The sequence below is a fragment of the Hyperoodon ampullatus genome (genome assembly GCF_949752795.1).
Source record: "Hyperoodon ampullatus genome assembly, chromosome: 3".
In the NCBI taxonomy this organism is placed as follows: Eukaryota; Metazoa; Chordata; class Mammalia; order Artiodactyla; family Ziphiidae; genus Hyperoodon; species Hyperoodon ampullatus.
In genome coordinates this window covers 37,977,994-38,050,082 of record NC_136916.1, presented here as the reverse complement: position 1 = coordinate 38,050,082, position 72,089 = coordinate 37,977,994, and the positions used below count along the sequence as shown (strand labels likewise).

The 72,089-nt window shown below is 41.8% G+C and overlaps 2 protein-coding genes across 2 annotated transcripts; one reads left to right on the top strand and one right to left on the bottom strand.

Annotated features, from left to right (window-relative positions):
• Nucleotides 1-16,973: 16,973 nt before the first annotated feature.
• TICRR (TOPBP1 interacting checkpoint and replication regulator) lies at nt 16,974-63,781 on the top strand (the record flags this gene model as incomplete). Its single annotated transcript, XM_079701241.1, has 22 exons — nt 16,974-17,636; nt 25,290-25,569; nt 26,611-26,849; nt 28,164-28,398; nt 29,354-29,483; nt 33,342-33,481; nt 34,291-34,509; nt 37,222-37,373; nt 38,196-38,293; nt 39,341-39,434; nt 39,525-39,604; nt 39,774-40,010; nt 40,530-40,623; nt 42,487-42,544; nt 45,633-45,779; nt 54,863-54,953; nt 55,974-56,035; nt 57,692-57,826; nt 58,441-58,598; nt 60,368-62,537; nt 62,659-62,784; nt 63,669-63,781. 22 exons carry the CDS (start codon nt 16,974-16,976, stop codon nt 63,779-63,781), a joined length of 5,721 nt encoding a protein of 1,906 aa, XP_079557367.1.
• LOC307050955 (acyl-protein thioesterase 1-like) lies at nt 23,025-23,800 on the bottom strand (the record flags this gene model as incomplete). The annotated part of the gene is given in 2 exon segments (XM_079701242.1): nt 23,025-23,293; nt 23,297-23,800. Coding segments are annotated over 2 exon segments (690 nt in total). The 3' UTR covers nt 23,025-23,107.
• Nucleotides 63,782-72,089: the final 8,308 nt, after the last annotated feature.

The window sequence follows — 72,089 nt, the reverse complement described above, 5'->3', positions numbered from 1 at the left end:
GTGCCACATGCTTTATATTTACTCTGCGCTAAGTGCTTTCTATGGACTGGCTTGAGTCCTTAGAACAACCCTCACTTTAAGAATGAAGAAACTGAGGGTCAGAGAGGTCAAGTGAATTTATCATAGCAACACAGCTGTTGTGGGGTGGAGGCTGGACTGACTCTTGAACTCTCCCTTAACCACGACCACTATCCTACATACTCAAGTGTGCAAATCTCTGACGTTCAGGGTGGGACTCAAGATCTAGGGCCCTTCTCCCATCTCCATACATCATGAAAGTTTTCATGTGTGAACAGAGAAAGAGAGAGAGGAGGAAAGCCCCAGTAAGAACTGAAATTGAATTCCCCTCCAGCCTATTGGAGTCAGACTTAAGCTGATTTAAAGAAAATAAGGAAGTGTGGTGTTTCTTGCACACCTGTGTTGTAGCTCAAAGTCTCGCACGCCATTCACCTCTTACCTTATTTAATTCTCAAAAGATCTGTGCCTCCCTTTTACCAATGAGGAAAGTGAAGCTCCTAGAAATTCAGAGACTTGTTCAAATTCACAGAGCTTGGAAGTGGCACAGCCAGCATTCAATCCTGAGCATGCCCTCCTAACCTCACAACTCTCTAGACTTTTACAAGGAACTAAAGGGAAAGGCAGGCAGGTGCACAGCATCCCTAAAGCATGTGATACATGAGTGTGGTGAAGACAGGCTGGGAAGGGAGCAGTTAGTTAAAGAGGGGCAGAGACAGCTTCCTGGAAAATGTGGCCTTCAAGCTGAGTTTTCAGGAAGGAGCAGGAATGAGTCAGGGAAAAAGGATGGGGAAGAAAGGTACAAAGTCCCAGAGATGAGAGTAAAATGGCAGATTCTGTCAACAACTAAGAGTTCAGACAAGAGAAGAACTGACTGAGGATGAGCCTTTTTTTTTTTTTTTTGCGGTACGCGGGCCTCTCTCACTGCTGTGGCCTCTCCCTCACTGCTGTTGCGGAGCACAGGCTCCGGACACACAGGCTCAGCGGCCACGGCTCATGGGCCCAGCCGCTCCGCGGCATGTGGGATCTTCCCGGACCGGGGCACGAACCCGTGTCCCCTGCATCGGCAGGCGGACTCTCAACCACTGCGCCACCAGGGAAGCCCAGGATGAGCCTTTTATAGTCACCAGTAACCACTGACACAACCAACCAGTAAGACCCCTTGGTGGGACTTCCCTGGTGGTCTAGTGGTTAAGACTCCATGCTCCTAATGCTGGGGGCATGGGTTCAATCCCTGGGCAGCAAGATCCTGCATGCTGCATGGCGAGGCCAAAAAAAAAGACCCCACTGGAGAGCAGCACAGTGGGGACCTTGCCCGGCGTTGCCCCTCTAGGCAGTGCAAGTGGATGGCGGGAGCTTGGCCTGGTGTCAGCTCTCAGCAGTCCCAATTCTTCAGGTTCCCCTCCCTTCCCTTCAATTCTCAGGGCTGCCTGGCCCTGGCTCTCTCCCCTGCTGAATTATGACACTGCATTCCCAATATGCCTCATGGCCAAGCTGGGCCAAGTCATACCATTTACTTCAGTACTTCTCAAACTTCAGTGTGCATTCAACTCACTGGAGATGGTGTTAAGGTGTAGACCCTGATCTGGCAGGTCTGGGATGGGACCTGACTTTCTGCATGTCTGTCATGATCTCAGGTGCTGCTGGTCCAAGGATGACACTTTGAGTGGCATCATCTAGGAAACTTCACATTGAGCCCCATGTCAGGCACCACTGTGCTAGCTACTTTCTATACATTTTCTAATGTAATAATTACAACATTGGAATTGAAACTTACTCCTCTGAAATGGAACTTACTGTTTTTACTTTCCAGAATAGCGAACTGAGGGTCAGAAAGATGATTTTTTTTTTCCCCACCACCTTGCTTGCAGGATCTTTAATTCCCCAACCAGGGACTGAACCCAGGCCACAGCAGTGAGAGTGCCGAGTCCTAACCACTGGACCGCCAGGGAATTCCCAGAAAGATGAAATATTTTACAAAGTTAGTAAGGAGCAGAACTGGGCTTTGAACTTGAGTCTGTCTGACTTTATAGCTCATACTGAGCCTCCTGGTCAGCAAGACTGCTATGGACTGAACTGTGTACCCCCTCCAAATTCATATGTTGAAGCCCTAACTCCCAGGTGGCTATATTTAGAGTAAGGAAGTAATTAAGGTTAAATGAGGTCATAAGGGTGGCACCCTGATCCAATAGGATTAGTGTCCTCATAAGAGGAAACATCAGAGAGCTTGTTCTCTTTCTCTGCCATGTGAGGGCACAGTGAGAAGGTAGCCATCTGCAAATCAGGAAGAGAGCCTGCACCAGGAACTGAATTGGCTGGCACCTTGATCTTTGTCTTCCCAGGCTCCAGAACTGTGAGAAATAAATTTCTGTTGTTTAAGCCACCCAGTCTGTGGTATTTTGTTATGGCCCAAGCAGACTAAGACAGGGGCCCAGCTGCTGCAGATCAGCCAAGGATGCCAATTAAAATGAACAGCTCCCCTTCTATGGAATGTTGCTCTGCCCAAAAAGAGCAGGACTGGGGCAGAACGAAAATGATGATGATAATGATGATGATGATGATGATGACGATGATGATAATTCACACCCAAGCCAAAGCCACCTGTAACATTCACAAATGAAAACACATAAAAACAAGCCAGAACAATAGAACCACCCCAAACATCACAACCTAAATCCAAACATTTTCCTTGAGAAGACAGGAAATGGCACAGCATTCAGGTATTACCCACTAATTTGCTGCACATACTGAAATGGCTGAGTCTGCAGCCTTGTAGAGTGGACAGGTGAAATGAATAAACAAAGCCCTGGCTCTTACAGTTTAGCCAAGCCCCCTGTGCCTGCAAGTCATTGGAAACCATGAGTGTGGTAGGTTAGATACCTGAATGATTCTCCCAATGAGAAAATGAAAAAACTGAATACTGAATAAAATATTAAACAAAATATCTTTTATTTATTATTTTTTAATTTTTTGGCTGTGCCATGCAGCATGCAGGATCTTAGTTCCCCAGCCAGGGATCAAACCCACGCCCCCTGCAGTGGAAGTGTGGAATCTTAACCACTGGACCACCAGGGAAGTCCCCAAAATATCTTTTAAGATGTATCACTGAACTGATACAAAAATGAGTAATGCACAGATCTCAAAACTGGGGGTAAAGGAGCCCCAAGGCCAGCTGGTACTCTGAGACTTTCTGCTGGGCACTGGAAACTGTGAGCTTGTACTTTGATGGCTGCCCCAGGTGAGAGATCAAAGACAAATCTCAGGTTCCACCCAGTGATATGGGAAAAATGCATGCAGATATATGTACATAAATTTTACTGACATAAAGGATGTATGGCACCAATTTACAAATAATAATAAAATATACAATACTCCTTATTGTAAGTTCTATATAGAAAACTGATTCACACAGAACACTTGATGATTTTTGCCAAACTCTTGTATCCATGGCCAAACTATGGTTGCAATTCACTTCAGTTCTAATGTGAATGTTGGCTAACACTTTTATTTATGTTAAGGAGGAAGATAAAATGAAACAACAAAGACATACATTGGCACGTCCTTCGTTAGTCAGTAATGTAAGCTACTTCTTTGCTAAATCAGATAATAATTTTGAATAGTGGAAGAATATTTCCTTAGTTTTTCTGTGCTATTCTCAATGTAATGGCTACAGACACAACACACTTTTAAGTTTAAATTATTAACATTTTCCATCAGTTTCTTAAGGCTAGACAATAAAACATTAAACCAAGCCTCCATTTGTAGCATTTGCTTATTTTCAGGTGTAAATACTCCCACCATGGCTGATTTCAAGCTACCAGTGTGACATCACTGAACATCACAATACTATTATATAGGATTTCCACCACGGTAGAGACCACTATAAAGACTGATGAAGCAGATTTGAAAAAGAACCAAATCAATTTATAATAATTGAAATAAAATATTCAATGGATGACCATGAAGAAATAGACAAATCCAGAATGTGGAACATACTACAAGATCATTCCTTGGTTTCATCAAAAATCAATGTAAAGGGGCCTCCCTGGTGGCGCAGTGGTTGAGAGTCCGCCTGCCGATGCAGGGGATACGGGTTCGTGCCCCGGTCTGGGAGGATCCCATATGCCGCGGAGCGGCTGGGCCCGTGAGCCATGGCTGCTGAGCCTGCGCATCCGGAGCCTGTGCTCCGCAACGGGAGAGGCCACAACAGTGAGAGGCCCGCATACCACAAAAAAAAAAAAAAAAAAAAAAAAAAAAAAAAAAAAATCAATGTAAAAAAAAAAAAAGTGAGGTGAGGGAGGGGAGGAACAATCCTAGATTAAAGATAAGAGATAAAATAACCAAATGCATTGTGTGTTCCTTGACTGGATCCTGGTTTGAAAATGTAGCTATAAAAAGTATTTTAAAGTCAGTTGGAGACATTTTAATGCACTGGGTATTAGCCAGGATTAAGGGATTATTGTTATTTTTCGTGAGTGTGATAACGATATTGAGTTATTTAGGAGAATGTTTTTTTTATTTTAGATATAATAGCGTTTATTTTTATTTTTACTTGTTGACAGTTTGCTTTATTTATTTATTTATTTATTTATGGCTGTGTTGGGTCTTCGTTTCTGTGCGAGGGCTTCCTCTAGTTGTGGCAAGCGGGGGCCACTCTTCATCGTGGTGCACGGGCCTCTCACTATCGCAGCCTCTCTTGCTGTGGAGCACAGGCTCCAGACGCGCAGGCTCAGTAATTGTGGCTCACGGGCCCAGTTGCTCCGCGGCATGTGGGATCTTCCCAGACCAGGGCTCGAACCCGTGTCCCCTTCATTGGCAGGCAGATTCTCAACCACTGCGCCACCACGGAAGCCCCGGAGTATCACTTTTTAATAAGAAATAATATTTAAGAAATGAAATCAGGATAAACGCACAAGGATACTCAAAGAGTAGTCATACTAGGTAAGCAAACAAGAACTGGGCTGACCCAGGACCATGCCTTTAAGGTCAGAGATGCTTAGACAAGAGAACACCAGACTTGTAGGTACCTGCAGGGATGTTACACATCTTCTCATCAACTCTGACTCTCACAGTATTCACTGTCATCCTCACCACTCACAGTTACCACACTAATCACAGGGTGGGGAGGGGCAGGATGGATTGACCAGGGCAGGATGCCACAGGCCCTTAGTTGAAAGAGTCAAGTCATCTTTGTCTTTGTCTTTGAGAGCTTTTTGATTATCTGGCCCTTCCCAGCCAGCCATATCCCACTCCACCCCTGCCAGTTCTGGCAAAAACAACACAGGCTAGTGCCCTTGCTGTCAGGTCAACTGAGCAGTCACCCAACCTGGTAGTCAAAGCCATCAGGCCAGGGGGCAGGATGGTGCCCCAGTGACCTGTGGTTTTCAGCATGTAAGTCTTGCACATCTTTTGTTAAATTTATCCTTAAGTACTTTCTGTTTTTGTTGTTGTTTTGCTGTAAATTGGCTTGCTTTTCCAATTTCATTTTTCAATTATCGACTGCTAAAAAAATATGAAATGCTTCACAAATTTGCATGTCATCCTTGTACAAGGACCAGGTTAATCTTTTGTGTCATTCCAGTTTTATTATATGGGCTGCCAAAGTGATGTTATATGTGTTTTAAGTAAAAACATAATAAGATCCACTCTCGTGAATTTTTAAGTAAAAATACACACCAGGCAGGTAAGTCCCTTCTCTCCCGAGGCCTCCTGTGCTCCTAGACACTGCCACAGACCCCTACCAGGGGCGTATGGGACCTCTGCCCAGAGAGTACACCTTCTGCTGCATTGTTAGCTGGCTCTTTCAGCCTGGATGCAGTCTGCGTTCTCCACTGCAAACTTCACACACTCACAGCAGCTAAGATTCTGTAAAATGGTTCAGCAGTCCTAAAGCAGAGTGCAAAAATGCCAGGGGCAGACTTACTGGCTCGGTCCTCACATGCACCCCCAAATTTTACTGGAGAGGAGAGAGACAATCCCATCTCATGGACCTAAGGACAGCCAGAAAGGGTGAGAAGGGAGGCACATCTGACAGGCTTTTAAGAATTCATTTCTAACGCCCTCGGCGGATCATTTTGAGTCTTAAGGGGAAGATGATGCCTTCCCCAGAAGCCTGCAGGTGCTTCTGGAAACCTCTTTTCAGCCTCAGATGAGACTGTCTGATGCTGTGCTTTCTGGTCTGGTGTGCTTTCTAAGCTAACCACCGTTAAATATTCTTTTCCTTTTTTTAAACTGTAGTAAAATACACATAACATAAAATTTACCATTTTAGGACTTCCCTGGTGGTCCAGTGGTTAAGAATCTGCCTGCCAACGCAGGGGACACAGGTTCAATCCCTGGTCTGGGAAGATCCCACATGCCGCGAAGCAACTAAGCCCGTGCACCACAACTAATGAGGCTGCACTCTAGAGCACTCGTGCCACAACTACTGAAGCCTGCGTGCCTAGAGCCCGTGCTCTGCAACAAGAGAAGCCACCACAATGAGAAACCTGTGCACTGCAATGAAGAGTAGCCCCCGCTCACTGCAACTAGAGAAAGCCCGCGAGCAGCAACGAAGACCCAAAGCAGCCAAAAACAAATAAGTAAATAAATAAATTTGTTTAAAAAAAAAATGAATGAATTAGGGAATTCCCTGGTGGTCCAGTGGTTAAGACTTCGTGCTTCCAATGCAGGGGGCATGGGTTCCTTCCCTGGTCGGGGAAATAAGATCCCACATGCCATGTGGGCAAAAAAAAAAAAAAAGAAAAAATGAATTAAAAGCAGGTTCCCCAGCCCTCCACACCCAGTCCACTTGGCAGCCCCAAGATGAATGGTGTGATAGAAATCTTTCTTTCCTTGTGGCTTCTATTAGCTGGTCCAGGCCTCGCTGGCTTAGCCCAGCTTGGGGCTGTGAAACTGCAGGTCTACTCGCCTAAGTGGAAGGGTGGGTAGATTCCTATGGGGAGGGGCCCTCCAAATCAGCTCCAGCCCTCCCCTCTGCTCTGGCCATGGCTCCATTAGAGAGGCTGCAGTCCTGCCCACCCCCTAAATTGTCTGGGGTCTGCATTACTTCCCAACATTCCACCCCAGACCCCATGGTTTCCCTCAGCCAGGGAAGGATGGGCAGGATGCCATCCAAGGCCCTCCAAGAGTAGGGAGGGGAATTTGAGCTCCTTCCTCAAAAGTGAAACTATCCCTCCTTGGGCAGAGCCTGAGGCTGACGGTCGGTCATCAGGGTGAGAATTGCCCCAGTCCGTGTGCAGACTCGGGATCTTTGCACGTAACTAGCTTCAAAGGAGGAGTTTAGTCTTAGAAGGAGTTTCAGCCTTGCTCAGCAGCTCCAGAGCCCCCCATCTGCTTTAGTCCCATCTCTTGACAGGCTTCCATGAGGAGCCTGGGCTGCCTCCCCAGGGGACCTTCCTTTTGTCCTTGGGTTCTCACAAAAGTGAATGGACCCAGTGTTCCAGACCATTTGCATAGGACCCAAGGTGAGCTGTTCTGGGCTCTGTGCGGTCCTGATAAGGCAGGCCTGGGACATGCCTCACTGGCTTCATCCACGGCTTGGCTCTCTTTGCCAGAAAAGGGAGGGTCAGTCCCACAGGGCTCTGAGATTGTACTGGCCCTCAGACATGGTTTGTCCAGGGACTACTGCTGGGTGGGAGTGGAGGTGGGGTTGGAGCAAGACGGTTAGGGGTCCCAGGCCTCAGGCTAGCAGGGGTCGAGAGAGATGATGGGGCAGAGGTGAAGCAAGCACCACCCAGCCTTATACCTACACTTCTGCACCCCACTCCACCCTCCACCATGCTGAACCGCAGCACTGCCCCTCCAGTAAGTACAGGGACCACTCAATCAGCTGTGTGATGTCCAGCAACATCCTTAAGCTTTCTGAGCTGTAAAAATGGGGATTCTAGAAAATACCCAGAAGAGTTTTTGGAAGGTTAAATATGAATGTTCCTTGTGTAATGCCAGACACTCAGAAAGTCTGCAATACACATCATTTTCCTCTCTGCTTTCTTCTCTATAACAGTTTTATGCACATTGCTTTGGTTCTATCGGGGAAGCTAGGCAAGCTGGCAGTTCCCAGAAGAGGTGGGGAAGCCACCGTCTTCTCTTTGTGCCCAGAAATACTGCCACCAATGGATGGCTTCCTCCAGAGGCCACCAGCTAACACTGGCGTACTGACACCCTGGGCGGAACCGTCGGCTGGGTAAATGGCTGCTGTGGAGGAGAAACAATGTCCCTGAAGACCCACCCTTTACCCAGACCCACCAAGGACACCTATTCTTCATGTCACTGCCAGTAAAAATTCCCATCTTGAGACTCAATCCAGTTCAGTTAGAATCTGTGGAGGTGGGACCAGCTTTGGGTATTGTTTAAAAGTCCCCAGGTGCTTCTAATGTGTAACCAGGGTTAAGAACTACTGGTCTAGTCCAACCTCCCCATTGTAGAGGTAAAAACACACAGGGGGAAATAAAACAACCTCAGAAAGGTTAAAAGAAATAAAATATTTAAAGTATACAGGGAGAATTTAGTGCAAAGTAGGTGCCCCAAAGAGGGAAGCTATTATTATTTCATTATTTCTATTATTGCTCTAGACAGGGTTGGCTTCAGGGACAGGCGACTTGCACAGTCACACAGGCCCTCATGCTTAGAAGGGCCCTATGCTTGGTTTAATGGTCTGCTGTTGCTGTTTTGAAATTTTTAATTTTTTTTAACAAGGGGGTTCCACATTTTTCACTTTGCACTGGCCCTGGCCCAAGATCATATAGCTCTTGAAAGCAGAATGGATTATCACCCCTCTAAAGAAAGATGAGGAACACACTCAGCGCTCAGAGGCTTGCTGGGTGTGGAGCTGACCTGGGTTCATTGCCCAAGGAGGTTCCTTCTCCTGTTCATTCCGTCACAGGGAGAAGGCTGCCCTTGCATCTCTTGGAGGAAGCAGTGTAAGAGCTTCAGAGCTCCTTCTTATTATCCGTGAGAGGCCCTCTGAGCCTCAGTTTCTTAATCTGTAAAATGGAGGAAATAATGCCTGTGAATTTTTGTGAGGAGTGCCCAGAAGCATGACTGTCCCTCTAGATGCTGGAAGTATGTGACTTCCCATCGCTTTATTGGGAAGAGGGGGACCCATGTGCTCCCAGTACAGCCTTGTCAAGTCCTTTTTTTCCCCCCTGGGAGGCCCATCATTAAGTTCCCAGACTTCAGCTTTTCTCACAAGGGGAAGTAGTTCTGGGGAAAGGTTTCATTCTGGAGCAGGGTGTGTATGCTTCAGAGCCCTTAGTGAACTGTTGCTGCTACTGCCCTCTGGTGGAAATATATCTGTATCTGCCCAAATTCCTAACATCCTTCCGGGAAATACAAAAATGCTTGATAACACACTACAATTCAATTTAAAAAATAATTTATTGCTACTCTGCTAGACACTAGGGATGCAAAGATGAATAAAACACAGTTCTTGCCCTCATAGTTTAGAATGTGAAACAAACTCCTAAAGAGATAGCTTGAATTATAGTGCAGTGTGATATTTTAATAAAAACAATGACTCCCGACTTCTGGTTCCAGACAAAATGGAGTAGACATATTTATTCCTAGTCTTCCCACTAGTAAAAGCTAAATATCCCCTGGACATTCCACATAAACAAACATAAGAAGACTCTGAGAGGTTGAGAGAAGAGGCAGACTGGCTAGGGCTCTCTTGAGACCCAAGAAATGATATGGCAGTGAGTACCCTGGGTTTCCTTTTTGCCTTTTATATCTAACTGGATACTGGAGAAGCTGGCAACATAATACGTCGATGGAGGCAGGCAAAAACCAACAACAAAGCCTGCTCTCTATAGTCAAAAGACGAGGAAAGAGGACTTCCCTGGTGGCACAGTGGTTAAGAATCCGCCTGCTGATGCAGGGGATACGGGTTCAAGCCCTGGTCTGGGAAGATCCCATGTGCCGTGGAGCAGCTAAGCACCACAACTACTGAGCCTGCGCTCTAGAGCCCTTGAGCCACAACTACTGAGCCCTTGAGCCACAACTACTGAAGCCCGCGTGACTAGACCCCGTGCTCCGCAACAAGAGAAGCCACCGCAATGAGAAGCCCGTGCACCCCAACGAAGAGTAGCCCCCACTCGCCGCCACTAGAGAAAGCCTGCGTGCAGCAATGAAGACCCGATGCAGCCAAAAATAAATAAATAAATAAATACATTAAAAAATAATAATAAAAAATAAAATGAACTGCTTAAAAAAGAAAGAATGAAACAGAGGCTATCACTACAAACACTGCAGACATCAAAAAGATAATAAGAGAATACTGCAAGCAACTCTACCCACATAAATTTGATCAGTTAGACAAAATGGACCAATTTTTTGGAAAACACAAACTACTATAACTCACCCAACATAAAATATATCATTTGAATAGCCCAATAACTAATAAAGAAGTAGAATTTGTAATTAATAAACTTCCCAAACTCATTTTGTAATATTTAGTTGTGATAAAAATACATAATATAAAATTTATTCTCCTAATCCTTTTTAAATGTACAGTTCAGTAGTGTTAACTGTATTCACATTGTTGTATAACAACTGCCCAACTCATTTTATGAGGCCAGTGTTCCATGATACCAAAACCAGACAAAGATAATGTAAGAAAATAAAGCTATAGCCCAGGATTCTTTGTGAATATAGATGCAAAAACCTTCACAAAATATTAACAAGGAGAATTCATCCATACATAAAGATAATTATATACTATGACCAAGTGGGATTTATTCCTGATACCCAAGGCTGGTTCGATATTAAAAAATCAGTCAAGGGACTTCCCTGGTGATCCAGTGGTTAAGGCTCTGTGCTCCCAACGCAGGGGACAGGGATTTGATCCCTGGTCAGGGAACTAGGATCCTGCATGCCACATGGCATGGCCAAATAAAATTTAAAAAAAGAAAAATCATTCAATGTAATCTACCATGTATACATACAAAAGTCTTATGATCATACCAATAGAAGCAGAAGAAGAATTTGACAAAATTTAACACCCACTTCTGATAAAAACTCCCATAAAACTAAAAATAAAGGGGAAATTTCTCAACTTGGCAGAGAACATCTACAAAACAGCTAACAACATACTTAATGGTAAAAGGTTGAATGTTTTCCTCCTAAGATCAAAAACAAAGCCAGTATGTCTGCTTTCATCACTTTTACTAAGCCAGCTCAATTAGGCTAGAAAAGGAAATAAAAGGCATATAGCTTGGAAAGGAAGTTGTAAAACTGCCCCTATTTGCAGATGGCTTTATGGGTTACCTAGAAAATCCCAAGGAATCTACAACAAAAACAAAAAACCCCCAAAACTCTCACAGAACTAACATATGAATTTAGTGAGGTTGCAGGATACAAGATCAACATGAAAACATGGATTGTTTTTCTATATGCTAGCAATGAATACTTGGAAACTGAAGTTAAAAATACAATACCATGTGCAATTGCTCAAAAAAAAAAAAAGGACTTTAGGTATAAACCTAGCAAAACACGTATAGGACTTGTATGTTGAAAACTACAAAACAAGTTTTCTTTTTAACCAAAAAAATCAAAGATCTAAATAAATGAAGAGACATTACCATGTTCACATATGTATTGGAAGACTCATAGTAAAGATGTCAATTTTCCCCAAATTGATCTATAAGTTTAAAGCAATTCCAGCAAGATTATTTCTAGATATAGGTAGGCTTTTTCTAAAATTTATGTGGAAAGGCAAAAGGAACTAGGAGAACTAAAACACTAGGAGAGCTGCCACATTATCTTACTATAGACAGAGGTTGTCTCCTCCCACTTTAGGCCGATACTCAATGCCTGCATTAAATTCTTCATGCTTTAGGGACTTCCCTGGTGGCCCAGTGGTTAAGAATCCACCTTCCAATGTAGGGGACGCGGTTTGATCCCTGGTCGGGGAACTAAGATCCCCCATGCCGAGAGGCAACTATGCCTGTGTGCTGCAACTACTGAGCCCACACACTCTAGAGCCTGTGAGCCACAGCTAGAGAGAAGCCCGAGCACTGCAATGGAAGATTCCCACGTGACACAACTGAGACCTGACGCAGCCAAAAATAAATAAATAAATGTTTAAAAAATAAAATAAATTCTTCCTGCTTTAAATACCTACAATGGTTTCTGAGTCCTGCACTGAAACCTCAGCCCTTTTTTTCCAGGCAATCCTCATCATCTTGATTTTAACCACTTACAGCTCTGTATATGCCCTAAGCTGACCCCATCTTCCACCCTTCCTTGACCTCCCTACAGTGTCTTCTGGAATGGTAGTGTACCAGGAACAAACTCCCCTATGTCTTCAGCCCTTCACCTTCCTGCTCCAATGGAAACCTGGCAAATGCCTGCGGATATTACTTCCAGTGTAGTTTCCCCAAGTAAGGGCTGTTTTCCCTTTCACACCCCTTATTCCACCTGGCCTGCAGGTGGGAGTAGCTGTCCTCCTTTCCCCTTCTCCATAAAACCCCAGCCTCTTTGACATTAGACTATACCCTGCCTCCTTGTCACAGTCATCTGTAGATCTCTTCCTCTTCACTGAACATTTTGGCCACTGGCTCACTGTCTCTCTCCACCACTGCTCCTGTCATCATTCTTGGTAATGGGTCACATCTGCGAAAATGATCCATCCAACACTAGACCTCTCAGTCAATCATAACAATCTCCCGGAATTCCCCAGCCTCCCTTGCAGCTAGAGGTAGTGCTATGTGACCCATTGAGACTTAAGTCAAAATCTGACGGTGGGGTGGTTTCTGTGAAAGCTTTGCTTCCCTGCTGTGGGATCTGCTCTTTTCTTCCTAACTTGAATATGAATGGGGTGTATGCAGCCTTCTTGTGACTATGAGTGTGTGGAAAAAGCAGGAGGATGGCACACTTGTTGGTCCTGACATCATTCAACCAAGGAGCTCACACCAGAAGCCACTTAACTCCAATCTTCTTGTTATGTAAAGAGAAAAAAAGCTGTTTTTTAAGCCACTGTGGTCAAACTTTCTGCCCTTGCAGTTGAAATAATTTCTAATCAGTAAACCTCTCCCTGGCGCACAGCCTCAAATCCCTCACCTTCCTCTTTCACCTATTGTTCTTGTCCAGCATCACCAAATCCTGGGGTGTCTAAGGCTGCAAGTCATTCCCCAATATCCATTCTCCCCTTTTCCCTTTAGTAATAGAACTGCAAAGCTGTCACAGAGCCCACGGTCACCCAGAAAAAGGGAGGAGCCCATCTTTCTCACCCACCCAGACATCAAGCTACTGCACTACTGCAATCCTCTCCCTCCCCAACCCTTTTCTGTATCGTCAGATTTTCAGTCCTTTTTTTGTGGTCATGCTGCGCTGCTTGCAGAATGTTCCCTGACCAGGGATTGAACCCACGCCCTCAGCAGTGAAAGCACCAAGTCCTAGCCACTGGACCGCCAGGGAATTCCCCTTCACTCACTTCTTGATCATTCCCAACCACATACATTGTAATGTCTCCTACCTTAAAAATACACACACACACACACACACACACACACACACACACACACACACACACACACACACACACACAACCTTTCCCTGGCTACCATCTCATTTCTCTGCTCTCCTTTATGAAAAATCTGTTGGCCGGTGAGAGCAGTGAGGTAGGTGTCGTGGTCAGTGGGTGTGTGACAGGACTTGCAGAATGGGAGAGAATGGTTTGAAAGTAACTACCAGAGGCAGTAGTGGAGCATTCTTTTGAGAAATACTGCATTGCCAACACTCCTGATGGCAGACAGGATGGATGATAGTTTATGAAAACAGATGGACCCTGGAGAATGAATTGAAAAGTGATTGACTGGGATTCTGAAGAAGTTTTAGGAATACTTTAACCAATTAATTTTGCTTATATTCTTGTTTTCTTTCTTTCATATGTACAAGAGTGATAAATTTTAAAAAAATTATGTCTACATAAATCTAAAGTTCTTTCATATATAAACCCCCCAAGTTTGAAGTGATTAGAAAACATTGGGTTATTATAATTGGATGAATTTTTCTTTTAGTGTGACATAAAATAATAAAGTCTCACTACCTATATTATCCTACAGTTGATAAACGATAAAAACTCAGATAAATGTTTACCTGCTCTATGAAACCTCTGCAAAATACTGTCTAGTACACAGTGAACACTCAATAAACTAGCTCTCACTATGACGATATCTTCCAGTGGGGGTGGGAGCACAGTTTTCTAGTATCTAACTGGACAGACCAGTGCCTTAACCTTTTCTCTGGTAAGATTTTTAAAAAATTCAGGACATGTATATCTCTATTTTTCATCATGATTTTGCATTTGGCTCCAATTTTGGAGCACTTTAGTCCAAATATTCCACCACTGTCCACAGTGATGTGGAACATTTCCTCTGCTGTTTATTTCACAGTATAGAAATAAGCATTTAGCAAGTTGCTGTTTTGATTGATATGTGACCTCTTTAAAATAGGAATCATTTTACTTTTGTCACTACAAGAAAGGTGCTCAGCTGCTGAGTTTTCACGTAAATTAGTTAAGCAGTATGGCAAGGAGGTTTTTTACTTTTATTTTAAATAAAATGTCTTTTATTTTAAATAAAGAGACTTTGAATGTGTTTGGGCCACAAGCTCACCCCCCTCTATTTCCCATTTATCACTAATGCCCACCATGTCTCATTTCCTTTACCTGTCTGGTGCCTAAAGGCATCCAAATTTTCCAGCAATGATAAAATGCTTCTCTCACACTCTCACTCTTGCCAGACTGGTGTGAGGGTGGCATATCTGGAAACCCCAGCTCACTGTGATGGTTTCTTTTTGGATGGTTTCTTCTTTTGGAAATACTAAACATTCAGTTTAGCGTTGAACTCTCCTTAAGCATTCTGTGTATTTTTGTTTTTAATTCCCCCTAGGGAAAAATATTAAACTTATTCTACCTTTACATCCATCCCTCACTTCCACTAACAGTAGGCAGATAGGCAATAACTTTTTGTTAACTAAATAAAAGGGTAGAAGACAGGGAGATAAAGAAAAACAAATATTAAATAAACAAACAATCTTTAAGGGAGATTGTTGAATGGAGAGGGGAGAAGAAATGCGGATTAAATAGCCAGATCCTGTCACTGTTTTCAGTGAAGACCTAACCAATCAACTTTACTCTTAAAAGTATACTAAGTCCCTCCTTATGAAGCTGGTTTTTCAACCTAGGTTGCAAGCATTGCGCCCCAGGAACCTGCTTTTTGGAATCTGAATTTGATTCCATTTGTGGTTCTGTGTATAAAATCATGGCGGAGCTTCTTCAATTGTTCTGAGGTTCAGTTTCCTCTATTTATAAAAGCATGAGTTTAATAATAACTCTTTAGAAGTTAGCTTGGCGAATAGGGAGCAAAATCCTGTCCCAGGGCCTTTGCATTTGCTGTTCCCTCTTCCTGAAACCCTCTTCTCCCAGATGTCCACGATGCCTCTCTCCCTATCCTGCATACTCCTACCTACTTCATATTCTTTTTTCCACTTAATTCTTCTCCAAAGATTTTTATCACCACCTAACATATTATATCTTTTACTTATTTGTTTGGCTCCACTTATTGGAATGTAAGCTTCCCAAGGGAAGTATAGTTAGCTCTTTTGTTCCCTGTAATGACTATTTGTTGAATGATGAACAACACAACAGGTGTGTACAGTTTTAGTAAGCACCTGACACATTAAGACTAAAAAATGTTTGTGACTCTAAAATGACAGTCGGTGGATCAGGAAAAGTCCATGAATAAAATAAACTGACAATCTACGAAGTATCATTGGTGGTCTTTCTTGAAACAACTGGTTCAGAGAATCTCAGGATTGTAAGGATATTTAAAGGTAGGCCAGTCCTAGCTAGAGAGAGTTTAAATTCTCCTCTGCTGTTAGAACCAATAATAGGGATTTCTCCCATCTAGAGTCACAACCTTCTCTACAATTGAGGATTCTTCTATTTGCAACAAAAGGATCCTTTTCATTAAGAATATTCCCCCCTCCTCGAATGTAAAAGTAAAATAAAAATATAGAACTTTAGAAAATTAAAAGAAAAAAAAACTTTTAAAAATCACCATCTCGTTACCCAGATACAATTAAAAACAACTTTCAGTACACAGTATTATCTTAACAGTTTAAAAGTATACACATAGGTAGATAGAAAATTTGGGGATCTCATTGCATGTGCGGTTTTGCAGTTTTTTCCATCTAACATTACATATAAAAACATTACTTTAAAAAGCTGCACGATGTTCCCCTTGGGGGTGCACCATACCTTATTTAATCATTCCCAAGCTGTTTCCTTTTTTCTCAAATTAAACTTTTATCCTGATCTTCGATTACCTTCTTCAAGAGAAACGCTTAGAAATTACTAGGACAAAGGAAGTGAACTTATAATTTTTAATATTTTTTTCTTAAATTACAGAAAATTTAAGTCTTCGCCATCAGATCCCGCTCCATAGAAAGTCTAGGGTGGCTTTAAACCAGGTCGATTCAAACCATCCCAACTTCTCTTCCCCTACTATTTTCAAGGTCTTAGTAAACCTCTCTCAGTACAATCGCACGGACCCAGTCCTCCTTCGGAAAAGAGAAACTTAAAGCCACAGGCGCCCAGCACCACCTCTTTAAATTTTAAAATGAAGGCCCAGGCCAATGAACGTTAAGTTTCTCCCGGAGCACAGCGTCCCGCCCGCCGTCCCTCAGTCCACCAATCAAGCAGGGTTCTTCTCCATCATCCTCCCAATCAGCGCCAAGGATGAAAGTTGCTCACGTAACTTACGTAAGGCAAGCGACCAATGGGAGCTGACCTTGGGGGTTAGCTCCGCCAATGCCAGCAGCCCTTGGAGAGCGCGGGAGGCTTTCGACCAGGGTTCCAGAGAGAAGCAGAGAAAGGCGCTGGTTCTTTGAAGACAGGGCCTAGGACAGAGCGGCGCCGGCCCCGGCTCTAACCCTGAGGCGGCTGCGCGGCCGACATGGCCTGCTGTCACAACGTAATGCTGCTGCTGGACACAGCGGGAGGCGCCGCTGGTGAGAGCCCGGTCCGGCGGGTCGCCCTGCGCCTCCTCACGTACCTGAGTTGCCGGTTCGGCCTGGCCAGGGTCCGCTGGGCCTTCAGGTTCTTTGACTCTCAGGGTGCGCGGAGCCGGCCTTCCCGCGTGTCTGACTTCCGCGAGCTGGGGGTCCGCTCCTGGGAGGACTTTGAGGAGGAGCTGGAGGCCAGGCTCGGGGATGGCGCCCACGGCGCCCACCTGCCGGGCCCGGCGCCCAGGGCCACCCACACGCACAGTGCCCTTATGGAGACGCTGCTAGACTATCAGTGGGACCGGCCCGAGATCACATCGCCCACAAAGCCGATTCTGCGTAGCAGCGGGAGGAGACTGCTGGACGTGGAGGGCGAGGCCAAGGAGGCCCAGTCTGCACTCGGCGGCTTTGTGAACGCCGTCTTCCTCCTAGCCCCCTGTCCGCATTCGCAGAGGGAGCTGCTGCAGTTCTTGTCCGGGTGCGAGGCCCAGGCCCAGCGCCTGCCGCCTACTCCTAAGCAGGTGATGGACAAGTTGCTGCCCAAGAGAGTCCAGGAAGTCATGATAACCCGAAAAATCACCTTGTACTGGGTGGATACCACCGAGTGGCCTAAGGTAAGATTACACAGCGAACTCAGATTTTAGTACGTGGTGCTGGTGCTGATGAACCAGAACTTGACAGCGTCTGCAGAGCAGCCCGTGGACCCAGAATGAGACTAACATGACCAACAGGTGTCCCTTCAGAAGGAAAGTTCTGGGGTCACAAAGAGGGACATTCATCACAACGGGATAGGTAGGTCCTCGGTACCTACTGAGTCAATGCGTTTGAGGTCCCTCACAATTTGGGCCCTATCTGTCTTCCCAGACTTAATCTTTCCTACACACGACCCTTATTCCAGGCTGTTGAAACAGTTTAATTGGCCAGCGGGCCTTGACGGCTTGTTTTGTCTTAGCAGTGAAACGCCACTGCTCTCTCTTCTGTGCCAGTTTAAATCACACTCATTCTTTAGGGCCTTTGCCCACATGGCAACTACTCAATCTCAACTTCTGAATTTCCAAACACTTTTGTGGCACTTACCCTTTCTCCATTATATGTTCCAGTCATGCAGTCCCTCACCTTCCATCTAGCCTAGAAATAACCTCAGAGGCAGGCACACACATCTCTGTATCTCCTGCAGATGTGTCGTTGCTTGTTATAGGTGTTCAGAAAATATTTGTTGACCAAATGAACAAATTCTTATGTACTTACAGTCCTAAATGGCTAATTTGAATTTTCGTTGAGGCAGTGGAGCCCCCGCTCCAGTGATAAGTATAAATTTCTACCTCCATCATTTTCTTCCTGTCACTTCACTTTGTCAATAAATAACTTGATTTGAGGAGCCGCTACATTGGGTACCGACTACATTGTTTTAGCTGCTGGGGGTGCGGTGGTCAGCAAAGTAGAGTTTACCTTCTGGGGGAAGATATATTAGACAGGTATGTTTAACAGATTAAACAGATAAACAAGTGATAGGATTTCAAATAATGTTCTCAAGAAAATAAAGCTGAGTAAGGGGCTGACGGTGGGGCAGAGGAAGTAGAAGCAGGAGACAGTTGTAAATAGGGTCGTAGTCAGGGAAGGCCTTTTTGAACAGAGAACTGAATGGTGAAGGAAGAGGATAGCGAAGGTTGGGCAAGAACAGTCCAGGCAAAGAGAAGAGCCAGTGTAAAGATCTGAGCTGGAATTGAGCCTAGTTTGTTTCAGAAACAAAAAGGCAAGGAATGCTGAAACCTTAGTAGGCAAGGGTAAGCACAGTAGGAGAGGAAGTTAGAAGGTAGCAGAGGCATATCTGTAGGGCCAAGGTAATAAATTCGGATTTTGTTCTAACTGTTGGGAAAGTGGCTTAACCAGGTGAAAGATGTGATTGCATCTGTTGGAAACATATGTCACTAAAGTAGGGGTGGGTTAAATTGCAAGGTTGCAAATGGGAAATGAGCAGATACTTAACGCAAGTAATGATATAGTGGGTTAAAATTTCCAAATTGCTTTCACATGCAAAGCCCAAGGAAGACTTAGCAAATGAAACGTAAGGCAGCAGTGGCTGGTCAAAAGAAAAGGAAAAGGCAAAAGTGTTTAAGGGAATGGTAAACATTGACGGAGAAAATGGAATCCTAAAACTTAGTTTGTTTAAGGCAGCAAATCAAGTGTTGGACACAATACACAACACATAAGGGCTAGATTTGGGATAGTTGATATTAAATCACATCGAAGACTTTATGCTGGAATTGTATTTTTTTTTTTTTTTTTTTTTTTTTTTTTTTGCTGTACGCGGGCCCCTCACTGTTGCGGCCCCTCCCGTTGCGGAGCACAGGCTCCGGACGCGCAGGCTCAGCGGCCACGGCTCACGGGCCCAGCCGCTCCGCGGCATGCGGGATCCTCCGGGACCGGGACACGAACCCGCGTCCCCTGCATCGGCAGGCGGACTCCCAACCACTGCGCCACCAGGGAAGCCCTGGAATTGTATTTTATCAAATACTGGCTAGAAATAAGTCTTAGCAGATTGGGCTTGGAGATTCTTTTTCTCTTTTCTGAATGGCATTAAAATAAGTAGGTTGACAGGATCTTTTTAAAGATTCTTCCAGTTCGCACATCCCATCATCTGTGGAGATGGGTCTTCTCTGAGGCTTCTTACATCTGTTATGTTGTTTCCCATAAGAAAAAGCCCATCAGATAATCTTAAGCTTTTCTGGAATTTTTTTTCTGGTGTAGATCTGTCTTTTCCTGTTCAAAAGCCTCTGCCTAGCCGCACTGTGGAGGCAAAAGGGAGACAGACTTAGGTTCTGTCCTTGGGGAGCTCTCACTATGAGGGTAGAGAGAAGAGAAGAGAAATTCCAGGGTCTGCCATGTGGAGCTTACAGTCTGGGAAGTAAAACTGGGAGAAACAGACTCAGGGAGGAGGGAATCCAAGCACACAGAACTCTTGCAAAGATAGAGGATAGAAGGGAGCATAAGAAACCTCTCTCACATTTTCCACTTTATGCCTCTGATTTACTCAACACATATCTGTTGTTGAACAAACTGCGAGGTATGCTGAGTACTGGGCGCACCATTAGTGAGCCAGACAGATGTGGTCCCTGCTGTCTTGGAGCTTATAGTCTTGTGGACATTTATAAATCCCTAAAGTTGAAACTACCACTAGGACTTGTCTGTTACTTAGCCCATAATGTACATAAAAATGAAAAATGTAGCCATAATCTATATACTCGTGGGTTTTTTTTTATCATGTTCATATATTTTTAATCAAAGCTAATGTCCTTTTCAGCTCCTTTTAAAGTTTTACTTTTCATTTGCCAAGCAATTTTTTTTTCCTGGCTGGTCCTCTGACTGAAATAATTTCAACAAATTTTTTGTTTCCCTTTGGCAGAAAATCCTAATCAGGATCTATGATACCTGAACTGGTTTACCATTCTCCCCCTTAGCAGTGAGCACAGGTGTGGATATATGGGTGGTAACATCAAATACTAATTGATGAATCTATCACAGCATTTTCCAAACTGATAGGCATAACCAAAACAAAAGTTTGGCAGTACATTGCTTATCTTCACTACATGTGATAGTTTCTGTTGTGCTCTGATACTTTCTTTCCTGGTTTTTTTCTTTAACACTGATCTTAAACCATTCAGTTGATTCATCATAGGGTCCATCCAAGTTCATCAGGATCACGATCCTCATTTTAGAAGCACTATCCAAGAGAGTCATGGGTTCTTAGACTGGACTATCATTGCCTTGCTGTGGACTTGGGCACCCTTTGAACTTCAATATAATGGAAAGTTTGGAGAGGACCTAGAAGACCCTTCTAGTTCTAATTTTTCACATTCACATAGCAATTTGTGGTTCACAGTTGTCAGCTCACCTGTGGAGTAGGCAAAGCAGCATGATCAACGTATTCTAGGGTAGGTGCGCCTTTATGTTCCCATAGTACCTGCATATTGTCGTGGTATATTGTGATTCTGAGCTAAATATTTCATGTTATTGCTTTTTTACTCACCCCACCCTTGACTTTAAGATCATAGAAGACAGGGACTATGTCTTGCTAGTTCATGGTATTATCATCCTGGGTCCTTGGACTCTTTATTTATTTATTTATTTTGTTGTTGTTGTTTTCAGAATTACATTTTATTTCACATTGATAGAAACCGTGAAAAAGATTTACATTTTCCCATGTTACAGCACATTTCAATGGAATATTTCTTGCCATAAATTAGATCTTGCTGATTTGTGTACGTGAAACAACAGTTTATATTCTTCAAGATAAAAGCAAAATGACTTAGTAAATGATTGTTTAAAAACTGTAAATCCAGACATAAACGTATGGCTTCATTATTAACATCCTACACTGTCCATACGAAATCATTTCCATCATCAAGTAGCACCCATTTATAAAGATGCGTTCCTAACGGTGTTCTAGTCAGTTGGAATACAGCAGAAAAATTAACAACAGCTTAGAAACATCAGGCGTATATTTTTGCTACATATTAAACTGGGTGGTAACTACACCATATGTATTGAATTCTGACTAACTTTTATTACCCATAAACTTGTTTTCAAATAATGTTAACCAATAATCTGAAAAATCTATTTAAAATCAAATAATTGCTACTTTTATGTTTGCACAGAAACTAACTTAAAAAGATCCTCTCTGACTGCAGTGAAAATTTCAAATAAGTCCACTGGCAGATAAAAGTAAAGCAAATATTTCAAATGGATTGTTCATTTCCTACAGCAATCGGTTTCAAACATATGTGCAAAATAAGTAAACTAAAACTCTATGCTGTGAGGAGAATCATCTTAGAACAAATCATCTTAGAAATTACAGTTTGTAAGATCGGTCGTAAATATTTCAGAACATACTAGAATATGACCTAATTATTCTTTCAGTTAATTACAGAAAAATACAACCACAGAATTATTCTCGTTACCTGGACTGAAGATTCGAGTAACTCTGCAGGCCTAAACTGCAGACAAAGGTACAGTTTCAGAAGTAGTGTAGAAACTTTCAAGGGATGTCTGGCTTCTTTCTACAAGTATAAATACACTTTCAGTGCCGTCATGTCTGTGATTCAGAATGTCAAATTACACCACGTATTGACAGCAGATGTCCATGGCAAGTAGGCAATATTTGGTCTGTTATGAAGGATAAAAAAGAAGAAAGAACACATTTCTTTTCTAGAGAGGAAAAAAGAGTATTAAATAGAAATTACATTCAGGAAAGAAAAACCTGGTCCCCAAAATAAAAGGGCCGTTAATTGAAGACGGCAATGTTTCCTTTTATTGACACTTAGAAGCCTTATCCCTATTATGAGGGATAATGTAATAACACCTCATTCTTATTACGCATTATAATCATTAAGTACATATGAACACATATATAAAAATACAGATACTGCATGGTGACTAAGTACTTTGGGAATAAGTCCAGAGTCTTAAGTCACAGCACACATAGACTTTTTATGTTTTAACTGCTCATTTATACCTGAACAAGTTTTCATTAAGCATACTAATGATTTTCAAGTGATGTAATAAAAATATCTGGTTACAGTATTTTACTATTTTGCTGAATTACATAGGAGAGAAAGAAGCTAGCTGCTTCACCTATTTTAATACTAATATATTCTGGATCATGTTATATAAATACATACATAGAAACTTAAAAGATCATAAATTTCCCATGAGGAGATTTATTTAGTCTGTGTCATTGGTGTGTATTTGCAAAACATTTTTTTTTTTTTTTTTTTTTTTGTGGTACGCGGGCCTCTCACTGTTGTGGCCTCTCCCGTTGTGGAGCACAGGCTCCGGATGCGCAGGCTCAGCAGCCATGGCTCACGGGCCCAGCCGCTCCGCGGCATGTGGGATCCTCCCAGACCGGGGCACGAACCCGTATCCCCTGCATCGGCAGGTGGACTCTCAACCACTGCGCCATCAGGGAGGCCCTTTGCAAAACATTTTAACACTGCAAACAGAGGTTTCAAGATCGGGCGCAGAAAAAACTTTATACTCTACGACGACGCTGCTGGTGTGCGCTTCTCCACACGGCCTCTCAGTGACGTCAATCCATGGGAGGTAGGAGTTTATCGATGAACTGCTTGACATCCATCATTTCCTGTTGACATGAACTGTGCATCATGCCTCCATAGGTTTTGAAGGTTACATTGGTTGGATTTACCAATGTCTTTAGCCTTTCAGCAGTAAGAGAACCAAACATTAGGGGAACTAAAGGATCCAAATCTCCATGTCACTGAAGAATAGAAATGTCTCTATTCACGCCACTGATAGGACCCTGTGGAAAGGAAGCCCGCAGGGACAGCCAGCAGCTGAGAGCGGCGACGCCGGCCAGCTTCTGCTGTGTGGTCAGTGCTGTGTACAGAGAGAAAGCTCCTCCCTGAGAAAATCCTCCCAAAATAATTCTGTTAGAAGGAATGCCATTCTTCACCTCTTGGTCTAGCAAAGCTTTTACTGTTTCTGCTGCCTGTTTAATTCCAGTTTCATCTTCCTGTGAATCTGGTGAAAGACCAATAATGTCAAACCAAGAAGGCATGGCCATGTTCATATTTAATGTTACAGGCATAACCGGTGCATGCGGGCAGATGTATTTGATGTGGGGGCTTCTGATACCTGCAAAGGCTTCTGCCCACCCATGCCCTGTGTCTCCCAATCCATGAAGGAAAATCACCATGGCGGTGGCCTTCCGGACGGCGGGCACGATGGCGGGCAGCGGGGCCGACATGTTATTGCCGCACATACAACGGCTCCACCGACCGCGCGTCGGAAGCGGAAGGCGGAGCGGGCGCCGGGCCGCAGTCCAAGGGGGTGCGAGCGCCGAGTCCGGCCCACCCACGGGCGCGCGCTCAGGCCCTTGGACTCTAATCAATAGAAATTGATATGAGGCCAGATGAGAAATTCAGGCAAGGCTTTACTGGGACTCGTGCTGCACAAGGGGGCAAGAACAAGAAACGGGCCCTCCCTACTCCCCAGAGAGGGGCGGGGGCCTGGTTCCTTAAATGGGGGTGTAGTAGGAGCAGTTTGGTGGACTGGGCAGGAGGTGCAGCTTAGGTGGTCTGTGTACCCCCTTGGTGCTGTGTGCAGGGATCATGCTCAGCACTCTGCTTTTGCTCTCAGAGCCTCAGAAATGGCAGTTGATTTGTGGCCTTTTTGTATCCTATTGTTCATAATTGCCCTGACTGCATGCAATTATTTTTAGTCCCTTATAGTTTCTTTGTATTCGTTTGTCCAGGTGTAAGCACTCCAGTAAAGGGTCCCATGTCCCAGCCTATCTCAATGGCACATAAATGTTGCTCAATAAAAGTTAGCTGAAAGAAGGTTGGATGAAGAATCAGCTATGTGTGAAGGAGTGAGGAATGGCTTTTACAGAGACAGCAGGGTTTGAGCTAGATAATGAAGTATAATAAGCATCCAGTTGGTGAAGATGGAAGGGGAATACACCGCAAACAGAACCAGCAAAAACATGGAAGCATTGTAAAATGTGGCATGTTCAGGAAACAGCAAATGGTTCAGTGTGCCTGGAAGGTAGGGATGGGTGAGGGAAGATTAATGTGTTTGGAAATATTGTTTAGAGCTGGGTTGTAAAGGGCTTTATGGCTATACTGTAGGGCAGTGGGAAGCCCTTCAGAGTTTTTACAGAAGTAGCATGATCGGATACGTAGTTTCGAAGAATACTTCTTAAAACAAAGGAAAGATTGGAGGCAGAGCACAGACTGTAAGCTGCAGTAAGAGTCCAGACTTTAGTGATTTTCACTGAAGATAGAACTGAGAAGACCTGTTTGGTCTCCACACAGACCCCTGGGTGCAGGCAGGGTGGGTGAGTCTGTGGTGATCACCCTCTAAGGGAGGTGCTCCTGCCTCTCTCCTGTGACACTTGGCCGCTGTTGTGTTGTGGAGGACATGATTTTTTTTATTAATGTGTAATGACTTTGCATTCCTTCTAACGTTTTTTGATTTATCCCTCGTGAGTTGCATCACTTCTGTTCCTTGACAGAAGATAGAATTGAAGTGCTATTTTCTCTAAATAGGTGCTTTCTTGAAGGCATATTATATAGCAGTTATGCAAGTAATGGGATGCTGGCCATTATTTGTGTTTGGTTCAACAAATACATTAATTGTGTAATTTGATCCTTTAATGTACATATCAACTTTACTTTCTCCTGATTTCCCTTAGCTTTATGAATGCCTAACTTACAATAACCCAAGATTCTTTGTAATTTTTATTTTAGTTGTGGGAATCTCCGGACCACCTTGGGTACTGGACAGTATGTGAACTGCTCCACCATGTAGGAGGCACTGTCTTGCCATTTGAAACTTTCAGCCAGGATTTTACTAAAGCTGGGGAAACACTGCTTGGTAGTGAAAGAAAGCTGTCAAGGGAACCTCACCTCTCTTCATGGATTTCAACTCTGCCAACTGATTCCACTTTAAACTGTTTGCTCTATAATTTTCCTGACTATGAAGCCTCATTTCCACGGGTGGAAGGAACATTATTTTTCCCTGTTGAAGGTAAGCAACTAATACTTGGGGCCGGGGGCGGGGGAGGAGTGGTGATGGGGTGGTTGGTCTGGGTTTCATTCATTTCTGCAAGGCAGGCCCATGAATTCTTTAGAATTTAGAATTTCCAGCAGCCTAGGCACTCCATTAACGCTTGTCATTGAAAGATATCTAAGCAAAATCAGAGATACCACAGGAAAGGACTGAAGTTTGGTACAACTGTAAGCCCATGTAAAAAGGACAAGTGAATGTTTTTAAAGAGTTTCCCAACTTTTTGCAAAGAAGGATAATATTGTTCAGGTGCCCAAGCAAATGGGTAGTAAGGTTTCACTGCTTCATAAAAGAGATTGATAAATTGAAGATCATAGAAAATCAGTGATTGACTCAGAGAAGAAATAACAAATTAGTCAATTGAAGCAGAAAATGGTGCCTGGTACCAGGAAGAGCCAACATGTTGGAATCTTCATAAATTTGCTTTATCATATGATTTGCTATATAGTGAATCTAATTTCTGAATCATTATGTAGTCACATAAATAATACCATATACAGATATGTACATAAAACTATATTATACACTATGGACAATTTAAGGAAGTTTCAAGAGTAGTTTTGAAACTTTCAGCCAGGATTTTACTAAAGCCGGGGAAACACTGCTTGGTAGTGAAAGAAAGATGTTAAGGGAACCTCACCTCTCTTCATGGAAAGCAGTTTTGTCTTACATGGTCTTTAGAATTTAAACTCGTAAGATATTTTATGGATTTAAGAAGCAGTGGGTTTTGTGTGTGTGTGTATTGCTTGAATACTTATTTCTAAGTCATAATTATTGAGAAGTTCTGAAATCAAGTCACACCATTGTAATTCCAGTCATATACAGCTTTTCCTATAGAACTGAATGAACTTACTATGATAGCAGTAGAATGAGGGTTGAAGTGTGAACTAAGTGACAATACTAGTACCTCGGCTGGCAATCTAATTTTTTTTTCTTACTATTAAATCTCTTATTAGGAGCTACTTCTTATATTAGAATTTCAATATTCTTTATTTCTAACAGGCAAAGAGATTCAAGAAACATGGACAGTTACTCTAGAACCCTTGGCCATGCATCAGAGACATTTTCAGAAACCAGTCAGAATTTTTCTAAAAGGCACAGTGACCCAGTGGTCCCTCCCAACAAGCTGCACTTTGGGCACTGATAGCTGGATGCTACAAAGTCCAGAGGGTAACAAATCAACCCAAAGGATGTTATTTCAGCAGCTGGTAAACAGGCTGACTGCTGAAGAGTTACATCTGGTAGGTATCTTCCACGTGGCAAGTTATTCTGGTCTAATAACACACTGGTAAAGTGAAATAAGTGCATTTATGAAAAGCCAAGGAGTGCCTACATAATACAGTCTCAGTGAAACAGATGATATTTTTGCAAGTATTATAGCATCGTGACAATGCTCATTAATGACCAAACAGCTTATAAAAATTGCATGTACCTTGAATCCAATTAAACCAAATTATATTCACATAGGGAAGAGGCAGTGGGCCAAATGGAATGATTATATTAGGGCAGTGAAGTGATGGGTGGTTTCTCATTTTTTAAATGTTGCATTATGTATTTATTACTTTTACGTAATAAATATATTTCATTTTTTAAAAAAACCCTACGTTGTAAAATTAGATATACTAGTGTCCAGTAGTTATACAAATTTAGTAATGTCTTCTGAAAAGGAATACATACATACCCAGATTTGATATAAATTTAGTAATGTCTTCTGAAAAGGAATACATACATACCCAGATTTGATATAAAGGTGATGCTAATTTTTTAACTACCAGTAATTCTTTACCTTACTTTGTCTTTTGCTTTTGTAAGCTCAGAAAGCTTTTATCTTCTGGATTCCACTGTAAAACATTCCAGAGAAAAACTGAGTAGTCATTTGGACAGATGTTGTTCTAAGAGTTATGTGTTCTGACAGAGCACTGGAGTCAGGGCGTCAGGTGACCTGGATTAGATCTCAGCTCTGCTGCCCACCATGTGATCTGAATAAGTCCCCTTAAGTGGTAGAATTGATTCCTGGTTAAGAGCATGGGTTTCAAATTCATACACTCTTGGCTTCTGCCTCTTATTAACTGGGTGACAAACAGTTTGCTTATTCCTCAACCTTAATTCCTCCTCTATAAAATGGGGATAATCTTTTTTTTTTTTTGCTGTGCCTCATGGCATGCAGGATCTTAGTTCCCCAACCAGGGATCGAACCCATGCCCCCTGCAGTGGAAGCACAGAGTCTTAACCACTGGACCACCAGGGAAGTTCCGATAATAATCATTTTTACTTCAGAGTGGTTATGGAAATCCAGTGAGTTATAATAAGCACATAATAAGTGCTTAGTAAATATTCCTAATAACCTTAGGTTTTTCTTATCTGTAAATTGAGGAATTAGGATTAGATGATCAGTAAGTTCAGTTCTAGCACTAATATCCAAGAAGTCTGTCTTTTCCAGTTTTCTCTTTTATATTAATCATTGGATGAAACGATCATTCTGTCTTTTACTAAACTACATGCCTTTTTAGACATATGTCAACAATATTCCCAACTAATTAGATCTTCTTATGTAGGTTACCAGTGTGGACCCTGGTGAAGGCTGGCCCCCCATCACTGGAGTTATTTCCCCCTTCTCTGCCAGTGCTACAATTCTCACTGTGTTCCACACCAAGGAGACTGAATTTCAAAGACATTTTCTCCAAACGGTTGTGGCAGAGAGCCCCCAGGCTTCAGCTTCCCTTTTTTCTGAGGTTGTGGATGGTGTATTGAATCAGATTCACAATTCACCTGAAGATCCTGCTACCTCAGGTAAGCTTCTGAAGCAATAACTACCATACTCTAGGTTAGTGGTATACCATCTTTTCTAGCAACATAACTTTTTTTCAATGTGCTCTTAGTAGAGCCCAATATCTGTTATAAAATAGATAAAAGTAGGCTACAATATTTCTGGCAGTTTAAATCATTATAGAAATCCTGAGGCACTTCTGAGGAGGCCAAAGGCTCTGTGAAACCAGTTTGAAATTGAAGGTATAAGAGGAAACCTGGTTTTTAATATGTTTAATAAAGACTACATGTAAAACTGTTATGATTCTGTCTTCCTTCCACTTTGTTGCACTGTTACTGATATGATACAAACCTTATTTATGCTAGATAGATATAAATATAATCAATTTGATATTTCTTCCATTCATATTTACTCAATAGATTTGTTGAGTGCCTGCTGTATGTCAGGCTCTGTTCCAGGGGCTGGGAGTACATCAGAGAACAAAATAGACAAAGGTCTCTGTTCTTAAGAAACTTATCTAGTCAGGGGAGACAAGGCAATAAATTAAACAAGGAAATTATATAGTATGTTTGAAAGAGTTAAGTGCTATAGTTATAAAGCGGAGAAAAAGGAATGGGGAGTGTTAAACGATAGGAGGGTTGTTATTTTAAACAGGCCTTGTTAAAAAAGTGATATCTGAGCAAAGGCTTTGAAGGAAGTGATAGGGAGAGAACATTGTAGAAGCAACAGTAAGTTCCAAGATTTGTGTGTCTGGTGTGTTTGAGGAACATTCAGGAAGCCCATGTTTGCACATTTTTCATAGACAACATAGGCCTGTTGGGATTGGGGGTGCAGCTGAAGGAACATTTGTTAATGATGCTGCTTTTTATGTCTTTGGAAGAATGCAATCAGTCCAAGGGAGGAGCAAGTGCTTGGAATTCTCTGCTTTGCTTCTAATGCCTCTTTTCCTCTTCCATCTCTGCTCCTTTGTTTCTGTAGCTCCGCCTACTCCAGAATGGGCCCAGCAGGAGCTTGGCCGCACAGCTCCCTGGAATTCCTCTGTTGTGGAGAAGTGGTTTCCTTGCTCTAACTTTAGTGGTGCCAGTTCAAATTTGATGGAGTCATTTTGGTAAAACTTATTTTTTTCTCTGGGTATTGATTATTGAAGTCAGCTCTCAGTTATTTGCATGTGAGTTTGTTGTTGTTGTTTTTAACAGACCACCTTTTCTGAGTATAGTCCAATAATATTAAAAACTAATTACAAATGGAGAATATTGTTTAATGGGTATAGAGTTTCAGGGTTTTTTTTGTTTTTTTTTTTTTTTTTTTGCAGTACGCGGGCCTCTCACTGTTGTGGCCTCTCCCGTTGCGGAGCACAGGCTCCAGACGTGCAGGCTCAGTGGCCGTGGCTCACGGGCCTAGCCGCTCCGCGGCATGTGGGATCTTCCCGGACCAGGGCACGAACCCGTGTCCCCTGCATTGGCAGGCGGACTCTCAACCACTGTGTCACCAGGGAAGCCCCTAGAGTTTCAGTTTTACAAGGTGAATTCTGGAGATGAATGGACATGATGGTATTATGAATATACTTAATACCACTGAACTCTGTACTTAAGAGTGATTAAGATGATAAATTTATGTTGTGTATTTTATCAGAACTAAAAATTTAGAAAAAGTTAATTACAAAAACAAAATACACTCATAGATGTCAGAAAATATTTAGTATTAAATCTCAATAAAAAAGGAAAATAGCAAACTTGAATAATGCAGCTAAATTTATACTTAAAGGGAAATTTAAAGTATCTTTTGAAGAGAAAAAATAAAAACCAATTAGCTGAGACGGACACACTTAATACAAGAGAGTAAACCCAAAAATTTAAAAAAGAAGGCAATAATAAAAGTAATAAATCAAATAGAAATCAAGAAAAAAAAGATGATTCTTTGAGAAGCCAAATAAAATAATCTATAGCAAGATTGAGCTACTTGTATGAGCAGTCATAAATAATATTGGAAATGTAAAAGATATGGCAGGAATTCAAAATATTAAGAAGTAAATTTGAGGTTTATTTTTCCCATAAAGATACCCAGTTGTTCCAACTCCATTTGTTAAGACAATCTTTTTCTCAATCACTGTGGCACCTTTGTCAAAATCAGTTGACCACCAATGTGGTCTATTTCTGGAAAGAGTCTAGTCCAGAAATTATGTTAATACCACATTATCTTGAGTAGTGAAATCAGGTAGTCTGTGTCCTCTCAACTTTGTTTTTTTTTTTCTCAGAATTGCTTTGGCTATTTTAGACACTTTGCATTTCCATGTAAATTTTAGAATCAGCCTGTTTCCACACACCCAAAAAAAGCCTGCTAGGATTTTTGATTGAGTGTGTATTGAGCTTATAGGTCCATTTGGGAAGAATTGACATCTTATAATAATGAGTCTTCTGATTCATGGACATGGTACAGCTCAAAAAGGCTAAGAGCATAACAGGTGCACCTTCCCATATGAGATAGAAAAATTTACCATAAGGCTGTAGTAAATAACATAGTGTGGTATCGGTGCAAGGATCAACAGATAGACCAGTGGAGTAGAAGCAGCAGGGAAAGAATAGACTATTCAGTAAATGGTGGTGTTGATTGGCTATCCAGAAGAAAAAGATAAAAAATTAGATTTCTACTTCACAGCAGACATAATGATAAATTCCAAATAAACTGAAAAAACCAAACGTGAAAAGTAAAAACTTTAAAATTGTAAGAAGGAGAAACACTAGAGAAGAAGATTAGGCTAAGGGTGGATTTCTCAAATAAGACCTAAAAAATTCAAACCATGATGGAACATATATGACTATAATGAATTTTAAAATGTTTATATGATGAAGACTAGTCATAGACTTGGGTAGCTGTAATCCATATAACCAGCAAAGGATTAGTATCCAAGTTAGTACAGATCTCCTAAAAATAAGAAATCCAATAGAAAATCGGGCAAAGAATGTGAACAAGCGGGGTATCCCTGGTGGCACAGTGGTTAAGAATCCACCTGCCAATGCAGGGGACATGGGTTCGATCCCTAGTCCAGGAAGATTCCACATGCCGCGGAGCACCTAAGCCCATGTGCCATAACTGCTGAGCCTGTGCTCTAGAGCCCATGAGCCACAACTACTGAAGCCTGTGCGCCTAGAGCCCATGCTCTGCAACAAGAGAAGCCACTGCAATGAGAAGACTGCGCACCGCAACGAAGAGTAGCCCCCGCTTGCCGCAACTAGAGGAAGCCCGCGTGCAGCAACAAAGACCCAACATAGCCAAAAATAAATAAATTTTTAAAAAAATTGTGAACAAGCAATTCATATGAGGAAATCCAACAGAGCAGTAATTTGGAAAGATACCCAGCGTAGGCAAGTGGAAATTAAAACCACAACATGGAAAAACCCACCAGATTCTATTTTACACCTATTAGGTTGTCAAAAATTAGCATGTGGGAAATGAGCACATTTTAGATGGTAGAAGTGTAAAGAGGTTACAACCATTTTAGAGAACAATATTCCTAGTAAAGCAGAAACTTCACATACTCTGACACTCAGCAATTCTACTTCTAGGTGTCTGCACTGAAGAAATTTTTGCACAAACACAAGGAGAGCTGTGCTAGAATGTTCATTTCCAGTGGAAAGGACTAGCAGACTCTCAGCAGGGAAATGGATAAATAAATTACAGTATAGTTTTACAATAGAATATTATACATAGATTAGTAAAACTGGATAAACCAGAGCAACACGTGAAAAATATGTTGAGTGCAAACAAAATTGCCAAAGGATGGTGTTGTATGTTACCATTTTCATAAGATTTACAACATATGAAACAGCAGTTTGTTCGTTTTGTTACATATGTATGTCTCTGTAAATAAGGTACACACGAATCTAGGAATACCTCTGGGAGGAAGGGATGGGAAGAAATTGGGTGAGGCTTTCTCTGTGTCCATGATGCTTAATTTTACTTAAAAAAAATCTGAAGCAGTTACAGTAAATTAACAGGGGGAGAAAGCAACCCTCCTCACTGCTCAAGGACATACTAGCACACTTAGGAGAATTAGGCTGCTTCAGACCTGCTACTTGTATGAAGTAATTCAACTAATGGCACCATAACTTTCTGCTACTTTTAAGTCAGATGATATCAGATAATGGAAGATAATGAAATAGAAATAATACATTTTGGGTTTTTTGTTTTGTTTTGTTTTTTGTTTTTTTGCGGTAGGCGGGCCTCTCACTGTTGTGGCCGCTCCCGTTGCGGAGCATAGGCTCCGGACGCGCAGGCTCAGCGGCCATGGCTCACGGGCCCAGCCGCTCCGTGGCACGTGGGATCCTCCCGGACCGGGGCACGAACCCGTGTCCCCTGCATCGGCAGGCGGACTCTCAACCACTGCGCCACCAGGGAAGCCCCAGAAATAATACATTTTGAAAGTTGTGCTATTTTCATTATTTCCTTAGTGACTGGTATTTAGCTGTAGGAGGGAAAGCAGTTAATAACTAATCATCTCCCCTGCCCTATTTCTTTCCCTGCTCATCAATCCCAAATTAGTTTACTAGAGTGTGAAACAATTACTCAAAAGTTATTCTGATACTCACTACACTGTATTACATCATCTTGACTTTTATGTATGGAAACTGGGTAAAAATTATGGAAGCCCAGAAGTGAGTGAAATAGTTGCCATAATGAGACATGTACCCTAGGACATGAAGAATCTTATTAATAAAAGTCAATACTGTATGTATTAATACATTAATGGTTTTGTGAACAGGTAGCTTCTGCCCCTGAATTTATACAAATCATAAATGAGAAGAGGGACATTTTCCCTCCTGAGAGAAAATACTTGTGAAGGCATCTTGTGGAGACATCTTTTGATTAGCTTTTAAAAGGATAATGAATACTGTTGTTGCTTTGTTTTTAAAGCATTTTGGAAAATCAGAATTTCAACTTTGTACTAGACATTTTGACTTATTAACAGGTTACTACAGGCTGCCTCATCTAATAAGGAAGAGCCTTCCAAAACTGAAAGTGAATTGACACGTTGCCTCTCTGAGCTCTACCAGAGAAAGTCTCGTGAAGAATATACTGTGTCCAATCAGGAAGACAGCAAAAAGAAGCGTAAGCACATAGAAAGGCTGTTTCTTACAGTCTTTTTTGACACTGTGTGTTTTAAAAGATTGATATTCCTTAAAATGAAGTTGAAATGGTAACTGAATAAAGGACAAGTTCTTATATTTCATATTTGAAAGTAATTATATTAGTACAATAGTGATTTTAAGAATCTCCCACAATCCTACCTTCTTAATGAATTAAACCATTTTTGTTTTTAGTTATAACAGAAATTTAAATACAACTTTGTGTGCTGCTTATAATTACTTGTTTATCTGCTACTTTGCTTTTTTAGTTATCTCATTGCTTAACAAAATTTGCAAATTTCTTATGTTGTTGAACATGTAGATTGTTTTCAGTTTTTACCATTATAAATAATACTGTAGTGTACATCATGCATATGGTTTACCTTTGAGTGATTTCCTTAGTATAAGTTTCCATGAACAAGTTATTCATGGAAAAGGGAGCTCTGGATGCAGACTGCTTAATTGCCTTTCAAAAGAGTTTCATCACAACTCTGTGACTACTGGGTAACACCAAAATGAGTCAGTTCGGCATTTGTCTGTTGTCTCTTTGGCATTAGTTGTAAAAATCACCTTGAGATATTTAGTTCCTAAACTTCAGTTTAAAAAAGAGCTCTTTCTACCCTGTGTTGTAGGTAGAAAGAGATGCAAGAACTACCTAATTCAGGTCATTCTGAATGGATATACTTCATTTCAATATTCCTTCACAGAATATTTCATCTGGATTAAAGTAGTTCTTGATTCCACAGAAGTAAAAGTTACTTTACTTTCCTTCCCACGACGTCGTTTTGGTAGGAGGTGTCCCTCGTACTCCAGTGAGGCAGAAGATGAATACCATGTGCCGTTCCTTAAAGATGCTGAATGTTGCAAGACTGAATGTAAAGGCTCAGAAGTTACATCCAGATGGCAGTCCAGACACAGCTGGGGAGAAAGGGATCCAAAAGATAGCCAATGGAAGAACAGCAGATAAATTGGAAAACAAAGGAAGAACACTAAGAAGTTCTAAACCTAAAGGTATTCCTCAGTTCCATTGCATTTTGGTATCTAAATTCATGTTTACTCTTCTGTACTCTCATATTTTTAAGTTTTAATCATATCCCTCGCTTAATGAACATTTATTGGCTATCTACTGTATGTCCACAAGTGTGTTATAGGGAGTACAGTAAATAATAAGATAATTTCCTCTCCTTAGATTTATGATCCAGCTACAAAGAATAATAATGAACATATATATATATATATACACACATTCATATACACAACAAATTGGTGAAATGGATACATAAGAGAGCCAAGAGACTGTAACAGAAAATACTTGTTCATTTTGGAAGTAAATACTTGTTCATTTTGGAAGTAAAGTAATACTTGTTCATTTTACATTCAGGAGTCAAGAAAGGGAAAGTCCAGTCTTGAGCAGAACAGGCTGAGAAGGCTTTTACGGAGCCAGTGGAGCCCAGGTTAGACTTTGAAGAATGAGCAGAGTTTAGAAAGCAGAAAGGTAAAAGAAGTGTGTGCTAGATGGAGGATTAGCATAAGCAAAGTCACAAAGAAGGGCTGTGTCTTGGCCCTTTAAGTGGTTAAAGAAGTTAAGTGGTTAAAGAAGTTTTATACATTTGTGAATGAAGAGAAGGGAAAAGGTTCGTGAATAATCTAGGCTTGGATTATTGAGGTCTTTCAAAGTCAGGCAGACGAATTTAGTCCAGTAGCTTTTATTTTCCTATTTGTTCTTTCTTCTTCTTTAAAAATGGATTGAATTACAGTATGTTTCTCATTCTCAGGGTACATTCTTAGCTCACACTGACAGTGCCAGTACTGTGGGGTGATTGTGACAATAGCTTATGAACTTTGGGCAATAATTACCTGATGTCACCTTTGAGTTCTTTCGAAAATTCTGGAATGAATGTTTTCTGCTTCTTTAAACATTTTTTTTTCTGTGGAATACTGGATCATAGATGATAATCAGTTTGAGTGAGATAGCACATCTTCGATGAGCTAGTATGGTATACCAGAATGTGGATGGGAGAGCAAAATTAACAGTAATGCAAGACAATGTGGCATTAGCATAATTTCTGGACTAGATCCTTTCCAGAAATAGACCTGCACAACAGTGGTAAATTGATATTTGACAGTAGTGCCCCCAACAATTCAACAGGACAAGGATAATCTTCAACAGATGGTGCAGGAATAACTGGATATGTTTATGGAAAAATTGAACTTAAACCTTATCTCTTAATAGTATTTTGAATTTCTGCTTTATTTTCTTGAATCATCTTTGTTTTTGTTGTTCTCTCATTTCTTTTTTTCCTACTTAATTCATTTCTGTTTTTATCTTTATTATTGCCTTCTTTATTATTTGGATTTACTCTTTTGTGTTATTTCTTGTGTTGGATGCTTAGCTAATTTGGTTTTAAATTTTTCTTTAAAAAGATAATTTGTCTATAAATTTTCCTTTAGGTATAAATTTAGCTGCATTATATGTTTGCTATATTCTGTTTTCATTGATACATCTAAATATTTTCTGACATCAGTAATAGAAGGGAGTGTTTTATTTTTGTAATTAGCTTAATTTTTTGGACTGTGCACAATTTATTCTGTAAGATATTGAATCTTTAATATTTGTTGAAACTCTATGGCCTAATATGTGATTGTTTTGTTAATATTCCATGTGTACTTGAAAATAATGTGTATTCTCTAATTTTGGGGTACTTGGTTCCATAAATATTCATCTTAATATTTGAATATTCAAAATCCTTATTAATTTTTTTCTACTTAAAAGAATATATAACTGAGATGATTGTATTATAGTCTTCCACCATGTAGATTTGTCTAAATTTCCTTGCAGTTCTGCCAATTTTTGCATCATATATTTTGAGGCTTTCTTTTTAGGTCTATACAAAATCATTTATGTTTTCCTTGTGATTATACCTCTATTCTTTTATTTCCACTGTTTCTTTGTCATGTGTTTTGGGTATGTCTTTTGTAGACAGCATAATTTTTTTGCGGTACGCGGGCCTCTCACTGTCGTGGCCTCTCCCGTTGCGGAGCACAGGCTCCGGACGCGCAGGCCCATCAGCCATGGCTCACGGGCCTAGCCGCTCCACGGCACGTGGGATCTTCCCGGTCCGGGGCACGAACCCGTGTCCCCTGCATCGGCAGGCAGACTCTCAACCACTGCGCCACCAGGGAAGTTCTCTATCTTTTATTTAACCAGCAAGTGTATTTGTAAAATAAATATTTATAATTATTATGATTACTGATAAGCTAGGGTGTATTTTAGTGTCTTATTTTGTGCTTTCAATTGTTGTTTTGCCTTTCTAGCAGGCTATGGGATTAATCAAGTTTTCTTTATGCATCTTTTTCCTTTCTGCTAAGTTTGGAGGTTGTATAGTTTATTTCTTCTCCATTACTGGTTATCCTTAAATTTATAACATGTACACGTGATTTGCAAACCCTTAAAATTAATCACTAACTCTGAACTTTTCAACCTCAACATTTTTGACATTTTGGACCAGATAATCCTCTATGAACTATAAGATGTTTAGCAGCATCCCTGGCCTCCCCCCCATTAGCTGCCAGTAGTACCCTCCCTTTCCCCACTAGTCACTGCCACCCAGACATAGCCAGATGTCCCTGGGCAGCAAAACTTCCCAGTTGATAACCACTGGCTTAAACAATACAATGACTTCAGCTGGGTCTGATGATCAATTTGACTTTTTTTCCCCACAGATTTTAAAACTGAGGAGGAGCTACTATCTTACATACATGAAAATTACCAAAAGACTGTGGCCACAGGAGAAATCGTGTTGTATTCATGTGCTCAGAACATGATCTCAAACATTAAAGCATTCCTAAAGTCCAAAGGCACCAAGGAATTAGAAGTAAGGGAATCCGGATATTGTTGTTTGTCATAACAATGTTAGTTGCTTGTTGGTGGGTCTGGCTCATATGTCTTGGAAAATATCTGTTATGCAGTGCACATTTCAAAAATGATGAGTGAGGGGGTGAGCACAATTCTAGGTCTTGAAAGATGGACATAGTCCACTGGGAAGGCAGAAATCAAGGAAATGGGCCAAGTGGGAGTAATTACATGTACTTCCCTTCCAGTGAAAGCTCTATCCTCATCTGAGTTGCATGTTAGCTGCATGAATTAAGCCAGTGGTTCTTTTTTTTTTTTTTTTTTTTTTTTGCGGTCCGCGGGCCTCTCACTGCTGTGGCCTCTCCCGCTGCAGAGCACAGGCTCGGCAGCCATGGCTCATGGGCCTAGCCGTTTCCGCGGCATGTGGGATCTTCCCGGACCGGGGCATGAACCCGTGTCCCTGCATCGGCAGGCAGACTCTCAACCACTGCGCCACCAGGGAAGCCCAAGCCAGTGGTTCTTAACCCTGGCTGCACTTTAGAGTCACCTGGAACATTTCTTTAAAATGTTGATTCATTTTGCTTAGACTTCTCAATCACTACTTTATGGAATCTTCCTTTTATGAAAGTTCAAATCTGCAGGCTTGCTGTATCCATGCCCACTTGCTCTCAAACACTTTTCTACATGTTCTTTTAAAAAATATAAAAGAATATTACACTATTTTTCATTCAAATGAAAGAAAGAGGATGTACTTCCCTTCTTAGGCATTAGTCAGCTGTGAAGAAATTAGAAATAATGATAAGCATTAATATTAATATTCTCCTATTTAATTTTGTATTTTCAGATGAACTGCCTACATCAAGTAAGAAACAACCTCTTGAAAACTAGCAAAAGTCTTCGACAGAATATAGGAAAACTGGATAAAGAAGATAAAGTCAGAGAGTAATTACCTTTTTAATTTTTTTAAAGATTTATTTATTATGATTTTTTTAATTTTTTTAAATTTTTGGCTGCAGTGGGTCTTAGTTGCAGTATGAGGCTCTTCCTTGCGGTGCGTGGGCTTCCTTCTAGTTGTGGCGCGCGGGTTCCAGAGTACGTGGGCTCTCTAGTTGAGGTGCACGAGCTCAGTAGCTGTGGCGTGTGAACTTAGTTGCCCCGCGGCATGTGGGATCTTAGTTCCCTGACCAGGGATTGAACCCACATCTCTTGCATGGTAAGGCGGATTCTTTTCCACTGGACCAACAGGGAAGTCTCCTTTTTTTTTTTTTTTTAAACCATTACTCCAAAACAGAGCTCCCAAGATTTACTTGTATCAATTTAATTTTTCATTTTAAAAAAATTCTTTTCCATTATGGTTTATTACAGGATACTGAATATAATTTCTTGTGCTACACACTAGGACCTTATTTATCTTTTTAAAAAAATTTTTATTGGAGTATAGTTGTTTTACAATGTCGTTGTTTATCTATTTTCTATATAACATAGTTTGTATCTGCTAGTCCCAAACTCTTAATTTATCCCTCCCCCACGCCCTTTGCCCTTTGGTAACCATAAGTTTGTTTTCTGTGTCTGTGAGACTGTTTCTGTTTCATAGGTAGTTCATTTGTGTCCTATTTCAGATTCCACATATAAGTGATGTATGTTTTTCTCTTTCTGACTTACTTCACTTAGTATGATCATCTCTAGGTCCATTCCTATTGCTGCAAATTGAATTATTTCATTTTTCTTTTTAATGGCTGATTATATATCAGTTTAAAATAGATTGCCAATTGCTTGAAGAGGCTTTTGTAGCTGATTCTCTATAATGTTCTAATGTTCAGTTTGCAACACCTGTTTACCTAATAACCATACTGCTATTTAGAAAGCAATGGCTCTTCTTTTAGGTTGTTATTTCTTATGTAAACAGATCTCTGCATATGGAAGGAACTTTCATTTCAGTTAAGTGACACTCAAAGCAGATATAACCAAGCTTTTTTTTTTTCTCTCAAGGTGCCAGCTCCAGGTATTTCTTCATTTGGAGATGTGTCGGCAGTGCCCTTCCGTATATGAACATATAGATGAAATGGAGCAAGTAGTGGAGGAGGCAAGTATACTGCTTAGTGCCACTGGGGATGTGCTGTAGATGTATTCAGCTTCCTGCAGAGGCCATGTGGTAATTTTCTAAAATCTTCAGGTGACAGATTTGCTGCGCATGGTGTGTTTAACTGAAGATTCGGCATACCTAGCAAAGTTTCTGGAAGAAATTTTGGAATTGTAAGTTTGATGACTAATTTAAATTTAAAATAATTTTACCAAGAACTTATATAGGTATTGTCTCAGAATTGTAGAATTGTAAGGACTATTTCTCATGCTGGGTGAGGAAGGGAGTAGAGAGGGTGGAATGGTGACTGACTGTTCCATATTTAATCAATCTATTCCACAGGTATATTGATTCAATCCCAAAGATACTTGGAAATCTTTACAACAGCCTAGGATTTGTGATTCCTCAGAAGCTGTCTGGTGTCCTTCCTACAGATTTTTTCAGTGATGACTCCATGACGCAGGGGAGCAAATCACCCCTTTCTGTGCCTCTTATGTCAAATGCTCATAGGTCAGTGTCGGGTGGCACTGAATCTGACCAACTGGAGGAGCTTCGTACCAGATCAGCTAAGAAGAGGAGGTAGGAGCTCAAGGAATTAAAGGAATTACTTGCACTGTTACAGTTCTGGTATAGGGTATGTTTAAGCCATAGTCCAGTTGTCTTTGTCTATAATTTATTGAATTAGTAGTTGCCCTTATGTCTGAATCACAGAAACCAATTATTAGAGTTCTTAACAAGGAGCATCTGACACTCTTTATATTATCTGGGGGAACATATAGTCTTGTATTGTAGTCACAGTCCCCTCTTGACTCTCCACATGGGGTCTCCAAGAACTAGGAACCTTCCATGAGGTAAGCCTGGGGTTTCAGCTTACTTTGTATATTTTCCATGATGCTCTTCATTGTTCATAACTAGTTAAATTTATAGTTGTTAATTTTAGAAATTCTGGGATTGACTTGTTTTACTGTAAGTTCAGGCCAACCTCAAGATAACCGACTTTTATTTAAGTGTTTTATTTTAAACTCTAGTTCCATTCTGATATAACTAGCTGTAACCTGTATTCAGTGTATATTGACTGTTTCTTTCTATTTTTAAAAGGAAAAATGCAATAAGACATAAAAGCATTGCAGAGGTTTCACAAAATCTGCGACAAATTGAAATTCCCAAAGTATCCAAGAGAGCTACGAAAAATGTAAGTCATTTCCAGGAGGTAGAAAGTGGTATCACTTTGGGCATGAGTTCATACAATAAATAAGAATGAAACACAGTGTCTTTACTTTTAAGAAATGAGCATTGGAGGATACAGAAATAAAAGTAGGTATTTTTATAAATGTGTCTACAACTGTAATCTAAGGAATAAAGAAATATAAGTTTATTAAGGATTAATCATTTTTCCCAAAAGTGTGACAGAGGTAATATTAAGGGGAAAAAAATAGTAAAAGTTAGGAATGAATAAGTTAATTCAAAATCTTTAATGTAGTTAAGAAAACTCATGAAATAATAATATAAGCAAAAGAAGCCATTGAAAAATAATGTACAATCATAATAGGACTTTGATTGTGTACCAGAAAGTACTTTTCAGTAAGTATGTTTTACATCAATAACAAGTTACAAAAGCAAACAAAAAAACTCATGAAGCCAGGTGGTAATTATTTTTCTGTGGCAGTAGATGTTAGGACTCGTTGGTTGCAAAAGAAGAAATCCAGCTGAAGTCTATTTACTAAGAATTAATGTCTTACTAAGAGAAGGAGAGAGACAAAAAAATGCATTGAAACTTTTGAACTGCATGAATTATGAGAAGAGTTAAAATTCTAGGAGAACTCGCTTAAGAAGCATGAATCATTACAATAGTGGTTTGTTTCTAGAGATTTATAGCTGTGCTTTAGTACTGGAGGTGGGGTTTCTTTTGAAGTTAGTGGTGTTCACTTTCTTAGTTACCTTAATATGTATGAGTGAATAAGATGCAAATCTTAGTTATCTTGGAGATTTTGTTCAGAGAGTATGAAGTCCAAAAGGTATCAGACCACCTCTCTCACTAGATTTTACACAATTAGCAGTCCTTTCTAGCACTCCTTTTGGAAAACTTTTGTTTCAGATTGGCCTAGAAAGTTAACTTTCTAGATTTAACTAGAAAGTTAACTTTCCAGATTTACTGAGATCAGGATTTGATTTTGGTTAAAAAAGAATATCATTTGTTAAGTTTCCGCTCCTATTTGGCTGTTTATTCTTTAATGATTACAGTGGCATAATTGAAAAAACAGCAACAAAATCTTTAAAAACAGTTCTCTTGTTTAGATGCCATTTGAGTTTAGGCACTTGAATCCTCTACTATAATAGCAAATAAATAGCAGGTGGGTATTTTTTTTTTCTGCCGCGCCACATGGCATGTGGGATCTTAGTTCCCCAAGCAGGGATCGAACCAGCACTCCCTGCAGTGGAAGCGTGGAGTCTTAACCACTGGACCACCAGGGAAGTCCCCAAATAGCAGTTTTATACAGAGACGTTCCTAAGAGTATATAGCCATCCTCTAATATTATGGGGTTTCCCTGATCTTTTACTTATAAAAGGTATAAAGAAACATCGTTTAAAAATTGAAATTATAGGGCTTCCCTGGTGGCGCGGTGGTTGGGGGTCCGCCTGCCGATGCAGGGGACGCGGGTTCGTGCCCCGGTCTGGGAGGGTCCCACATGCCGCGGAGCGGCTGGGCCCGTGAGCCATGGCCGCTGGGCCTGTGCGTCCGGAGCCTGTGCTCCGCAGCGGGAAAGGCCACAACAGTGAGAGGCCCGCGTACCGCGAAAAAAAAAAAAAAAAAAAAAAAAATGAAATTATATAAAGTTAAATGTTAGTGCCTCTTCACCATCCATTCTTCAGAAGTAATCGCTGATGACGGTTTGTTGTGTATATTTCCAGGCCCTATTTTTGTGCATTTTACAACTATTTCTGTTACAGATTCCTACAAGTGGAATTGCAAGGATCAAAGGGTTTCTTGTGGAATTTTTATTCTTTTAAATGAATTCTTATTTAAATTTTCTTATTGGATTTTCTCATCTTTCAGGAGAATTCTCACCCTACTCTTCAGCAGCCTCCACTCCCAGTGAAAGACACGGTACAAGGTATACTTTGTTTCCTTGTTGTACTCAGTGACAGTTTTATTTTGATTACATATATTTAAGCAGTTGCATATAGTTAAAAATTATAGTTTTGTGTAATTGTTGGTTTATGAAATATGTCCATGTACTGTGTGCTAGAGGAGTAGGATGTTCACACGGTCTCAAAATACTGCATTTTGTAAAATAACTGTTCTAAAATTTTTTTTTTAATTTATGTATTTTTTGTTTATTTTTGGCTGCATTGGGTCTTCATTGCTGTGTATGGGCTTTCTCTAGTTGTGGCAAGCGGGGGCTTCTCATGGCAGTGGCTTCTCTTGTTGTGGAGCATGGGCTCTAGGCACGCGGGCTTGGTAGTTGTGGCACGCGGGCTCAGTAGTTGTGGCTTGCAGGTTCTAGAGTGCAGGCTCAGTAGTTGTGGTGCACGGGCTTAGTTGCTCCGTGGCATGTGAAGATCTTCCCGGACCAGGACTCGAACCCATGTCCCCTGCATTGGCAGGTGGATTCTTAACCACTGTGCCACCAGGGGAGCCCTAAAATATTTTTTTAATGCCATTAACATGAAAGCCGAAAAAGAAAAGAGGCAGTGGAGCTGGTTTAGATAAAAGGAATTTAAGTGTGACATAAGTGCACTACATGATCCCTGCTTGGGTCTTAAATGTATGGTAAAAAGCTATAACGGATATTACTGAGACGATGAGAGGAAATTCGAAGATGGTTTAGATATATGCCCTTTTTCTTTGGAGATACATGCTGAAATACAGGAAACTGAAGAGTTATGATGTCTGCAACTCACTCTCCAGTGTTCTGGGGTGGGCAGTTGTACAAACGTAGAGAGAGAGATGGAGGGACAAAACAAATGTTGACAGTTGGTGAATTTTAGTGACAATTCTGTGTGTGTTTTTTTGATTTTGGGTTTTTTTAATATTTATTTATTTGGTTGCACTGGGTCTTAGTTGCAGCTTGCCAGCTCCTTAGTTGCGGCACACGGGCTCCTTAGTTGTGGCATGCAAACTCTTAGTCTCAACATGCATGTGGGATCTAGTTCCCTGACCAGGGATGAAACCCAGGCCCCCTGCACTGGGAGCGTGGAGTCTTATCCACTGCGCCACCGTGGAAGTCACCATGATTCTACGTTGAAATTTTCTATAGAAATTCAACTTATCCAAAATTTGGGAAAAATGGAAAATAACAGATCAAATTTGGCTGTCAGGCCGTAAATCAGTTTCATAGACAGCCTAAGGCAGGTAACAGAGGCTTTTATAATGGAGATAGAGAAACATTTTTTTGAAACTTTGGTGTGCATTATTGGCGTCCTTAATGTTTATGTCATTGATGGGTAAAAACGGCTCCTCCCAGTTTGTGGATCCTGGTTTGTTTGGTTTTTATTTAAGTGACTTGTTCTTAGAATTTTTTTACTCTTGGTGAATTTTTGAGTAGCCTCCACCAGGCCATCTTGCTTAAGATTAAGTTTAAAATGCTAGTCTGCTAGCTTTGTCAAGTATTTCCTGACTCTTCAGCTATTTTTCCTAACTTTGAGTCTAGATGGTTACAACTCTCATGCTCTGGAGTTAGGAAGAGGATTTAAAATATAGTAGTTCCCCCCTTATCCACAGGGGTTACGTTCCAATACCCTCAGATACCTGAAACTTCAGAGAGTACCAAACCCTATACTATGTTTTTTCCTATACATACATACCTATGATAAAGTTTAATTTATAAATTAGGCATGGTAAGAATTAACAATACCATAATAAAATAGAACAATTATAACAATATGCTATAATAAAAGTTACATGAATGTGGTCTCTCTCAAAATATCTTGTACAAATTTAATGCCTTTGCCATCTTAACTAAGCACTTTCATGCGTTGTAGCCATAATTTTTGCAGTTTGAGTTGTGACAGCAAAACTAGCGTGAATTTTTCCTTCACAGTTTCACAGATAGACAATTCACTCTTACCATAAATCGTAGCAACCTTAGCATACGATTTTTTTTTCCCTTAAGTTGAGAAACTTTTTATTTATAGGAAGCACTTTATGACTTCTTTCAGCATATCCAAGTTGCCAGCATCACTACTTTTGTGCTTTGGGGCACAAGAAGTATTTAAGTAAAATAAGGGTTACTTGAATATAGCACTGCTATACTGCTACAGTCGATCTGATAACCCAGCTGGCTACTAAGTGCCTACCAGGTGGGATATGCTGGACAAAGGGGAGTGATTCATGTTTTGGGTGGGACAGAGCAGGATGGCATGAGATTTTATCACACTAGTCAGAAAGACACACAACTTTAAAACTTATGATTTATGTATTTCTGGGATTTTTCATTTGATATTTTCAGACTACAGTTGCCTGCGGGTAACTGAAAGTGTGGCAAGTGAAACTGCAGATAGGGAGGGACTACTGTATCCCAGCAAATTAGTAAAATACTCAAAAGAAGAAAAATGAAATCTCTGGGATTGAAAAGAACAGTTTCTCTGCTTGACGCTGAATACAAAGCAGCAAAAAGTTCCAATGTGAGAAAAATATCATAACACTGGGATATATTAAAAAGACTATGATTTACATTATCCAACCTCTTACTTAAGGATTATGTCCATTTTACAGTGAATAAAACTTCTAATTTAAGTGATGTGGGCTTTCCTTGTATTCCTGAAAGGTTGGGTTTAAATTAAATTTATAAATGTAAGTAGTTTTAAAAAATTTTTTTTAAGTTTTTTTTTTTTAATATTTATTTATTTGGTTGCACCACGTCTAAAGGAGCACGTGGGCTCCTTTAGTTGTGGCAGGCAGGCTCCTTAGTTGCGACATGCACGTGGGATCTAGTTCCCTGGCCAGGGATCGAACCCAGGCCCCCTGCGTTGCGAGCGTGAAGTCTTAACCACTGCGCCATCAGGGAAGTCCTGTAAATAGTTTTGATATACCACGTGAGTGTACTATTTAAGGAAATCCTATTAGTAAATGTGAATATAGCAGTCAGCCTGTAAAATAGTTTCCTCAAGCAGATTCTCTGTTTTGGATATCTTTGTTTTCCCACATGTGGCTTTTATTAATGATAATATTTGACTTTCTTTTTTTCTTAATGCTTTCAGAAGTGACCAAAGTTCGAAGAAATCTCTTCAACCAGGAAATGATTTCTCCTTCAAAGAGATCTGTAAAGCGGGGGTTGCCTAGAAGCCATTCTGTGTCAGCTGTGGAAGGTCTAGAGTATAAACTTGACAACTTCAAGAGGACCAAAGGTACTACATTTTAGGGTAACCAAGAGAAGGGGATTCTTGGATCCAAACCGGTCTCCAGACTCTTGTTGCAGAGGCTCATTAATCTCATGTTTTCCTCCCCTCTTTGGTTACCATCAGTTAATTTTCCACTTGGGGTCTCTCCCTCCAAGTTTAGATGAAGAATTAATCCTGGTCTTTCTCATTCCTCCCTTTCTAGTTACCCCTACAGACAACAGACAAACATCTATTTTATAAAACCAATTAAACAAAAATGAAAGATAGTGACTAGCAATTTTCTAGTCTTTCGGTGTGTTGGGTTTTTTTTGCTTTTTTATAATTGAGACCATTCATGCATCATAAAATCAACTTTTAGTGGTTTTCAGTATATTCACAAAGTTGTGCAACCATCATGACACATTCCAGAACATTTTCATCACTCCAGAAAGAAGCCCTGTACCTACCCATTAGTAGTCACTCTCCATTTCTCCCAGTCTTCCCAGCTGTAGGCAACCACCAGTCTACTTTCTGTTTTTATAGATTTCTTATGGATATTTCTTTTAAGAGGAATCATATTATGTGGTCTTTGTAACTGGCTTTTTTTACTTTAGCATAATGTTTTCAAGGTTTATACATGGTGTAGTATGTCTCAGTACTTCATTTCTTTTTATTGACAATAATATACCATTGTATGGATAAACTACATTTTACTTATCCATTCATCAATTGGTGGACATTTAACTTGTTTCTACTTTTGGCTATTGTGAGTGATGCTGCTGTAAACATTCATATATAAGATTGTGGGTAGACACATTTTTAATTCTCAGGCATATGCCTAGAAATGAAATTGCTGGGTCATATGGTAACTCTATGTTTAACTTTTTAAGCAATTACCAAACTGTTTTCCAAAGTGGCTATACCATTTTCTATTCCACTAACAGTGTATGAGGGTTCTAATTTCTCCACATCCTTGCCACCACCTTCCATTGTCCCTCTTTGATTCTGCTCATCCTAGTGGGTTTAAAGTGGTGTGTCATTGTGGTTATGAGTTGCATTTCCTTGATAACTAATGTAGTTGAGCTGCTTTTCATGTGCTCGCTGGCCATTTGTATATCTTCTTTGGAGAAATCTTTGCCCATTTTTAAATTAGGTTGTTTGTCTTTTTACTATTGAGTTGTAAGAGTTCTTTATATATTCTAGATACCAGCCCCTTATCAGATATACAATTTGCAAATATTTTTTCCCCAATCTGTTGGGTTTTCTTTTCACTTTCTTGATAGTGTTCTTTGATACATAAAATATTTTTAATTTTGATGATATCCATTTTTTAAAATTTATTTATTTATTTTTGGCTTCATTGTGGTGCGCAGGATCTTTAGTTGCGGCATGCAAACTCTTAGTTGCAGCATCTGGGATCTAGTTCCCTGACCAGGGTTCAAACCCGGGCCCCCTGCATTGGGAGCATGGAGTCTTAGCCACTGGACCACCAGTGAAGTCCCAATTTTTTTTTTAAAATAAATTTATTTATTTATGGCTGCACTGGGTCTTCGTTGCTGCACGCAGGCTTTCTCTAGTTGTGGTGAGCAGGGGCTACTCTTCATTGCGGTGCATGGGCTTCTCATTGTGGTGGCTTCTCTTGTTGTGGAGATGGGCTCTAGGCACACAGGCTTCAGTAGTTGTGGCATGTGGGCTCAGTAGTTGTGGCTTGCGGGCTCTAGAGCCCAGGCTCAGCAGTTGTGGCACATGGGCTTAGTTGCTCCGCAGCATGTGGGATCTTCCCAGACCAGGGCTTGAACCCGTGTCCCCTGCATTGGCAGGCAGATTCTTAACCACTGCACCACCAGGGAAGTCCCCCTAATTCTTTTTAAATGTTAGGTAGAATTCAGCAGTGAAGCCATCTAGTCCTGGGTATTTTTTGGAAGTTTTTTGATAACAATTTCATTTTTTACTTGTTATAGGTTTATTCATATTTTCTATTGCTTAGTCTGTTTTCAGTAGTTTGTGTCTTTCTAGGAATTCGTTGATTTCATCTAGGTTTTCTAATTTGCTGCTATACAGTTGTTTGTAGTATTACCTAATAGTCCTTTTTTATTTCTGTAAGGTTAGTAGTTTTATTCTCTCTTTCATAGTTGTTTGAATGTACTGTATTTTTTCTTGGTCAGTCTAGCCAAAGGTTTGTTAACTTAAAGATCTTTTCAAAGAGCCAACTTTTGGTTTCATTGATTTTTCTATTTTTCTATTCTTGATTTCGTTCACTTCCTGTCTAATCTGTATTTTTTCCTTCCTTCTACTTGCTTTGGTGTTAGTTTGATCTTTTTCAGTTTTTTAAGATTAAGGTTTTGTTATTGATTTTTTAAAATACATGCTTTTTTTTTTAACATCACTCATTGAACAGTTTATCACCACTGTTCTTTTTTTAAATTTTTATTTTATATTGGAGTATAGTTGATTTACAATGTTGTGTTAGTTTCAGGTGTACAGCAAAGTGATTCAGTTACACATTATCATATATCCATTCTTTTTCAGACTCTTTTCCCATATAGGTTATTACAGAATATGCAACAGAGTTCTTTGTGCTCTACAGTAGAAGCTTGTTGATTATCTGTTTTATATATAGTAGTGTGTATATGTTAATTCCCAATTCCTAATTACCCCCACCTTTCCCCTTTGGTAACCATAAGTTTGTTTTCAAAGTCTGTGAGTCTGTGTCTGTTTTGTAAATGAGTTCATTTGATCAGTTTTTTAGATTCCACAATAAGTTATATCATATTTGTCTTTCTCTGACTTACTTCACTTAGTATGATAATCTCTAGGTCCATCCATGTTGCTGCAAATTGCATTATTTCCTTCTTTTTTATGGCTAATATGCCATTGTATATATGTACCATGTCTTCTTTATCCTTTCCTCTGCCGATGAACATTTAGGTTGCTTCCATGTCTTGGCTATTGTAAATAGTGCTGCAGTGAACACTGGGGTGCATGTATCTTTTCGAATTATGGCTTTCTCCAGATATATATGCCCAGGAGTGGGATTGCTGGATCATATGGTAGTTCTATTTTTAGTTTTTAAAGGAACCTCCATACTGTTCCCCATAGTGGTTTATGTACCAATGTAAATGTACCAATTTACATTCCCAACAACAGTGTAGGAGGGTTCCAGGCTTCTTTTTTGTTTTCATTTTTGACCACGCTGCATGGCTTGTGGGATCTTAGTTCCCTGACTAGGGATAGAACCCGTGCCCCCTGCAATGGAAGTGCAGAGTCCTTACCACTGGACTGCCAGGGAATTCCCCAGACTTCTTTTTTAGTACAGCTTTTTACAGGTACAAATTCCCCTCTAAACGTTGCTTTAGCTTCATCCTGTAAGTTTAGGTATATTGTGTTTTCAATTTCATCATCTCAAAATATTTTCTAATTTCCCTTGTGTTTTTTTTCTTTGGTCCTTTGGCTATTTAGGAGGGTGTAAATTTTCACATATTTGTTAATTTCACAAATTTCTGTTATTAATTTCTAATTTCATACCATTGTAGTTGAAGAACATACTTTGTACGATTTTGGTCTTCTTAAATTTTTTGAGACTTGTTTTATGGCCTAACATTTGGCCTGTTCTGGCGAATGTTCTATGGGTACTTGAGAAGAATGTGTGTTCTGCTCTTGGGTAGAATGCCTATAGATGTCTGTTATGCCTAGTTGGTTTGTGGTGTTCAAGTCTTCTGTTTTCTTGTTGATCTTCTGTATAGATGTTCTATCATTGAAATCAGGGTATTAAAGTCTCCAAGTATTATTGTTGACTTACCTATTTTTTTCTTCCTTCAATTCTGTCAGTTTCATGCTTCATAGAGTTTGGGGCCCTGTTGTTAGTTGTGTGTATATGTTTATAATTGTATCACTTAATGGATTGAATTTTTTAAACCAACATGATGAACTTTGTCTTTTGAACCTTTTTTGACTTAAAATCTATTTTGACAATAATATAGCCATGCGAGCTCTCTTTTGCATACAATATCTTTTTCTGTCCTTTTACTTTCAACCTCTTTGTATCTAAAGTGAGCTTATAGACAGAATATAGTTGGATCATATTTTTAAAAATCCATTCTGCCAATTTCTGCCTTTTCTTTTCTTTTTTTTTTTTTTTTTGCAGTACACGGGCCTCTCACTGTTGTGGCCTCTCCCATTGGGGCGCACAGGCTCCGGACGCGCAGGCTCAGTGGCCATGGCTCATGGGCCTAGCCGCTCCACAGCATGTGGGATCCTCCCGGACCAGGGCACGAACCCGTGTCCCCTGCATCGGCAGGCGGACTCTCAACCACTGCGCCACCAGGGAAGCCCTTTTTAAAAAAAAAAAGAAAAAAATTATTTATTTATTTTTATTTGGTTGCGCTGGGTCTTAGTTGCAGCTCACCAGCTCCTTAGCTGTGGCATGCGGGCTCCTTAGTTATGGCATGCATGTGGGATCTAGTTCCCTGACTAAGGATCAAACCTGGGCTCCCTGCATTGGGAGCACAGAGTCTTAACCACTGCACCACCAGGGAAGTCCCCAATTTCTGCCTTTTAATTGAAGCACTTGATCTATTTACATTTAATGTAGTTACTGATAAAGAAGGACTTCTGCTATTTTCTATTTATTTTTTTATATATTTTATACCTCTTTTGTTCTTTCATTTCTCTGTTACTGCCATTTTTGTAGCTGATTTTTTTTGTAGTGTACTCTTTCGATTCCCTTCATCTTTTTTTCTGTATATTTTCTAATTATTTTCTTAGTGTTTACCTCAGAGATTACAATTAACACCTTAAATTTAAACCTGTTGAATAATACGACTTAGTTTCAATAGTATACACTCTGTTCCTATATATTTCCATCATATTTAGCAAATTTACAACCATTATTTCTCCCGACTTTTTTCTGCCCTTTTCTCTCTTCTCCTTTTTCTTCTTCTAGGACTCCCGGTGTCTGTATATTCTTATGCTTGATGGTGTCCCACAGGTCCCTTAAGCAGGCTTTGTTCATTTTTCTTCATCCTTTTTTATTTCTGCTCAGATTGGATAATTTTGATTGTCTTATCTTCTAGTTTATTGATTCTTCTCCCTGCTCAAATCTGAGGTTGAACCCCTCTAGTGAACTTTTCATTTCAGTTATTGTACTTTTCAGCTCAAAAATTTCTGTTTGGTTCCTTTATATAATTTCTGTCCCTTTATTGGTATTCTCATTTTCTTTATCCATTGTTTTCCTTATTTCTTTTAATTCTTTGTTCTTTTTTTCCTTGAGCTCGTTGAACATGTTTAGAATATTTGATTTAACATATTTGACCAGTGATTCCAATATCTGGGATTTCTCAAGGGTGGTTTCTGTCAAATTTTTTTCCTGGACACACTTTCCTGTTTCTTTGTATGCTTTGTAATTCTTTTTTGAGAATTAGATATTCTGAATATTACAGTTGGTTAACCCTGGAGATCAAATTCTCCCACTCCTGAGAAATTGCTGATCTTTGCTTATTGAGGGCCTGTCCATTTGTGCCTTTTCCAAACTATTTTTTACAAAGCGTGTATTCCTTCTTGTGTGGTCACTGAAGTTTCTGTTCTGTTATCTCTGTGGTTAGCCAGTGACCTGACAAAGATTTCCTTAAGTGTCTGGCTCCAAAAAGGGAAAAACAAAAAGGTGTTCCTGTCCCTCAAAATCTTCTGTTAGATGCAGTGGGGGAAAGCTGCTGCAGCCTGAGAGAGCAGAAACCAAGGCGAATGTCTGCACCAGCCCCACAGGACTCCACTCTCCAAAGCACACTGACTGAACCATATAACCCCAGATTTGGAAGACAGGGTCCCCACTGTCTGCCCTACCACCAACCAGCTGCTCCTAGAATGTGGGCCACTGTCCCCACAGCTACAGCAGGGCTGAAGAAAGGAGGCTGGTAGCTGGTTCGTGCATGTCATTTCCTTACTAAATATCAGCCTCTCCCTTCATCAGGCACTTCCCTGGTTGTCATAAGTGCCAGTCAGGTTCCAGAGTTCCAAAATAGTTTACTCTGATAATTTTTTTTCCTAGTTTACTAGTTGTTTTGGGGGAGGGACCAAACCCTAGAGCTTCCTACTTCACTGTTTCATGTGATGTCACTTTTTCTGGGGGTTACAATTAAGTATCTTATTTTATCTAGTTGAGGTTAATACCAACTTAATTTCAGGAGTATACAAAAACTTTGCTCCTGTATAACTGTTTTCTATCCCCTTCTTTGGGCTATATTGTCATACAGATTACATGTTTATGCATTGTATGCCCATCAGCACATTTGTAATCATTGCTTTATCTTTTAACTCAAAGGAGAAAAGAATTACAAACAAAAATACTTTTATTCTGTCCTTTGCATTTATTTGTATAGTTGCCTTTACCAGTGCTCTTTAATTCTTTACGTGGATTCATGTTACTCTATAGTGCCCTTTCCTTTCATCCTGAAAGACTCCCTGTAGTACCGACATTACTTTTAGGGCTGGTCTGCTAGTGTCAGATTCTCTCAGTGTTGTTTTTTGGGTGTTTCTTTGGGGGTGGAGAAGATATGCTGATTTCTCCTTCATGTTTGAGTAACAGTCTTAGAGGATATAGAATCCTTGAGTCTTTTTCTTTCAGCACTTTGCCTTTCATCACAGTGCCTTTTTGTTTTCCTATGTTTCTGATGAGAAATCAGCTGTTAATCTTATTGAGGGTTCCTTGTACATGACGGATCACTGCTTTCTTGATTCTTTCAAGATTCTCTCTTCCCCTTTGGCTTCTAACAGTTTGATTATGATTTGTCTGGTGTGGATCTCTTTGACTTTATCATACTTAGGTTTGTTGAGCTTCTTGGCTACGTAATGTCTGTCATCAAACATCGGAAGTTTTCAGCCAGTATTTCTTCAAATATTTTTTCTGCCTCTCTCTCCTCTTCCTCCAGGACTCGCACTGTGTCTATGTTATTATGCTTGATTGTGTCGTACGGGTGTCTGAGACTGTTCATTTTTCTTCTTTTTTCTTTTTGTCCCTCAGACTGGATAATCTCAATTACTTGTCTTCAATTTTGTTGATTCTTTCTTCTGCCACCTCATATCAACTGCTGGGCCCCTCTAATGAGTTTTTCATTTTAGATAGTGTACTTTTCAACTTCAGAATTTCTATTTGGTTCTGTTTTTTAATGATATGTCTCTTTATTGACATTCTCTGTTTGGCAAGTCATCAGGCTCACTCATACATTCCTTTAGTTCTTTAGATATGATTTTTTTTTCCTTTGGACATATTTCCGATAGGTGATTTAAGGTCTTGGGCTAATAAATTCAATGTCTGAACTTCCTCAGGGGTGCTTTCTGTTGAATGATTCTTTTTTTCCCACTGTGTATGGGCCATTCTTTCTTGTTTCTTGTCTCATATTTTTTGTTGACAACTGGACATTTTAAATAATATGAGTCAACTCTGACGATCAGATTGCCACTGCTCCAGGGCAGGATTTGTTGTTACCATTACTGCTTTTGTTTGTTTACTCTCCTGAACTAAGTCTTTGAAGTCTGTATTCTGTCATGTGTAGCCACTGAAGTCTCTGCTTGGTTAGCTTAGTTGTCAGCTAAGGTTTGGACAGAGATTTTCTTACATGCCCGGAACCAGTAAGTTTCCCAGCCTTTGCTGAGGGGCCCTATGTGTGCATTGGCTCATGTCTTCAGTACTCAGCCAGACATTTTACAACTCTTTCTGTTTTCCAGAGCCTCAAGGTCAGCCAGAGGTGACAGCTAAGGGCCTTCTTGGGTCCATCCTGGGCATGCACACAGCCCTACCACACATGTACTTTTAGGGTCCCAGGAGTGTGTCAGAAGTCAGCAGAGTCCCTTAGGGACATCTCACTCCCCAGTTTTCCCATCTAAACTTTTGGTCAGCTTGTGGTTTGCCCCAAGTGTTATCACCACCTCAGGCAGCTGTGATGTTTACAGTTGCTGCTGATTGTTTTCAGTAAATGCTCCCTGGGAAAAAGTTGTTTGCATTGGATGAGTTCTGAGTCAGGTCAAATAAAGACAGGCCTTGTGAGTGGGATTTTCCAGGGAACTGCCAGACAGGCCAAATAGTTATCTGGGAATGGGGCTTTGGAGGAGCTTGGATCCCATTCTGTTCCATCCAGAGGCTCCCGGGCTGTTGGTTTTCACTGTAATTATGGGCTTTTGGTTCTCAAGGCTACCACAGGCCTAGGGAGAGGAGGTTGGGATTGGGGCAAGTTAAAGTTTCACAAAGCTTGCTATTCTTAATGAGATTCAGCTGCTTTTGTTGAATAAATACTCCCTGGATTGTTCCAAACTGGTTAATTGCCAGAGTTCTGGAAAAATTGATTTTGAATTTTTGCCAGTGTTCTCGTTCCTTTAATGGAGGAGAGTTTTGTTTTTTTTTTTTGGTACGCGGGCCTCTCACTGTTGTGGCCTCTCCCGTTGTGGAGCACAGGCTCTGGACGCGCAGGCTCAGCGGCCATGGCTCACGGGCCCAGCCGCTCCGTGGCATGTGGGATCTTCCCAGACTGGGGCACGAACCCGTGTCCCCTGCATTGGCAGGCAGACTCTCAACCACTGTGCCACCAGGGAAGCCCTGGAGGAGAGTTTTTTTAAGAGGTCCTTACTCTCCACATTCCTGCTGACATCACTCCTCTTTCTAGTCATTTTTATCTCCCTTAAAACCGGTCCTCCCATGAGTAGCTTGCATACCTACTCTATTGAGAAAACTTATGCCAGAGCATAAGTTAGATTTATCGTTATATTAAATATCTTATTGCATGACACATCAGCATTTTCCCATGCTTTATTTCATCATAAATATAAGAACCACCAAGTAGGTGCACAGATGTGTTAGCCCAAATAAATGAGAACTTTTCACTTTTTCAGGAATATTATCTTAAAATTTTATTTTACATTGGCTTATTTATTATTAAACTCTAATAGTGCTGATAAATTGTTATATCATGTTAAATTGAGTCTTATGGTTAGACCTTGGTCCAAAAGACCATTAAGAGCCACTCCGGCTAAGCATTAAACCATATTTAAGTTCAAACTGTTCCCTTTGCCTTGCTATTCCTTCTTGATAAGATTATGTGAAATTTATCCTTTTTACATTTTAGGTTATCGCAAGCTGCTAACCAAGAGTGTGGCCGAGACTCCAGTACATAAGCAAATCTCCAGAAGGCTGCTTCATAGACAGATCAAGGGCAGGTAAATGACATCCCTGTCTAGCTTCTTCATACACCTGCACAGCCCTCCTAATCTTATGGGCCATGTTTACCTTCTCATGACCTTTGTGACTCTAGTCTCAACTGTGTTGCTTATAACCAAAGAGCATTCTGTAGATTTTATGGGGGCTGGAGATCCATACAGAATTCACTCTTTGTGTCTGGCCTCTTTCACTTGGCATAATTATTGAGATTTATCCATGTTGTTGAATATATCAATAGTTCATTCCATTTTATTGCTGAGTAGTATTCCATTGAATGCATACTGCCTGATTTAAAAATCTATTCATGTGTTGACCTGGGGAGGGAGGGATTCTCACTGACAGGCAAGGCTGGAAGTCTGGGATCCCAACTTGGCCTGTGGTGGGACCACAGCTTGCCATGGCACTTGGTTGGAGTAGGGCAGTTCTGGTCTGAAAGTTTCTGTCTTGCTTGGCTGCCTCTTTCCTGGTTCTTTGGCTAAGGAGAGCTAGCTTTCCTTAGGGCAGTTTTCATCTGCACCTCTTGGTGTATCGGGGTTGTCAGGTTGTCGAGCGCCCAATCCAGGAGCTCCGGGGGCTCGCTGCCCTGTCTCTCCTCAGGTCCTAAAGTCCCAAGCCTCTTCTCTCCACCTTTGAGAGTCTTACGCTTCCTTTATATGTAGTATCCAGGGTTCTTAGCTGTACATAACAGGAAGAATGGGGAGAAGTGCATCTACTCCGTCTTGTCAAGGCTCCATCTGGACATTGTGTGTGGATTTTACACTTGTGCATGTTTATCTACAGGGTAAATTGTAAGAAGTGAAATTTGTGGGTCAGAAGGTATACATATTTTTAACTTTATGTTGTCAAACTGCTTCCAAAAAAAAATATTCTTGCCATTTCATTCTTGACAGTAACGTGTGAGAGTGCTTGCCAAAGACCACTTGTGGTCTTTGTTACCTTGTGAGGTGTGAACCTGTAGCTCTTTGACATGCGTCATTTATGAGTGGTGTTGAATAATCCTTGTATTGCTGTTCCTCAAGGTCCTCTGATCCTGGTCCTGAAATTGACGTTGTTGAAGAGTCCCCAGAAAAAGGAGAAGATGGTATTACCTACTTTTGTTTTGTTTTAGGGTTCTCAGTTTTTGTGTTTCCTCTGCTTTCTGTGAAAGCTATTCTATACTGGTATTATCGCTCAGCGTAGCCCAAGATATTTTACAGACATATGACAGCTCTGGGCCCACAGTGTATATCAGTACATATTTACTGGTGAATGGTTTTTTACACAGAATGTACTGAGAGTTTCTGGAGAAGAAATATTTTTACGCAAGAGAAATGGGATTCAGAGTGAAAGCTAAACTACTACGTTAATATAAAGTGCTGTGGCTTTTTAAAAAATATATATATTTATTTATTTGTTTGTTTATTTTGGCTGCACTGGGTCTTAGTTGCAGCATGCAGGATCTTTTAGTTGTGGCATGCGGACCCTTAGTTGCGGCATGCGTGCGGGGTCTAGTTCCCCGACCAGGGATTGAACCTGGGTCCCCCTGCATTAGGAGCGTGGAGTCTTACCCACTGGACTACCAGGGAAGTCCCCTGTGGCTTATTTTTAAAGTATACATGATGATGGGGCTTCCCTAGTGGTGCAGTGGTTGAGAGTCCACCTGCCGATGCAGGGGACACGGGTTTGTGCCCCGGTCTGGGAAGATCCCACGTGCTGCGGAGCGACTAGGCCCATGAGCCATGGCCGCTGAGCCTGTGCGTTTGGAGCCTGTGCTCCACAACGTGAGAGGCCACAACAGTGAGAGGCCTGCGTACTGCAAAAAAAAAAAAAAAAAAAAAGTACATGATGAAGGAGGGGTTTCCAAAAACTAACTTCTTTAAGTCAAGTAGTTTATGTTTATTGTAGAAAAATTAGAAAACACAGAGAAGCCAAAAATTTAATTATCACTTGGTAATCCCACAAATTAGAAATAAGTCTGTTGAGGAAGGAGATATGGGGATATATGTATACATATAGCTGATTCACTTTGTTATACATCAGAAACTAACACACCATAGTAAAGCAATTATACTCCAATAAACATGTTTTAAAAAAAGAAAGAAAAGAAGTAACTATTGGGCTTCCCTGGTGGCGCAGTGGTTGAGAGTCTGCCTGCCAATGCAGGGGACACGGGTTCATGCCCCGGTCCGGGAGGATCCCACATGCCACGGAGCGGCTGGGCCCGTGAGCCATGGCCGCTGAGCCTGCGCGTCCGGAGCCTGTGCTCCGCAACGGGAGAGGCCACAACAGTGAGAGGCCCTCATACCGCAAAAAAAAAAAAAAAAAAAAAGAAGTAACTATTAACATTTAGCTTTAATAATACTCTTACAGGTATTGTTTCTATACAAATATGTATAACATAAATATGAAAACTGATTTTTAAACTTTAACAACTCACACTACACAAACCTTTTTTCACTCTACATCATTCTTAAAGGTGGCAGGTAATGAGACTTCTGCAGATTATAGTGGGGGGGGTCAGGGTTTTTTTGGTTTTTGGTTTTTGTGGGGGTCTTTTGTTTTTTTGGTACTTTGTTGGGGCCACGTATCATATCCCTCTTAGCTTTGTCTCACTTCAGGGATCTCAAAGCCAATAGCTTGTCAAATTTCCATCTTGTATGTGGTGTTACATAAATCTAAATCTTACCCATTTAATATGTGGGGAAACATCAAGCTTGCATTTCTTCTTGTCAGAACTAACTGTGATTAGTTCTTGTAGAAGTAAGTTTGAGACGAAGTCCTCGAATCAAGCAATTGGCATTCAGCAGGAAAAATTCTGGTTCCTTCTACTCTGTGTCTCAACCAAAGTCTCGAAGTATACAACGAGTTCACTCATTCCAGCAAGTCAAGTCAGGTAACAATGCTTGCCTACCTGTCTTCAGAGGTCCATGCAGATTTGGTGGGAAGTGTTGGGAAAAGAATGAAGTTTGACGTTGGAGAAATAGAATAGGTATAAATATTTGAGGTTCAGAGTGATGACCAGAGGAACAATCCATGGCCACCGTTATCAGAGTCATCCCTTTAGATTCCTATGGCTGGCTGTCCACATTATCCTTGTGGGTAATTCATTCATTCAAGAGGAAATTACCTGTAATTTCTACCATATGTTCAGATCCTACAGAAAGCCATCTCCAGGTGGAAGGTGCTGTTTGTCCTTCATTCTTTTATCATTATTAGCTTGGATTATCAGATATGTCTTTTTATATTTGTCTTTGCAAATTAAATTATTTCAGTTGCCTACATCTCCTAACACAGGGACTGGGCTTGATATGCAGTCTTAAAATTCAAGAAGGCAGCAATTATTGGCACTGCTGTCATAATTAGGTGGGATCTGCCCCTATTTGCTCTAAGAGAATTATCATCTTTCTCATATGGACTGGCTGTTTTATGGGTATTTGGTGCGGGAGGCGGGTGGGGGGCACAGGAGTTGAAAAAGAATGAAATATTGTCACTGTTTTTGCCTTGCAGACCAAAGAGAAAATTCTCCAATCCAAAGTATTCGATCTCCCAAGAGGCTTCTTTTCGGGGCAGTGTCTGAGATGATCAGTCCCTCCGAGAAGGGGTCAGCTCGAATTAAAAGGCCTTCAGGAAACACATTGGATTCTGAAATACCTATAGCTTCTCAGGTATAAAATTACGATGTTTCAGATAGTTTGGGGAGCATGTAGTCATGGACAAGGAAAACCACTGAGTCCAGTAGGGAAGAGAAGATAAAAGAGAGATTTGAGGTGGTTGGGGTTGACTTGAATGAACGATTATTGGGTGTATGGGGACTTAGGTAGCAGTTGGGCTGAGGCCAAGGTGGCAGGGAGGAGATAGAAAGATCTCGCCCTACTCTCTTGGCTTCATCTTCCATTTATATCGGACACTACGTATATATCCTTCTGAAATGTGCAGCAGCATTCGTCTGTTTCTGTTAGATTGCCCACTCGATCCAGTCACCCATGTTAGAAACCTGGGAGTCATCCTGGACTTCCCCCTCTCCTCAGGCCTGGCTACTCTATTAGTCCTGCCCATTTTACTGACAAACTATCTCATACCCATTCCCTCTTCTCCATCCCTGCAGTTCCTGCCCTAGTTCAGTTCTGCCTGGAACACTTCAGTAGCCTCTTCTCTCTCAAATTCATCCTGTCCCCAGAGGTCAGAGGGACCTTTGTGACCCCATTGGACGCTCCTCTGACCACATCACTTTGCTTGAAGCTCTACAGACTCTTCATCTGTTAAAGCAGGGTTTTCTAAGTTTTCCTAAAATGGAACCCTGTGTTCAAAGATAATAATCTTTGTTTGGAAACCCAAAAACTGCTTAGAGGATGGAGGAGGATACGGAGGGAACTGTGGGGAAGGGTTTGAAAACCACAGATCTATAGGACCGTATTCATTCTCCTCCCTGGACAGGCAAAGACCTCCATGATCTGATCCCTGCTCAGCCATCTCTGCTTCACACTCCACCTTCCCAGCAGCCTCAGGATGCACACAACTGCTGTTTTTTGCTTTTGTGCCTTTGCTTACACTGTTTTCTATGCCTGAAGTTCCCTCTCCCCGACTTTCCCACCTTTTGTCTTCACCTGCTGACACCCATTCTTTTAAGACCTGACTCGCTATTCCTATTCCCTTTTCTCCCCTTTGCTGGGTTAGATAGCCAACCCTTCTGGTGCTCCCATATTGTCCCATGCATGCCCCTGTCATTGCATTGGCCATACTATATATCTGTCTGTATCCCACATGAAATGCCAACTAGACCAGGACTCCCTTGAGATGATCAGATAAGATTAAACAATAGGTGTTGGACCTCGTTACCTGTTGGACTATTTAACTGCATTTTTGCAAGAAGGAAGGGAAGTTTTTTGCTGGAGAGTTTCCTTTCTGAGATGTTATCTTTGAGGCTGTGCCTTATATATCCATATATTCCACGTTCCACCTCATCCCCCCGGGCCTCCTCCCGCACACACATTGCCTGGCACATAGCAGGTACTTAAAAGCACATGTTGAATACAGATCAACAGCAGGTGATGTGGCTCCGAAAGGTTACTTTAGGCAAAGATCAGAAATAGTTGTCTCATTGAAGAAGAAGATAGCTGTGAGTAGTGGAGTGACATAGTTAGAGGCAAAGCATGTTTTAGCTGTAGTACGCAAATTATTAAAACTATTTGTCTTAGGAGAAGAAACTAAGATTGGATACAGTGCTCGGTGCTAGAAAAAGTGGACACGTAAAATCTGGGTCATGTTTTGGAAGTGGAAACTTGTCACTATATGAAATCCAACTTAAGATCATTCCTTTGGCTGGCTATAAATCTTCCAAATTTGACTTTTTAATCATCTTAGACATTATTAAAACACTCTTCAGAGAATATGGGTTATGATGTTCAAGCACTGAAATAAGCATTTTTCTTTACAGACTCCTGAGAAGAGTTACTGGAAATCTCCAGTCTTTTCTAAAGCTACACCAAGAAAGTTCCCTCATACACCACGAACTCCGCTGCGCACTCCTGAAAGGCTGCAAAAATCCCCTGCAGAAATGACCCCTGCCAAACAGGTCACTTTTAGGGAGTTCTTAAAAGACTCCTCACACGGCTGGCATTCACCATCTAGACGAAAAGCCACTCCTCAGAAAGGACACTCCCTGGCAGAAGGTCACTCTCCTCTTGAAAAAATACCGAGAACTCCCCAAAGACAAGGTGGTCAGCCACCTAGATTTTTGCAGAATTCTGCTTGGCCATGTTTGGTGAATTCCAGTCCAGAAAGCACCTCCTGTCCGGCATCCCTGGTTTCGTCAACTGCCCAGACCAGGAGTGAGTGTCTGACTCCCATCAGATACTCTCCTCGAATGTCTCTGAGGGCAGCAGCCTCAGGGGTCCGAAGACAAGCTGCCTTCGTGGGAACACCTCCAAGTCAGAAACGCCAACTCCCCCGTGGCTCCAGAGCGTCTCAGGCAGAGCAGCTGGCACAGCCGTGGAATGATGCTGTCGGAACCCCAGAGAAACCAGGGAACACAGCTCTGACTTCTCCAAAGAAACCTGTTACCTCTCCTTCATGTGGTATTTCCGAGAAGACTCCATTTGGGAATTTTTCTATAGAATCTCCCTCTGGAGAACTGGATTGGCAAGAAGCCCAGAAATCACCCAGTGTAGCCACATCTCCCTCCTGCCCTGCTCCCTCGACTCCCCACAAAGCCTCACAGATAGCTAGATCTGACCTCCTACCGCCTCCACCCCCTTCTAAAATTGGGAAAAGGCATAAAAAGACCTCTAAAACTGAAAGAAACTTCCCGGAGGGCCAGCCTAACAGCTCTGCTGTTCTGAGAGTTGCCATAACTGACAACCCAGCTGCCATCACAGATGCTACAAAGAACCATAAGGAAGCGACCCTCTCTCCTCCGTCTCCTCCTGAAAGACATAGTTACCCTGGGACTAGCTTTGGGAGTCACTGGCATACATCCTCTCCTTTGCTTGTTGCAACAGACTCGGAGTATCTCACTCTCCTGGATGAAGCTGCTGAGCAGCACAGCAGTGATAACTTAAAAAGCAACGTTTCACCGGTGGAAGAAGGTGAGGGGTCAAGGATGGGTACTTCTGAGAAGCCGTCTCTGTGTAACCCCAGGATTCCTCCCTCTCCTCCTTCCTCTGGGCCCAGCTCTCCCCTGACACCCTGCTACGACCTGCGCTGCACCACAGACAGGAAGCAGCGCCAGGCTGCCGCCCAACTAGAGAATCTGCAGGCGTCAGCCTGGCCCTCCAGAGCCTCTGCCAGCCCACAGACCTATGAGGTTGAGCTGGAGATGCAAGCTTCTGGCCTTCCCAAGCTTCGAATTAAAAAGATAGACCCCAGCTGTCTGTCAGAAGCCGAGCCCCTGCGAAGGGAGGAGAGCTCTCTGGGAGAGGAGAGCTGCCTCCCGGGTCTCAGCGTGCCCAGGGCCAGCAAGTCCTCAGGCAAACCCGAAGCCACCTACCTGTCGCCCCCCTGCCTTCGCCCCTCGCACGGCACACCCGGCAAGAGCGGGGGACAGACCTATATCTGCCAGTCCTGTACCCCCACCCACTGCCCCTCTAGTACCCCCTCTCCATTTCAGACAGAAGTCGGGGTTCCTTGGACACCATCCCCCAAGCACAGTGGGAAGACAACTCCTGACACAATTAAAGACTGGCCCCGCCGGAAGAGGGCAGTGGACTGCAGCCTCAGCTCCTCTGCTGGGAGGAGCGAGGTCGGTACAGACCTTCCTGGGGGAGTGTTGCTGCTGGAGCCGGAGGGGAAGGAGCGAGGCCTTGAACTCAGCATCACCAAGACCCCCATCTTGGGGGATTTTGAGCTCGAGGGGGTATGTCAGCTGCCAGACCAGTCACCTCCCAGGGACAGTGAGCCTACGGCTGAGGAAGCCTTCTCCTGGGGACAGTTTGGGTTGAGATCTCGGAAGAGGCTCCTTTCTGCCAAGGAGGAGGCTGAGTGTCAAACCAAAAGAGTCTGTGACAAGCAGAGAGGAGACTCCCAGGTCGGTAAGAGTGAAGACAGGTCTCCAGGCACGGGTGTGCAACAGCTCCCCTCCACGGCAGGCGACGAGGTGTTTGTTTCAGGTGAGTTGGCCGCCGCGCAGCTCTGTCAGGTGTGTGGGCCAGGAGGCACTGCAGAGACGCCAGGAAGGCTGGGGCTTCCTTGTGAGGGCTGCGGGCTGTGCTGACCGTGCTGTTGCTGCAGGTGCCACCCCGCCTCCCGGCTGTGCTGTGTGGAGCTGCCTCTCTGCCAGCGGTCTGCAGGCGCTGACCCACTCTCCGCTGCTGTTCCACGGGAAGGCACCCTCCTCTCAGTGTAAAGACACCAGAGGTAATTTGTTGAAGGTCCTAGAGATGTTACCAGGATCAAACTTCTATCCTTTGGTTAGCTCTATCCCAAGCTAGCTCAGGGTTTTCAGGCACTTGCATCTTGCAGGAGTCGTAGGGACTGCCACAGTTTGGGATGGTTTTATCCCCGCAGTGTCATGTGCCCTTCCCAGAGAAATACCACTTTAGAACTTATGTGTATTTGAACCAAAAAACCCCTCGAAATCCTACCAAATTACTTCAGCTTCTTGAAGACAGTGACAGGAGCCAGCACACAATCACTTCCTGCTCATCTGTGGTCGCTGGGATCTGAGGGGAAAGCAGCACGAGTGGTAGGTGGTGTGTGCAGAGCCAGCCATTTCCCCTCGGGGGTTATACCCCTGTGTTTCCACACATTCAGCCTGAGGACGGACTGGCTATTATAATCCGCCTTCAGACCCTAGGATTCCCCTCGACCCCACCTGGAAAGAACGGGATTCACCCTGTTAGCTGCACTGGTTAGAGAGGTTTCCTCCTCCTGCTAGAACTGAAGCGGGGTTCAGGAGGTGGGGCTCTTCAGTGGCTCTCTTCCCTCGAGACCATGATAGAAATCATGCAAAACAGCAAAACCACCACAGATCTGAGACAAAAAGAACTGCAAAGTATCAAACTGAAGTGCCACAGGTATTCTGCATTTTCGCAATTACTTGTTGCTGTCAGCTCTGTGCTGACAGTAAGGGCTTAGGGCCTTGAAAAAGTACAGGTAGTGTGTCCGTGGGATGAAAGAACCTACAAGCAATGCTGGTTTTAAGTCCATCTTAATGTGTAACCCTCTGCAGTTGAAGCCCATTTCCTTTTGTTCTGTTCTCAGTTACTTCCTGTATGCTAAGTCTTTCTGCCTTTTTCTAGATGAGGATGTGGATGTATTTTCCCCCACGGCAGAAGACTCTCCTTTCAGACGAGCATTCTCCAGGAGACGTCCCATCAGCAGAACTTACACACGGAAGAAGCTGATTAGCTAGTTAGGATGGAACTGGTTGAGGGACTTATAACTACAAACACTACTGAGCTTGCCCAGAGCTACCGCACTTCTTAACAGAAGTGCTCTAACAGCAGTTTTCTCTGGACATAAAAGGAATTCCAGACATGTATCATAAAAGAATTCTTAGTAACGTACCCAGAAACTTGGTTCATTTGAGCCAGGGCCCTACTGGTCTGCTCATGATATGTAACCCTCAGTTTGCTGCATAGAAACAGGAATAACCAAGGCTTAATGGAACTGAGGAAATTTAAAACATGAAGGTGAGGTCAGCCAGGTCCCCATGGGCATAAAGAAACTGGGGCCTGGTCCCAAGCCTCCTTTACCATGATCAGCTTTCAGATTCCCATGTGAATGCCTTCAACTTTTCAAATCCCCCTTGTGGAGTCTGTCCACCTCCAAGCCAAGCCCTAACCCCAATGCCTGCCCTGCCTTAGTAAGGTGGTATAGCTGGTGGTGTAACTCAGAGGCAGCCTGGAAGTCAGGAACCAGACAAGGAACTGTTAAGATCAGGATCCCATTCCACCCCACCCCAACCGTGACCATGGCAAGTTCAGACCACTCTGCTTCACTTACAAAATGGGAGAAGGACTCCTACATCGGTCCCTCACAGAGCTGCTATAGGCCAGGACCCCAAGACAGAGGCAGTGCCTGGAGGTGGAAGCAGCATACACCAAACAGAGGACTGTGGCATGGGGGCAGAATAAATGTTTTGCATTTCCTGTGTAACAATAAAATCATCTCTAACTACTTGGCATTCAGTGCATTTCTGTATAACTTTCCAGCCTGAGGTTAAATGTGACCATGGTCCAGTTCTAGTGGTTTCTGGAGCAGCCACATCTCAAGGTCTGCCCCAAGAGTCAGCTAGTCCCTGGCACGGTTCCTACCATTCACAGGGAGACTCACCTGAGTCGTGGATATGCCCAGAGCACCCCGTGGACCAGTTTGCTGTCAAGTCTTGGCCAGGAGCTTGGCTAACAGTGAGAGCTGATTCAAAACGGTCTCATGGTCTCTGAAAAACTTTCAAGCCTGTTGTGTTCCCAAACCTGAGTCTTACTATGATCTTGTAAATCAAACTCTTAAGTGAAAACTCCCATTTCCCCCTCCAGAGATGATTGTCATTTATTTTAAAATGGTTTTCGAAAATCCTGATACTACTATCAATCAGTCCCCCCCACCAATATACATAAGACCATCTAAACCACAACCCTACTGCCATTGACTGTTCTGTGACAAGCCTTGGCTGAACTTTAGAACCAACAGCACACACACATCAGCATGAGACCAGAATCATCCTTCTGAAACTCAAGCCAAAACGTGGCAAAAGGAGAGAAACAAGATGGCAGAGTAGAAGGACTTGAGCGCACCTCCTCTCACGAAAACACCAAAATCACAACTGACTGCTGAACAACCATCAACAAAAAAGACTTGAACCTACCAAACAAGATATTCTACACCCAAAGACCAAGAAGAAGCCACAACAAGACAGTAGGAGGGGCACATTAGTGATATAATCAAATCCCATACCTGTGGAGTTTCTCCCACATGAGTGAGAGTTCTGAGCCTCACGTCAGGCTCCCCAGCCTGGGGGTCTGGCATTGGGAGGAGGAGCCCCCAGAGCATTTGGCTTTGATGGCCAGCTAGGCTTGAGTACAGGAGCTCCACAGGACTGGGGGAAACAGGGACTCCATTCTTAGCACACAAAAAGTTCACAAGCACTGGGGCCCAGGACAAAGCAGTAACTCCACTACAGCTTGGACCAGACCTACCTGTGGATCTTAGAGGATCTCCTGGGGAGGTGGGAGTCAGCTGTGGCCCATTGAGGGGACAATGACACTGGTGGTGGATGCCCCAGGCAACACTCACTGGTGTGAGCTCTCCCAGAGGTTGCCATTTGGCCACCAAGACCTGGCCCTGTCCAACAGCCTGCAGGCTCCAGTGCTGGGATGCCTCAGGCCAAACAACCAACAGGGTGGGAACACAGCCCCACTCATCAGCAAACAGGCTGCCTAAAGTCATCCAGAGCCAATAGCCTATAAACACCCTTTGACATGGCTCTGCCCACCTGAGGGACAAGACCTAGCTCCACTCACCAGTGGGCAGGCACCAGTCCCTCCCACCAGGAAGCCTGCACAAGACTCTTAGACCAACCTCACCCACCAGCAGGTAGGTACCAGAACCAAGTATTAAAATCCTGCAGCCTGAGAAATGGAGACCACAGACAGAAAGTTAGACAAAATGAGATGGCACAGAAATATGTTCCAGACAAAGGAACAAGATGAAACCCCAGAAAAACAACTAAGTGAAGTGGAGATAGGCAATCACCCTGAAAAAGAATTCTGAGTAATGATAGTAAAGATAACAAGATCTCAGAAAAAGAATGGAGGCACAACACTGAAAGGATACAATAAATGTTTAATAAAGAGCTAGAAACTTTAAAAAACAGAGGTGGACAATAACTGAAATGAAAAATATACTAGAAGGAATCAATAACAGAATAAATGAGACAGAAGAATGAATAAGTGAGCTGGAAGACAGATTAGTGGAAATCATTGCTGTGAAAGAGAATAAAGAAAGAAGAATGAAAAGAAATGAGGACAGTCTCAGAGACCTGGGACAACATTAAATGCACCAACATTAGCATTATAGTGGTCCCAGAAGGAGAAGAGAAAAGGGGTCTGAGAAAATATTTGCAGAGATAATAGCCGAAAACTGCCCTAACATGGGAAAGGAAACACTCAAGCCCAGGAAGCACAGAGAGTCCCATACAGGATAAACCCAAGCAGGAACATGGTGAGACACATATTAATCAAACTGACAAAAATTAAGAACAAAGAGAAAATATTAAAAGCAACAAGAGAAAAGCAAATAACATGCAAGGGAGTTTCAGCTGATTTTTCAGCAGAAACTCTGCAGGCCACAAGGGAGTGGCATAATTTATTTAAAGTGATGAAAGGGAAAAACCTACAACAAGAATACTCTAACTCTACCCAGCAAGGCTCTCGTCCAGATTTGATGGAGAAATCAAAAGCTTTACAGACAAGCAAAAGCTAACAGAATTCAGCAGCACCAAACCAGCTTTACAACAAATGCTAAAGGAACTTATTGAGGCAGAAAAGAAGGCCACAACTAAAAACAAGAAAATTACAAATGGGAAAGCTCACCGGTAAAGACAAACATACTGAAAAGGTAGAAAATCATCCACACACAAATATGATATCAAAACCATCACTGTGGGCTTCCCTGGTGGCGCAGTGGTTGGGAGTCCGCCTGCCGATGCGGGGGACGCGGGTTCATGCCCCAGTCCGGGAGGATCCCACGTGCTGTGGAGCAGCTGGGCCCATGAGCCATGGCCGCTGGGCCTGCGCGTCCAGAGCCTGTGGTCCGCAATGGGAGGGGCCATGGCAGTGAGAGGCCCGCGTACCGAAAAAAAAAAAAATCATTGTGAGAATATAAATGCAGGATATTGGAAAAGCATTTGAAATTAAGAGACCAGCAACTGAAAACAATCTTGTATATATATAGACTGCTATATCAAAACCTCACGGTAACTGCAAACCAAAAATCTACAATAGATACACAGACAAAAAGAAAAAGCAATCCAAACACAACAATAAAAATAGTCATCAAATCACAAGAGAAGAGAACAAAAGAGGAAGGAAAAAAAAAAGACCTACAAAAACAAATCCAAAACAACATGATGGCAATAAGAACATACATATTGATAATTTCCTTAAATGTAAATGGATTAAATGAGCCAACCAAAAGGCATAGACTGGCTGAATGGATACAAAAACAAGACCCATATATATGCTGTCTACAACAGACCCACTTCAGATCTAGGGACACACACAGACTGAAAGTGAGGGGATAGAAAAAGGTATTCCATACAAATGGAAATCAAAAGAAAGCTGGAGTAGCAATTCTCATATCAGACAAAATAGACTTTAAAATAAATACTGTTACAAGAGACAAAGAAGGACACTACATAATAATCAAGGGATCAATCCAAGAAGATATAACAATTATAAATATATATGCCTACAAAATAGGAGCACCTCAACATATAAGGCAAATGCTAACAGCCATAAAAGGAGGAACTAACAGTAACACAATAATAGTGGGGGGCTTTAACACACCATTTACATCAATGGACATATCACCCAGACAGAAAATTAATAAGGAAACAGGCCTTAAAGGACACATTAGACCTGATGGGCTTAACTGATATTTACAGAACTTTCCATCAGGAAGCAGCAGAATACACATTCTTCTCAAGTATGCATGGAACATTCTCCAGGACAGATCATATGCTGGGCCACAAAGCAAGCCTCCATAAATTTAAGAAAATTGAAATCGTATCAAGCATCTTCTCCAACCACAACACTATGAGATTAGAAATCAATTACAGGAAAAAAAAACTGTAAAAAAGCGCAAACTTATGGAGCTAAACAATATGTCACTGAACGACCAATGGATCACTGAAGAAATCAAAGAGGAAATAAAAAAATACTTAGAGACAAATGACAACAGAAATACGATGATCCAAAACCTATGGGACACAGCAAAAGCAGTTCTAAGAGGGAAGTTTATAGCAATGCTATCTTACCTCAGGAAACAAAAAATTCTCAAACAACCCAAACTTACACCTAAAGCAACTAGAGAAAGAACAAGTAAAACCCAAAGTTAGTAAAAGGAAAGAAATCATAACAGAGCAGAAATAAATAGAAACAATAGAAAAGACCAATAAAGCTAAAAGCTCATTCTTTGAAAAGATAGGCAAAATTGATAAAACTTTAGCCAGACTCATCAGAAAAAAAAAGGGAGAGGGTTCAAATCAATAAAATTAGAAACGAAAAAGAAGTTACAACTGACACCACTGAAATACAAAGGATCATAAGAGACTACTACAAGCAACTATATGCCAATTAAATGGACACTCTAGAAGAAATGGACAACTTCTTAGAAAGGTACAACCTTCTAAGACTGAACCAGGAATAAATAGAAAATATAAACAGACAAGTCACAAGTACTGAAACTGAAACTGTGATTTAAAAACTTCCAACAGGGCTTCCCTGGTGGCGCAGTGGTTGAGAGTCCGCCTGCCAATGCAGGGGACACGGGTTCGTGCCCCAGTCTGGGAGGATCCCACATGCCACGGAGCGGCTGGGCCCGTGAGCCATGGCCACTGAGCAGGTGCGTGCGGAGCCTGTGCTCCGCAGTGGGAGAGGCCACAACAGTGAGAGGCCCGTGTACCGCAAAAAAAAAAAAAAAAAAAAAAAAAAAAAAAACTTCCAACAAACAAAAGTCCAGGACCAGATGGCTTCACAGGTGAATTCTATCAAACATTTAAAGAAGAGTTAACACCTATCCTGAAACTATTCCAAAAAATTGCAGAGGGAGGAACACTCCCAAACTCATTCTATGTGGCCACCATCACCCTGATACCAAAACCAGACAAAGATATCACAAAAAAGGAAAATTACAGGCCAATATCACTGATGAACATATATGCAAAAATCCTCAACAAAATACTACCGAACAGAATCTAACAATACATTAAAAGGATCATACACCATAATCAAGTAGGATTTATCCCAGGGATGCAAGGACTTTTCCATATCTGCAAATCACTCAGTGTGATACACCACATGAACAAATTGAAGAATAAAACCCATATAATCATCTCAGTAGATGCAGAAAAAGCTTTTGACAAAATTCAACACCCATTTATGACAAAAACTCTCCAGAAAGTGGGCCTAGAGGGAACTTATCCCAACATAATAAAGAATTAAAATATGACATATGACAGACACACAGCTAACATCATTCTCAATGGTGAAAAGCTGAAAGCATTTCCTTTAAGATCAGGAACAAGACAAGGATGTCCACTCTTGCCACTTTTATTCAACATAGTTTTGGAAGTCCTAGCCTCAGCAATCAGAGAAAAAAAAGAAATAAAAGGAACCCAAATTGGAAAAGAAGTAAAACTGTCACTGTTTGCAGATGACATGATAATTACTATACATAGAAAATCCTAAAGATACTGTCAGAAAACTACTAGAGCTCATCAATGAATTCAGTAAGGTTGCAGGATACAAAATTAATGCACAGAAATCTCTTGCATTCCTATATACTAACAATGAAAGATCAGAAAGAGAAATTAAGGAAACAATCCCATTCACCATTGCAACAAAAAGAATAAAATACCTATGAATAAACCTACCTAAGGAGGCAAAAGACCTGTACTCTGAAAACTATAAGATGCTGATGAAAGAAACTGAAGATGACACGAACAGGTGGAAAGATATACCATGTTCTTGGATTGGAAGAACCAACACTGTCAAAATGACTATACTACCCAGGGCAATCTACAGATTCAGTGCAATCCCTATCAAATTATCTATGGCATTTTTCACAGAACTAGAACAAAAAAATTTTTTAATTTGTATGGAAACACAAAAGACCCCAAATAGCCACAACAATCCTGAGAAAGAAAAACAGAGATGGAGGAATCAGGCACTTTGACTTCAGACTATACTACAAAGCTACAGTAATCAAAACAGTATGGTCCTGGCACAAAAATAGACACATAGATCAATGGAACAGGATAGAAAGCCCCAAAATAAACCCACGAACCTATGGTCAATTAATCTACAACAAAGGAGGAAAGGACATACAATGTAGAAAAGACAGTCTCTTCAATAAGTGGTGCTGGGAAAACTGGACAGATACACACATTAATAAAAGAATGAAACTATTTTTGTGTATGGTGTTAACCATACACAAAAATAAACTCAAAATGGATTAAAGACCTAAATGTAAGACTGGATACTATAAAACTCTTAGAGGAAAACATAGGCAGAACACTTTGACATAAATCACAGCAATATCTTTTTGGATCCACCTCCCAGAGTAATGAAAATAAAAACAAAAACAAACAGATGGGACCTAATTAAACTTAAAAGCTTTTGCACGGCAAAGGAAACCATAAACAAAATGAAAAGACAGCCCACAGAATGGGAGAAAATATTTGCAAACGAAGTGACAACCAAGGGATTAATCTCCAAATATACAAACAGCTCATGCAGCCTTATATTAAAAAAAACAAACAACCCAATCAAAAAATGGGCAGAACAGCTAAATAGACATTTCTTCAAAGAAGATATACAGATGGCCAAAACGCACATGAAAAGATGTTCAGAGAAATAAAAATCAAAACTACAATGAGGTATCACCTCACACCAGTCAGAATGGCCATCATCAAAAAGTCTAGGAGATAGGGGAAGATGGCGGAAGAATAAGACACGGAGATCACCTTCCTCCCCACAGATACACCAGAAATTCATCTACACGTGGAACAACTCCTACAGAACACCTACTGAATGCTGGCAGACCACCTCAGACACCCCAAAAGGCAAGAAACTCCCCACGTACCTGGGTGGGGCAAAAGAAAAAAGAATAAAGAGAGACAAAAGGATAGGGATGGGACCTGCACCAGTGGGAGGGAGCTGTGAAGGAGGAAAGGTTTCCACACACTAGGAAGCCCCTTCGTGGGCGGAGACTGTGGGTGGCAGAGGGGGAAGCTTCGGAGTAGCAGAGGACAGCACAGCAACAGGGGAGCGGAGGGCAAAGCGGAGAGATTCCCGCACACAGGATGGGTGCCGACCGGCACTCACCAGCCCCAGAGGCTTGTCTGCTCGGCCGCCGGGGCGGGCGGGGCTGGGAGCTGAGCCTCGGGTTTCGGGTTTCGGTTGGAGCGCAGGGAGAGGACTGGGGTTGGCTTGGAGCGCAGGGAGAGGACTGGGGTTGGCGGCGTGAACACAGCCTGAAGGGGTTAGTGCACCACGGCTGGCCTGGAGGGAGTCTGGGAAAAAGTCTGGACCTGCCGACCGACGCAAGAGACTTTTTCTTGCCTCTTTGTTTCCTGGTGTGCAAGAAGAGGGGATTAAGAGCGCTGCTTAAAGGAGCTCCAGAGACGGGCGTGAGCCGTGGCTAAAAGCGTGGACCCCAGAGACGGGCGTGGGATGCTGGGGCTGCTGCTGCCGCTGCCAAGAGTCCTGTGTGCGAGCACAGGTCACTGTCCACGTCCCCTTTCCAGGGAGCCTGTGCAGCCCGCCATTGCCGGGGTCCCGGGATCCAGGGACTGCTTCCCCAGGAGAGCACACGGCGTGCCTCGGGCTGGTGCAACGTCATGCTGGCCTCTGCCGCCGCAGGCTCCCCCCGGCCTGAGTGAGCCAGAGTCCCCGAAACAGCTGCTCCTTTAACCCCGTCCTGTCTGAGCGAAGAAC